The 68589-nt window shown below is 36.1% G+C and overlaps 11 protein-coding genes, 2 long non-coding RNA genes and 1 pseudogene across 16 annotated transcripts; 8 read left to right on the top strand and 6 right to left on the bottom strand.

Annotated features, from left to right (window-relative positions):
* Positions 1-3751: 3751 nt before the first annotated feature.
* Positions 3752-4994, bottom strand: LOC120428271 (uncharacterized). Its single transcript, XM_039593264.2, has 2 exons — positions 4668-4994; positions 3752-4609 (listed from the first exon to the last, which is right to left on the bottom strand). The coding sequence occupies exons 1-2, from the start codon at positions 4677-4679 to the stop codon at positions 4307-4309; spliced, it is 315 nt and encodes a 104-aa protein (XP_039449198.1). The 5' UTR covers positions 4680-4994; the 3' UTR covers positions 3752-4306.
* A 2700-nt stretch (positions 4995-7694) lies between these two features.
* Positions 7695-11560, bottom strand: LOC120428281 (uncharacterized). Its single transcript, XM_052706040.1, has 4 exons — positions 10782-11560; positions 10440-10640; positions 8435-8886; positions 7695-8380 (listed from the first exon to the last, which is right to left on the bottom strand). Exons 1-4 carry the CDS (start codon positions 11425-11427, stop codon positions 7868-7870), a joined length of 1812 nt encoding a protein of 603 aa, XP_052562000.1. The 5' UTR covers positions 11428-11560; the 3' UTR covers positions 7695-7867.
* On the top strand, positions 9954-10772 carry LOC120428277 (glutathione S-transferase 1-like). Its single transcript, XM_039593270.2, has 2 exons — positions 9954-10171; positions 10229-10772. Exons 1-2 carry the CDS (start codon positions 10037-10039, stop codon positions 10739-10741), a joined length of 648 nt encoding a protein of 215 aa, XP_039449204.1. The 5' UTR covers positions 9954-10036; the 3' UTR covers positions 10742-10772.
* LOC120428282 (glutathione S-transferase D5-like) lies at positions 11560-14354 on the bottom strand. Its single transcript, XM_039593275.2, has 3 exons — positions 13671-14354; positions 13417-13616; positions 11560-11784 (listed from the first exon to the last, which is right to left on the bottom strand). The coding sequence occupies exons 1-3, from the start codon at positions 13800-13802 to the stop codon at positions 11562-11564; spliced, it is 555 nt and encodes a 184-aa protein (XP_039449209.1). The 5' UTR covers positions 13803-14354; the 3' UTR covers positions 11560-11561.
* A 292-nt stretch (positions 14355-14646) lies between these two features.
* Positions 14647-15585, top strand: LOC120428273 (glutathione S-transferase 1-like). The gene has a single exon (XM_039593265.2). It carries the CDS (start codon positions 14885-14887, stop codon positions 15527-15529), a length of 645 nt encoding a protein of 214 aa, XP_039449199.2. The 5' UTR covers positions 14647-14884; the 3' UTR covers positions 15530-15585.
* Positions 15586-15726: 141 nt separating this feature from the next.
* Positions 15727-18930, top strand: LOC120428279 (glutathione S-transferase 1-like). Its single transcript, XM_039593272.2, has one exon. It carries the CDS (start codon positions 18257-18259, stop codon positions 18899-18901), a length of 645 nt encoding a protein of 214 aa, XP_039449206.1. The 5' UTR covers positions 15727-18256; the 3' UTR covers positions 18902-18930.
* Positions 18931-19229: 299 nt separating this feature from the next.
* Positions 19230-20274, top strand: LOC120428278 (glutathione S-transferase 4-like). Of its 2 annotated transcripts, XR_005607066.2 has the most exons (3): positions 19230-19424; positions 19478-20046; positions 20139-20274. XR_005607066.2 is itself a non-coding variant. In XM_039593271.2 (2 exons), exons 1-2 carry the CDS (start codon positions 19290-19292, stop codon positions 19985-19987), a joined length of 645 nt encoding a protein of 214 aa, XP_039449205.1. In that variant the 5' UTR covers positions 19230-19289; the 3' UTR covers positions 19988-20097. The 2 variants fall into 2 exon arrangements, 1 of the variants encoding a protein (XP_039449205.1); XM_039593271.2 differs by lacking the exon at positions 20139-20274 and having other exon boundaries at positions 19478-20097.
* A 62-nt stretch (positions 20275-20336) lies between these two features.
* LOC120428276 (glutathione S-transferase 1-1-like) lies at positions 20337-21265 on the top strand. The gene is made up of 2 exons (XM_039593269.2): positions 20337-20622; positions 20683-21265. The coding sequence occupies exons 1-2, from the start codon at positions 20488-20490 to the stop codon at positions 21193-21195; spliced, it is 648 nt and encodes a 215-aa protein (XP_039449203.1). The 5' UTR covers positions 20337-20487; the 3' UTR covers positions 21196-21265.
* A 1425-nt stretch (positions 21266-22690) lies between these two features.
* On the bottom strand, positions 22691-27472 carry LOC120428275 (uncharacterized). Of its 3 annotated transcripts, XR_005607065.2 has the most exons (4): positions 25442-27439; positions 25258-25360; positions 24941-25180; positions 22691-22878 (listed from the first exon to the last, which is right to left on the bottom strand). It is a non-coding gene; the product is annotated as an uncharacterized LOC120428275 (long non-coding RNA). The 3 variants fall into 3 exon arrangements; XR_008211772.1 differs by having other exon boundaries at positions 25258-27437; XR_008211771.1 differs by having other exon boundaries at positions 24941-27472.
* A 109-nt stretch (positions 27473-27581) lies between these two features.
* Positions 27582-33355, bottom strand: LOC128092436 (uncharacterized). Its single transcript, XR_008211773.1, has 3 exons — positions 30807-33355; positions 30613-30729; positions 27582-28162 (listed from the first exon to the last, which is right to left on the bottom strand). It is a non-coding gene; the product is annotated as an uncharacterized LOC128092436 (long non-coding RNA).
* Positions 33356-34961: 1606 nt separating this feature from the next.
* Positions 34962-36070, top strand: LOC120428280 (glutathione S-transferase 1-like; annotated as a pseudogene).
* Positions 36071-36262: 192 nt separating this feature from the next.
* Positions 36263-37298, top strand: LOC120428274 (inactive glutathione S-transferase D3-like). The gene is made up of 2 exons (XM_039593266.2): positions 36263-36530; positions 36667-37298. Exons 1-2 carry the CDS (start codon positions 36390-36392, stop codon positions 37288-37290), a joined length of 765 nt encoding a protein of 254 aa, XP_039449200.1. The 5' UTR covers positions 36263-36389; the 3' UTR covers positions 37291-37298.
* Positions 37299-40945: 3647 nt separating this feature from the next.
* LOC120428286 (transcriptional adapter 1-like) lies at positions 40946-42044 on the top strand. The gene has a single exon (XM_039593278.2). It carries the CDS (start codon positions 41054-41056, stop codon positions 41969-41971), a length of 918 nt encoding a protein of 305 aa, XP_039449212.1. The 5' UTR covers positions 40946-41053; the 3' UTR covers positions 41972-42044.
* A 42-nt stretch (positions 42045-42086) lies between these two features.
* On the bottom strand, positions 42087-43329 carry LOC120428284 (delta(3,5)-Delta(2,4)-dienoyl-CoA isomerase, mitochondrial). Its single transcript, XM_039593277.2, has 2 exons — positions 43107-43329; positions 42087-43033 (listed from the first exon to the last, which is right to left on the bottom strand). The coding sequence occupies exons 1-2, from the start codon at positions 43153-43155 to the stop codon at positions 42129-42131; spliced, it is 954 nt and encodes a 317-aa protein (XP_039449211.1). The 5' UTR covers positions 43156-43329; the 3' UTR covers positions 42087-42128.
* Positions 43330-68589: the final 25260 nt, after the last annotated feature.

Here is a 68589-nt window from a genome sequence, read left to right on the forward strand (position 1 = left end):
ATTTTTTTCTAGAATGAACTTTTTTACACCAATTGGGAACCCCTAGGTCTATCCACGCCTGTTTCCAATGAACGTGAGAAGATGCCAGAAAATCCAGCTACCAGCTAAATCCACAATATTTGAAATTTAAGATTCGGATAAATATTAAAATTACTTTCATTTAAGTATTCTAAAATTTCAGAGTTCAAAATTCAAAAATAGAATTCCTGAATTCTAAAATTTCAAAACCATATTTGAAAATTCTAGAACACTGAAATTTCTAAAATAATTTAAATTTAAATTCAAACACTCAAAACAATTTGAAACTCCGAAATTATTGAATTCCAAAATTCAAAGTTAATAATTATAATGTTTAAGAAAAATTGTAAAAACGGTAAAGTTTAATTAACTTTGAGTTTTGATTTAAAATAAATTAAAATTTGTTTGGGTTTGGATTCCGAGATATGTTTTTTTTTAAATAAAAACTTGGGTATTTCGACACGTGGCGCAAAAACGGAAAAATTACGAAAACGAGAAAAAACTACTTTTTTCACTAAAACTGCGATAACTTGAAGCGACGACCTCTACATTTTTGGGTACCAAAAGTTGCGGCTATCAATTATGAATTTTAAAGTTATCGCAAGTTGATTTTTTCTCTTTTCGTATTTTTTCCGTTTTTCGCGCCGTGCGTCAAAATACCCAGATTTTATTTTCGAAAAATCATACCTCGGAATCCATTTGTCGTACCAAACTAACACGGCGTAGGTCACCCTAATATGTTTTCGTAGGGAATTGGGTACTAAAGCCCTATGTCAATTTTAATGTACAACGGTAAAAACACGATAAGAATTCATTTCTGATCACTTTTTTTTCATTTTAATGCAAATTTTTTTTTTGACAAGACAACATTTTTTCGATGGATCAACTATGGTCCCCTTGGAACGAGCTGTCAAGTAGGAGCTTTTCTGTCAAGAAGGACCGCGAGGTTCATTTTTCAAAATTGATTTAAAAATCCATTTTAAACTCTTTGTGGTCGTACAAAGGGTCATTGTACTCAGAAAAATAAGCTTTATCGCTGTAAACAATAATATCAGCAATCTAAGCTTCATTTTAGGACCCAATTGGGTACTAAAGCCCTATGTCAATTTTTATGTACAACGGTAAAAAACACGATTAAAAACCATTTCTGATCACTTTTTTTCATTTTAACGCAAAAATTTTTTTTGACTAGACAACATTTTATCGATGGATCAACTATGGTCCCCTTGGAACGAGCTGTCAAGTAGGAGCATTTCTGTCAAAAAGGACCGCAAGGTTAATTTTTCAAAATTGATTTAAAAATCCATTTTAAACTCTTTGTGGTCGTACAAAGTGTCATTGTACTCAGAAAAATAAACTTTATCGCTGTTAACAATAATATCAGCAATCTAAGCTTCATTTTAGGACCCAATTGCTGTATTTATAAAGGAATAATATTTCAAAACAAAAAATGCATAAATTCAAGAACTCAAAAATTTCGAAAATAAGGAATTTAATTTTTTATGATTCTAAAAATCGTTTTGTTTTAATATACCTATAATTAAAAAAAAAATATTTCTTAAAAAACATGATTTTTAAAATCAGAAAATAAAAATCTTAAATTCAAATAATCAAATAAAATTTGAAAACCAAACATTCGAAAATCAGAAATTCTAGAAGTTCTTAAATTTTACAATAATTAAATTCTTGAATTCAAAAATTCCTTAGTTCTAAACCTTGAAGCTGTTAAATTCCAAAATTCTAAGATTCTAACATTTTTAATTCGAAAACCATACAATCAAAAATCCAAGAATTCTAAAAATAAACACACAAAAAAAAAACTTCAGCATTCTAAATTTCATAAATTTAATAATTTTGTATTTTCTTAAATTCTAAAATTTTATAATTCTCAAATTCTAAAATTCAAGAATTCAAAAAAATAACATAATATATAATAAGCGTGCAAGATGATCGAATTTCAATATCGTTCAAGATTTTAATTTAAAGTTTAAATTTTTGTGTGTTTTCTTCTATACACAGTAAAAAAAAATTCCCGTTAGGGACCATCCACAATCCACGTGGACACTTTTTTGGAAATCTCAACCCCCTCCCCCCCCCCCCTCGTGGACAATTGTCCAAACAAAAAAAAATCTTTTTTGTATGGATCGTGGACAATCGCCATACCCCCCCCCCCCTACAGTGTCCACGTGGTTTATGGATGGTCCCTTATCGTGAATTGTGTTCATGGATCGAAAACAATATCGTTCAAGATTTTAATTCAAAGTGTAAATGTTTGTTTGTTGTCTTCTATACACAGAAAAAAATCAATTGCCGTAATCGTGAATTGTGTTCATGAATTTGAGAACCACGAAGGAATTTATTCATGAGTGTGGTGCATTTCGTGCCGTCGTGCTAATTTGTCGTAGGTGCATTTTTGGCCAAATTGAGTTAAGAACGCCATTTTGTGCATCTCACAATGCCTCATCTTTTGACCTTCACAGATCCTAAAAATTCGATTTCGATCCTAAGATATTCAATGAAAAAGAAAAAAGCTTCGAAAATTTTTGTCACTTTTCATATAAAAGTAGTTTCAATCTTGTCGTGCTATCTTGTCACTCCCTGAAAATTGACCAAATGGATTTCAGGTCAGGATGCGTTTGACGCACGTACAAGCTAGACTATCGTAAACATTTGTAATTACAACTCGGGACTCCAGCAACCAACTTAAACCAAACTTCGGGACAATGCACAGAATGGTCAGCCAAACAAAACGTGTTTGTTATTGTTTACATTGCGTGCTCTCGTTTTTGTTTATTCAAGGTCAAACATTAAGGTGAAATTTTAAAGGATCAGAAAAATGGCCGAAAAGGCTGCCGTCTTCTGACCTTAATTTCAATCAATGATTACAAGCACAACCTTAGCTTCGACTGCCTGAGAACAACCGTGGCCAGAATAACGGTTTTTAAGCACTATTTTTCACACCTACCTTTACCAAATGTTTACTCCAGGACCATATGTTCACCAATGATCGAATGCAGGATATTTTGTTGAGATTACACACTTAAAAACGTTGGAATGTCCTGAAATATCGGGCCAGTACAAATTTTCAATCGCTGGCTTCTTCTTCCCATAAAAAAATGTAGTCTTCTTCACAGAAATTGGGCTCTTCATTATTTCACTGAAAACTCCGATAACCTCTCACTTAATGCACTTCATACCACTAAGCAAGTCCTATTTTGGTGAAAACTTGCAGGAACAGTACTTTTGGATACGTAAAAAACTTTATTTTCCGCGTAATTTGCCGAAACTTCCGAAACCCAAGCCTCCGAACCGAGCAAATTTTCGTTTTCTTCTTCTCTGTTCTTGCACAGCAAGCTGGAAATCATCATTTCTTAACAAATATTTTGAAAAGTCGTACCTAAAACCTAGTCAACTGCTATAATTTCCTTTGTACAAGCCATTTCCAAACGTTCTTTGATCACGGCATAAAGGGTTGCCAGCAGCATTTAGCTTTTAAATGTACAATAAAACGAAAATTATTAAATTTGTTCTGTTAAAAGCCACTGAAAAGCAGCAGAGTTTAATTATTCAATAAAATACAGAATATACCGAGTAAAAAAGTCACTTGGAGCAAAAATTTCAACCAAATTCAGAACAATCTAATTTGATATAGTTTTGTTCGCCCTTGAATTGGCATCACTGCTTCTTTCAGCCAATCAGGAGCCGTGATCTTTCTGACAAGTTGTTGTTCACTCAAAAAGATCCACACGTTGAAGTTACGTGAAAAACTATGTGGTTTTTTTCCACTAGACTTTTCACGTAACTTCTACGAGGTGGCCCTAGTAGAAACGGAATTTGCTAGGCCAGATCATTTCACATTGATTCTACGTGTTTCACACGTAAATGCTAAATGTATTAGCTGGTGAACTCTAAATGAACGTTTTAGTTATCGTTATTAGAATCTTCTAGTACTAATGAGGTTAAGAGCTTTTTCTGCTGTTAAAAATGAAAAATAATGTAATGCAGTTTTTAATTTCAAATCAATGTTTTATTGAATTCTTCTTTTAATAATATTAAATAAATATTTCAAATTCACGATTTCACGATGCTCCGTGTCGAAGTTGAGCCACCAGTTTGAACCGAAGTTGACCGTAACGTGATTGGTCCGGTGGGGTCAGCGGCTGAACTGACCGCTGGTCTGACTGGTCATGGTGCTCATTCTGGCCGAAATGTCATGCCTCTCGCCGGTAACACGCAGAAGACTTTTTGTTCACCAGTCCCAACAATAGTCCCGCTGCTATTGTTGTGATCAATGATCCTCGGCACCTCGGTGATGTCCTTGATTTTGCCCTTCCGACGAATCTGCGGATGGTCGAGTCTCTTGGCCACGTGCAGAATCACAACCGGAAGCCTGACCTTCTGGGGACGACCGACGGACCGACAACCGCAATGCATTTGGCGTAGACGATCTAACCACCAGCTGGATGCCCAAGAACTCCGTGCAATTTTTGGTGGGTTTAAGCACCACGGTAACATCGGCCGCTAAGGTTAGAACTGGCCAGAAATCCGGTGGCCGCCGGGAAAGAAAATTCTTGTTTCCAGGAGTCACATTCTGCAAAAAAATAAAAATAATTATAAACTATAACTAAAATAAATCAAACTTAACTTACCGTCTGTTCCATTTTAAATTAAATTTCTCGAGCATAACTTCAGCAGCACCGTTCGCCATCAATTTTCATACTAAAATAATCACGTAGAAATTCGACAGAATGGCGCACTCGAGTCTCACTCGAAGTTACATTTCAAATCACATAAAAGCTACATGAAAGAACCTAGTGGAAATATACCATAAGGCTTTTCACGTAACATTAACGTAAAAACATTTTTATGCCAGTACACTTTCACATTATTTTTACGTGCGTCACGTAAAACGAGCCTAGCGAGGGGAAAATCGGGGTTACGTGATTTTTCAGGTAGCATCAACGTGTGGATTATTTTGAGTGTTGTTGCTTTGTTTGTTGATTTTGTTGAAGTGGTTCTGGCGGAGCGAATTTTTCTGGGTTCTTTTCCGGAACACAAATTCTTTGGCAAGATACCGGATCTGGCCAATCGGTGGTGGAGTTTTGGCCGCAGTCTGTGGTAGCCTCGGGGAAGCAGAATTGCATCGTGCACTAAGAGTGAGTATGATGCGATTTTGATATCGATTCGATTTTTATTATATTTTTTTCAGCAAATCATCAGTGCAGCCTGCCGGAACTGTTTCCGGGTCATCCGTGAAAAGGCGTCGCCCACAGATTTGTGACCAAGAATGCGTTGGACGGAACGGACGGATCAGGATTCGGAGCGAGATGATAGTGGAGGGAAGAAGAGGTCCGGGAGGGGATCTTTGCCGGCGGTCAGAGTAGGTGAATCTGTAAGGAGTTCCAACCTACACCACCCAGCCATCGAGACGGGCCCCAGTCAACGCCTGGCCAGCGATCTACCCCAGCTGACCAAGTCGAGACCTGACGCGTCGACGTCGCGGCTGTCAGACGGGTGTAAACACGACGCCAGCGACTGCGGGTCGCGACGACCACGAACTTCCGCGCATCACCCACAACACCAGCCAACCCACAGCAGCAACGAGAACAACAACAAGCGTTAGTAGAGTGAGAAAGAAAAGTGCGCGAATCTGAGCCACGAGCGCTCTGGTCGATAATGCGATGCCCCGATCCTGGCCCGGCTTCCAGCGTAGCTCGCGACCGTCCATCTGGTCCTTTGGGAACCTTGAACCCGGGTTTCTGAGTCACTGGACCCGGTTGTGGCCGTGATCGAGACATCTCGACCTGTGACCTGTGTAGTAGGTCCATCAACCCTCCGAGCCAAGGAACCGCCACCCACAACTGCCACGAACGCACGTCTCTGTCAGCTGATTGACCCTGACGGGCCTTGCTGACGAAAACCGCCCGATCAACCGCTCGGAGGCTAGTTAGCCGCGGCCGTGTTCCGGTTCTACACCCCCTCCCCCCCTTTATCTCTTGGTTGTGCGTGAATTCTTCTAGCTGCATGTGTCCAGCACCTCTAGAATCCGCCCTGCCACACCCTACCCAGCTTGGTGACATCCGACGATGACGTCCCTTTCGAGCGCTGGCCTTGAGACGCAGGTCAACCTGGTTGGTCCCGCGTACGTGAGCGCGGACTGGGGATGGCTACCTCGGCGATCGGCCGCTCTCGCGAACCTGCCCGGCGATTTCCGGCTAGCTTGAATGCCCTCGACAACCCCTGAGCGCTATCCCTGAAACGCTGGTCGAACTGGTTGGCCCCACATTCGAGCTCAGGTGAGCCGAGCGATCGACCCTGCCAGTCCCGTTGCACAGCCGTGCACCTCGCGTGTTCGTGATGGAAGCTGCGCATACCGTCGGCGAACGGTCTAGAGTAAAAAGCTAGTTTTAACTTAAAATTTGGTATAGAAACACAATTACACTCTTATATAAACATACACCTAGACGTTAAAATGAAATATAAAAGCGCTGCGACGCATTGAAGAGATAGTTGCGACTTTTTAGTTCGGTCCGCAAGTAGATTTAGTGCGTGGGAGGGTCGTTGTGGAAGCGGGAGGACTAAGAGGGGTAACCCTCGTCGGGAATCACGCGTTCCCGCCTGTCCAGCTCGAAGATTCTTGTTGTTGGAATCTGACGGTGACTCAGTTGCCTTGGTATGACCTTCCCTGAGGTCTCATGGCCGGGTCAGGCATCAGTAGACGCATCCCAGCACTTTCACGGCCCTTCCGGCCTAGCGCAGAAGTGAAAGATGTACCCCGACTTCCCGCCCGTTACTGCCTTCTATCGGATGCGGAAGTAAAACGTCCCGGCCTTAGTTGTTGTTAGGCCGTTAAGTCATTTCAGGTGTAGGAGTCGTCCCCCCCGTATAAGGACAATTAACACACCAAACCTAGCCTGCTCCGGAGGAATCGCTGGCGGCGGTTGGACTCACAATCCAAAGGTTGTCAGTTAAAATCCAGGGGTGGAAAGTTCCTTGGAGTAAAAAGAGGTTTGGGTGCCCTCTCCATTCAACCCTTCGGACTCCAAGGTTCGAGCAGAAACTTGCAGTATAGACCACCAGTGGGTCGTTAAAGTGGATGATTTGTTTTTGTTAGTCGGGATTACACCCCAACTGGGATTAAAATATTCTAACAAGTTGTATGTACCCTATTTAACGAATTATTTCCAGTAAACATTTACAAGAAATTTTTACAATAAAAACTATGTTTGTTTTCAGTTAGTAAACAAACTCTGTTAGTAGTGGTGTGTGCTGGTTTTACCAACACAAATATATTGCAAATGATCAATGATTTCAATGATGGATGAGAAAAAGAAGAATAAGAATAAGAAGCCCAAATAGATTTGACCCGATTTCACCTTAAAACGCGTTTTTCTCGGAACGTCAAAATGGCGGGTGCGACAAGATAGCACGACGACGTCGATTTGCACTTAGAAACTGTTAAAGGAGTCAGTCTTGTTTTGTCCGGAAACAACTTTTGTCGTAATTCAATTCATACCACCTTCTACAGAAAGCCTTCCGGAACAACAGCTTTAGTTTCATTTATGTATTACACATCTCGAAACAAAAATAAAACTGGCATCATTTTAGTCGAAGTAGAAGATGTGTTGTATCGGTTGCCTAACCAAAGGAGTCATTTCATAAAACTCGAGCAGTGCTCAACTTTGTTCCAAATACCTTTTTTATATTCACAAAAATGTTATATTTTCATGACAAGTTTTGATTTAATTCTAGCTTACGAGTTTGAATGAGTTTGAAAAAAGGACCAAAACAATATAAAACTTGACATAAAAAAACTGCTCACTGGTTCAATCACGTGTTCGCCAACATCTCACTTGAACTGCTCGATAAACGCCCTCGCGTCGGAAAACTGATCCGCCACCGCCTCCTGATAACCCTTCAACTCCTCCCGACACCGTTCGTACCACGTGCTCACTTTCGGGTAGCTGGCAAGCTCCTCAAACCGGCACACGTCCATAAAGGACACGCTCGCCACCAGCGCCAAATCCGCAATGGTCAGTCGATCGCCGGCCGCGTACTCGCTCCGACCGAGGTATTCCTCGAGAAATCCGAGCGCCTCGCGAAGTTTCTCCCTGTCGGCGTCGGTTCCGATCGTTCCGGACCGCCAGATGGGCGAGAAGTAGTCGTACGCCCGGCGGTACAGCATGCCCAGATCGAAGTTGAGCCGGTGCTGGATGAGGGCACGGGATTTTGGGGCTCTCGGGTAGAGCGGGTGGTCATCGGAACCGGCGTGGGCGTCCATCAGGTAGGACAGGATGGCGCGGGATTCGCCGATGGCAAAGTCACCGTCCACCAGGGTGGGCACCTGGTGCTGCGGATTGAACTGGAATGCGAGGGGTTTGGTGAGGACGGTTCAAGTTATGTAAGGTTAGCTTACCTTGACGAAGGATTCCCGCGCGGCACCCTGAACGGAGTTGTCGATCACTTTGAGGTTGAAGGTTAGGTTAAGTTCGCGTCCTAGCAGGAGGACCGACCAGCAGGGCGGTGAAATCGGGTGGTAGTACAGATCCATCGGTTTGTGGTTTTGAAGATCTCTGGATTCAGGAGACGTTACTGACCACAGAGACGGCCGAGGTGAAATTGATTTTGTGAATCTATCGTTCATGAAGTTTTTGCAGGAACGATAAGATAACGTTATCTCCAAATAATTTTGTTTGAGTCGGATAAAAATACACACGCAACTTGTTTTAACAGTAAACATTGTTTTTTTTTTCTTTGCCAACAATGTTCCGTTGGTAAATCTCACTACTTCCCAAAAAAAATGCTCTGAAGGACCTTCAAAGATCTCAAATAACCTAACAATATCCGATCTTTGATGCGTATCTCGTATTAAAAAAAATCATCATAAGGTCAACCCAAAAACTTCAAAAAATCGCCAAAAATCCAACCATGTAAGTGTAAAGGAATCGCATATACGTGAAAAACAACAAAAATGAACTTATCTGATGAAGGTATTAATATTTGTGGTCAAAGTACACTCAAACCCCGGTGGTTTGACACCAACTGTTGTCAAACGAACGGGGTCACTTTTTAGTTTGACACCCCTTTTACACGGAGTTCACACACACTACCAAACGTTTGTTTTGATAGTGTGCGTAAGCGCCGTGTAAAAAGTGACAGTTCGTCACTTTTTAGTTTAACTTTGACCAACCAACGGGGTACAAACTAAAAAAGTGTCAAACGAAAAAGTGACCAACCACCGGGGGTTGAGTGTACAGGTATAGAATAGTGGATTCATCAAAGCTCGAGTCTCAAAAAGGCCTTTTTTCACATTTCCCGGTGGTGGCAGTGACCAAATCCAGTTTCCAGATAGTTTTTGAAAAGCGGACATTCTATGCTTTCATTTGAAATTTTTGCGAGTTTTTTAAAGTTTGGTCGAAAAGACCCCCAATACCTTAAAATGAACTTTTTAGTTAGGGTTGTCCAAGGTTTGTTTGTTTTGTTAAAATGTGTTTTTATACCTACTATAAATTTAATGTTGTACAGAGTTTTAAGCGAAGATGGCGTTCGAATGGCGAACATCCGAAATGTCAAAATCGCGCAGTAGCACCAACATTAGAAAATAAATGAGGCTGTCATGCCATGACACACTTTTTTCAGTATATTGGTACCACTGCGTGATTTTGACATTTCGGACGTTAACCATTCAAACGCCATCTTCGCTAAAAAACCTGGATAGCAAAAGAAATGGCGACTTAATTTTCGATAAGGCCGAAAAGGACCCCAATATGCTTAGTGATTCCCAAATTTTCAAAGAAACATCAGAAAAGTTTTGGTGCAGTCATGTTGAATTGAATTTTGATAGTCACGATGCAGTTGTGAATTCCATTTTGGTCAAACTACACACAAGTACAAAAATAATCTTATCACCCGGCACAACCGGTGATATCAGTGGGTATCTCGTATAAATAGTCAGTTGAATTCTGGTCGACACTGCAGCGAGTTGACCTCTTGAACGCGTTACTGCTATTCTTTAGCTATGGATCTCTACTATCACCCAATTTCTCCGCCGTGTTGGTCCGTTCTACTGCTGGGCCGCGAGCTCGACCTGTCGTTCAATCTTCAGCAGATCAGCTTCGCTCCAGACTGTCCTCTCCGGGAGACGTTCGTTAAGGTGAGTTGCATGAATTTAAACCTTCTTAATTTATTATAAAACGTTGTTTTTCTGCAGTTGAACCCACAGCACCAGGTTCCCACGCTGGCCGATGGGGAGTTCGGACTGGGTGAATCGCGCGCCATCCTGCGCTACCTTCTGACTGCTCACTCCGGCAGTGATGATCATCCGTTGTACCCAAAGGATCCGAAGGCTAGGGCCGTGATCGAGTCCCGTTTGGACTTTGATCTGGGCATGCTTTATAGACGCGCGTACGACTACTTCTCACCGCAGTGGAACAGCAAATCCGTCGCAACGGAGAAGGACCTGGAGAAGGTCTGCGAGGCTTTGGGCTTTTTGGAGGAGTTTTTGGGGCGGAGTCGGTACGCAGCTGGAGATCGTTTGACCGTTGCGGATTTGACGCTGGTGGCCAGCGTCTCGTTTTTGGACGTTTGTGGGTTTGGACTAGAGAAGTATCCAAAGATCGTTGCTTGGTATGATGTGTGCAAGAAGGAGATAAAGGGATATCAGGAGTTGGTTGGAGATCGGTTTGAGGACTTCCGGAGTTTTGTACTAAAAATGAAGCAATAAAACATCAAAATGGAACATTTATTGAGGCACATTTAGAGTTTTTTCTTCAAGTTTTCCAAAAACTTTGGCCACTCGGCTTCAGCTTCGTCCATCAACCCTCCATAGCCGGACATTTTCTCACTGCACAAGTTCTGCCACCGTATTATCTGCTCATACGAACTCAAATCGTGTTCAACCAGCGTCAAAATGGACATCGTTCCTGCAATGGAGAAATCGGCCAACGTCAACGTATCACCAGCCACGTATTTTCCCTTAGCCAGGAATCCATCCAAAAGTTTCAGAACTTCGTCCAACTTCTTGACGGCAGTTTCACTTTTCTCCTGCTTCCCAGTTACCACCTGATGGCTGTAGCACTCCGTAATGGCCTTGTGCAGGGTTCCCACGTCGAAGAACATTCGCTGCAACATGAGTGCCCGACGAACCGGATCTGTCGGATAACCCGATTCCGGAATCTGGTACTTTTCCGCCAGATAAACCATGATGGCGTTGGCTTCCCACAAAACTACATCGCCGTCGACCAGCGTTGGTACGCAGTGTTGCGGGTTGATGGCCACAAACTCCGGAGCAAGCTGTTCTCCCGCGAGCAAATCCAAGCTCTTCCAAGACACACTCAGCAAACCGAGATTACTCAACAGCAGAGCCAACGCCCTACTCGGTGGCGAAATTATGTTGTAATAAATGTCCATTTTTCTCTCCGTGTACGGGACTAAACAAGCCGCTTGCTAAATGGTGACTGCGATAGCGCAAGTAGGCGTTGGCAAAATTTATACATCGATTACGAATAGAATACACACAAAAACGAAACTCCTCAAAACTCAATTCAAGCCTGACTCTGTCGTGCCAGGAACGCCCGCAGTGTCTCCTCGGCACGACCCTGCAGCTCGTCAAACTTTGGCATCTCCCCGCGAACCTTCTCGAACCACCGAGCTACGTTCGGATACTTTGGATCGAGCAAAACCTTGATCACATCCAGCGCCGAGATCGTGTGCGCCAAGCAGAGATCCGCCAGCGTAAAGTGACAATACAATGACCCTTTGTACCACCACAAAGAGTTTAAAATGGATTTTTAAATCAATTTTGAAAAATTAACCTCACGGTCCTTCTTGACAGAAAAGCTCCTACTTGACAGCTCGTACCAAGGGGACCATAGTTGATCCATCGGAAAAATGTTGTCTTGTCAAAAAAAAATTTGCATTAAAATGAAAAAAAGTGATCAGAAATGGTTTTTAATCGTGTTTTTTACCGTTGTACATAAAAATTGACATAGGGCTTTAATACCCAATTGGGTACTAAAGCCCTATGTCAATTTTTATGTACAACGGTAAAAAAACACGATTGAAAACCATTTCTGATCACTTTTTTTCATTTTAATGCAAAAAAAAATTGACAAGACAACATTTTTTCGATGGATTAATTATGGTCGTCTTGGAACGAGCTGTCAAGTAAGAGCTTTTCTGTCAAGAAGAACCGCGAAGTTAATTTTTCAAAATTGATTTTAAAATCCATTTTTAACTCTTTGTGGTCGTACAAAGGGTCATTGTACTCAAAAAAATAAGCTTTATCGCTGTGAACAATAATATCAGCAATCTAAGCTTTATTTTAGGACCCAATTCTAGAGTAAATTTTCAAAACCTATGAGTCATAGGTTTCCTATGCAGATTTTACTTGTAGATTTTTAATTTTTTTACATTTTTAAATTCTGGATTTTTGATTTTTTTAATCTTATTTTCATCCTTGAACTTTTCAAGTTTTGATAATTTGTAAAATTTTCAATTTTTGGATATTTTTTTCAGTTTTGAAAATTTAAATTTTTATTTCTAAAGTTTTTTTAGAGGTCCTATAAACAAGTGTCTTCGATATTTTTATAGGATCTTTAAAAAAAAGCTATAGATTTCTTGAATTTATTAAATTTCTGGGGGGTGGGGGGGTCGGAGGCCGTGTTACGCTCCATAATTTTTTTTTATTTGTATTTAAATTTTGCTATTAGGTGGGGGTCCAAAAATCCATTTTTTGCGTTACGTAATAAAAGAACGCTCCCTTACCATTCTGAAATGTATTTTTTTCAATTTCCTATAATTTTTATTTTTCATATAATTTTTATTTATTAAGTTTTTTAACTTAAAACTATTTTTTCAATGTTTTTAAATTTATTTTGTTTAATTTTTCTATTATTTTTGTTTATATGAGATGTCTATTTTTCTTTATTCTTTTTTTGAGAATTTTGAAACAATTGTTTTTTTTTATTTACTTGAAAAGGAAGTACATTATTATTGTAGTTTGGCAGAAGTATGGTTAGAATCAGGTATTAATGTAGGTGAGGAGTTTCTAACTAGGATAAAACATGTCAATGGTTTTTATTTTGATTTAAATAATTTTATCCTTGAATTAGACAATAATAAATTGTAACTTTTTTTTATTAAAAAAATGTCTTTCATTTACTTGAAGAAACATCACATTTTACATTATATTTATCCTTATCCCGATCCTTATCCCGATCCTTATCCCGATCCTTATCCCGATCCTTATCCAGAATAAAACTGATGAACTGCTAGTGTACATACTGTATACGGTGGCAAGAAACGTGTAACGGTCATTCGCCCCGGACACACGTTAATTGCCAACCACCCACTCCAAACTCAAATGATAAGATTACATACCAGAAGAAAGTGGTTCACGCCGTGTCAGCTTGTCCGCCCCAACCGTGATTGGTGTCGAAAAACAGACACTGGTGAATGCTGGACCGGACGCGCAGTTCCGCCGGATAGAGCGTCCCGCCCGAGTCGAACCGGATCGTAAGGTGGAGCAGCACGGCGTGCGGTTCGCCTACTACGATGTCGCCATCAATCAGCGTTGGCAGCGACTGCAGCGGATTGACCTGGGTGGTGGAAATCGATCGTAGTAGCCCTTGAGTCATCAAACCGGAAGTTACCTTAGTCAAAACGGCCAACTCTTGCTCATCGCGGGTATCGATGGAAGTCAGGTTGAACTCCAGATTCAGCAAATCGGCCAACACTAAAACTGCTCGACTCGGGGGCGGGATTATGTGGTAGTAAAGGTCCATTTTCACGACTTTCTCATGGATACTGAGGTGAACCTAAGTAGCCACGTGGTTTTTATACGCGCCAAAAAGACAGCAATTACGTTGATGAAAATCGCACTGAAAATGGCGGAAAACATGTATTTCCATACATTTGGCATTATAAAGAGTGTCAGGTTGACTCCTCTTGTCTGTGGTGGTTTAATCAGCGCACTATTCCCTCATAGATAGCTCATTATATTGATATGATCCATCATCCATATCATCTTCACCGGTATTTCGCACTTAAATTTCAGCTCTTATATCGCTTTAGTTGACTTAGAAATCATTTTTACACAAACTAAAGTATAGGGCGAATTCAAGTCAAAAGTTCGCAACTCATACCTTTTTGTCATTCTCAGAACAAAAATTGTCCCCAAGAAAATTGTCCAACTTAAGTTCAATCTCTCGCCACTCAAAGCAACCTATGACGAGGCGCGATCAATCAAAACAACATCTTCAATTTTGGCCCCTTCGAACCAGGGGGCATGCGTCATCGTCGCCTTCTTCGATCCCATTTCAATTAGAGAGCCTGGAGCTTATTAGAGAACGGACATCTCAAACCAAAAGTACCAATCGAAACACGAGAACTGTCAAACGGAGGTACCAATCGAGCATAAGACAAAGGATTTTGCTCGATTGGTACCTCCGTTTGACAGTTCTCGTGCTTCGATTGGTACTTTTGGTTTGAGATGTCCGTTCTCTAATAAGCTCCAGGCTCTCTAATTTCAATGATACGCCTCAAAGTCATAATTGGGAATCAAACAAAAAACAATTCTCCTCCAGACTTGAAGTTTGCTCAACTCATGACGTCACACCGTCGGTCCGAAACTTTCGGAGAGATCGCACTTGAACGCAGCGAAAAATGTGCGATAGTGATTTTGCGTTTTCTGTTTGAATTTCTCAAATCTCTGACAACAGAGTGGACCCATGAAGACTTGGACCGATTACGGCGACGACGACTTGGACACAAACAACTCACCCTGCAAAGTGATTACTCAGATATAAGCCAACCGCGACGAGGCGCGCTCGTTCAGTCTTCAGTCTTCATCGTAAGTCAAGAGAGCATGGAACTGTTCTACAACATCGTATCGCCACCGTCGCGTTCGGTCCTGATGCTGGCCAAGCATCTCGGCATCGAGTCCGAGCTGACCATGAAGAGTGTGAATCTACGCGCCGGAGAGCACATGACGGAGGACTACGTCCAGATGAACCCGCAGCACTGCGTTCCGACGCTGCTAACTGAGGATGGAGTTGCGATCTGGGAGTCGAACGCGATCTTGATCTACCTCGCGGAACGGTTTGACCAGGAGGAGAAGGTCTACTCGAAGGATTTGGCCAAACGGGCCCAAATCAACCAGCGATTGTGTTTCGACCTGGGAACACTGTACAAGAATATCCGCGCCTACTACGGCCCTCTCGCGATGGGAAGATCCAAGCCCAGCGAAGATCTGCTCAAACAGATCGACCAGTCCGTCGGTTACCTCGAGGGATTCCTTTCCAAAACTCAATTTGTGGCCGCGGATTCGCTGACGATAGCGGACTTTGCCGTGATCACCTCCGTAACGGTGGCCAGTGCGTTAAAACACGATTTCAGCAAGTTCCCAAACGTGACCCGGTGGATTGCCGACTGCAAAGGCAGTATTGTCGGGTTCGAAGAGATCACCAAAAAGGCGGAGGACACGTGGAAAGCTACGCTGGAGGAAAAGTAGACGTTTAAAATTAGTACAAAATATACCAAATAATAAAATTGCCAAAAAAAAACAAAGTGTTCGCCTCAATTCAACTCATCAGCTGATTGACTCAAGCTTAATCCCCACCTCTCATTCTTCCGTTGGAGTGTTATCTTATCAGTACCCTGCTGTTGTTGTTGCTATTTGAACAGTAATTCTCAGCATGCCTCCAAGCCGAGCTGCTACTGGCAGAGCCGATTGACCCTTGCGAAACTGACACTTGAAGTGCGCGCGATCAAAGTTTGAGAGATTCGTCACAATCAACGGGTATCGATGGAAGATTTGTCCTTGGATTGGCGGGTATTATCTCTTGTGTAACAGTGTTACAGTGGTTTGCCATTAGATCTAATTGAAATTTAAGGTAGAGTTTGTAACAATACAGTCCAGACTCGATTGTCCGAATCCTCCATGTATTTAGTCAATCCACCGTTAAAATCAAAACAATGTTATGTAGAAAAGTTCTACTTTTCAGCATCGAATTCATTGCTGAAAAGTAGAACTTTTCAGCATTTGTTTTGAAAAGTGTTTCTATTCGATTATGTTATTTTTGGTAGAGAAAGAGGTTGTTTGGCCGTTCGAGAATGACACACGCAGAAAAATAAGGCATATTTGAATCAACAAAACGTTTTGTTGATTTGAAAATCATAATTTTTGTTGAATCAACGCTAAACGTCAAAGCAGCTTTTTCAAAACAACAAAAGACTTTTGTGGAATCGAGAAAATCAAGGTTTGTTTCATCGCAAAATCGGCGTTGATTATATTCAACAAAAATTTTGTTGATTCAAACCTCGTACAGGCTGATTCTACAAAACTTTTTTCTGCGTGCAGGAAAAGTAAGAGTTTCACGAATGAATTGTAAAAAAAAAACAATTTTAACACTGAAACTTAAACTAATTGATTCCTAGAATTCTTGAACTGAAAATTTAAGGGGTTAAATAGATGACACTCAGTAAAACCAGAAATATAACTTCTCTCTGGTAAAACTCCTATTTCACAAAATAGTAGTTTATGCAACAAGTTGCAAAAAGAGGATTTTTTCAGCACGGGTCGTACATTTATCCAACGAGGTTCACCGAGTTTAAATCAAAAAAGTGTTGAAAAGTGTTACTTTTCGAAACAAGTGCTGAAAAGTTCAACTTTTCAGCATTTATTTTGAAAAGTGTTGCTATTCGATTCTGTTATTTTTGGTACAGAAAAGTAGGCTATTTCGTCGTTCCAGAATGACAGGAAAAGTAAGTAGTTTCACGACGGAATTGCAAAAAATAAATTTTCCGTCGTTCTTGTTACTTTTCCTGTCTTTCTCTAACGACAAAACTGCCTTCTTTTCTTTACCTTAAACTGGGGTCAATAGGGACACATGGGGCGAATTGGGACAGCAGTTTTAACCATGTTTGAGCACAATATTTTGATTTTTCTGGTTGGTTTCGGTTAGAACAGACTCAAGCCAAAAAAATGTGTACATCCATTTCCAAATTTAAAAGCTTTAAGTGCTCTAAAAACTGCTGTCCCTATTCAGATTGTTGTCCCGATTCACCCCAGATTACGGTACTAAAAAAAAAGAATCGAAAACTAATACTTTTCGTTACATTTGCTGAAAAGTTCTAGTATTTTATATAGTTAAAAAAAAACTTAATTGAAGTTTGAACCACAGAAAATTATAAATATTTTTTTGCAATTCCGTCGTGAAACATTCTCAAACGTACCAAAAATAACAAAATCGAATAGTAACCCTTTTCAAAACAAATGCTGAAAAGTTTAACTTTTCAGCACTGGTTTGGAAAAGTTGTACTTTTCAACATTTTCTTGATTTAAACGATTCATTGACTCAATGCATGGTCCTATAATTCTGTTCATAGGGGTTTTATCGGAATTGCAAAAAACGTCGTATGGAACTCGCTGCAAAACTTGATTTTTTCATCACTCGTCGTATTTATCCATCTCGGTGAACCTCGTTGGATAAATGTACGACTCGTGCTGAAAAAATCCTTTTTTTGCAACTTGTTGCATAAACTACTATTTTAATCCTTTATTTCAAAAATCCTCAATTTTGTAGCAGTTTAAAGGAATATTTAAGCGAAATAAATTATTGATGCTAACATTCTTCACTTAACCTAGGGCGTTAAAATAAACCCAGCTTGGTATTCAAAGAAAAATCTAATTTCAAAAATATGTTCTATACAATTTCTGAAAAGTAAACAAATGTGGGAACTCCAAAACGTTTCTGCTAAAGTTCTTTTATTCTAAAATTATGAAAACCTGTCGATACTGAAAAATATCAAGTTATTACAATTATACTGAAACTGAACAAAAAAATACTGTCCTGCCACCAAGTTCTACATCTGATTTCAATTTCGATTAAAAATTAGCACCGTAACGATTACTAGCTACGACTGCAAAGCTGTGAACATCGTGCTAATCGATAAGCAAAAGGGAATATTTTTTTAACCCACACGAAACTGACACGTAAAGATATGATCTAGCCAACGGCAACATTTAGCGAAACTTGGATTGAAAGATTGATTTTTTGCAAAAATCGATGACATCACGCTGAATCAGTGATGATTTGCAAAACTCTACAATTTGGCCACGCAATCAGATAAACGCGCTTTCTCTATGATTTGGGTATGATATAAAACGAACGCATTGACCACATCAGTTTACAGTTCATAACAATTCTCCGTGAAGTTAAGTATACACGCATACGTCATGGATCTCTACTACACGATCGTTTCGCCACCGTCGCGATCAGTTCTGCTGCTGGCGAAACAACTCGGCGTCGAGTTGAACCTCAAAAACTTGAACCTAGCCGGCGGTGAACACCTGACGGAAGACTTCCGGAAGGTCAACCCGCAGCACTGCGTCCCCACGCTGGTCACCGAGGACGGAGTTGCGATCTGGGAGTCGAACGCCATCTTGGTGTACCTGGCCGAGCGGTTCGATCTGGAAGGGGCGATCTACCCGAAGGATCTGACCAAACGGGCCGTCGTTCAGCAGCGACTGTGCTTCGATCTGGGAACACTGTACAAGAACATCCGTGCGTACTACGGACCGCTGGCGCTCGGGCTTGGAACTCCCGGCGAGGACGTGCTGAAGCAGGTCGATCAGGCGTTGGAGATTTTGGAGAGTTTTCTGGCGAACAGCAAGTTTGTGGCCGGAGATTCGCTAACGTTGGCGGATTTTGCCGTGATCACGTCGGTGACGGTGGCCAGCACGATGAAGCACGATATGGGCAAGTTCCCTAATGTGACCCGGTGGGTGGATCTGTGCAAGGTGACGATAAGTGGGTATGAGGAGATCAGCAAGAAGGCATTGGACGCGTGGAAGGAGCGCATGGCGGCTAAGAAGAACTAGAATTTAGTAATAAATTTATTTGAAGATAACATCTTACTGTTGATTTTGATGAGAAATTCCATCCTGTCTAGAAACTATCACTGTTTAACACAGAGCGAGATCCAACACAATCTAAAAATAGATCTGGATCTATTACAGTGAACTGGCTAACAAGGTTTACTCCATTTGAAAAAAGTGATCAGTGCAAGTAAAAGATCATCAAAAACGCGGGATCACTGTGTGAAATCTGCAATTCAATGAAGGCAAACAAGTCGCACAAGAGTGTGTAATTTGAAGAGTACTTTACTCTTACTTACACTATCAAGTTAGCGCATCTAGTCATCATTGACTAGATACGCTCAGTCGTCGCTAGCTTCGATCAACAGACAGACGCCTTGATCGCGCATCAATGGATTTGTATCACATGAAAATGTCCGGACCGTGCCAAGCGGTCCGACTTGTGGCCAAAGCGCTGAATCTACATCTGAATCTGATAAACGTCGATCTGGGCAAGGAGGAGCAGCTAAAGCCGGAGTTTATCAAGGTTAGTTGTGACGAAGTCACTTGGGATATTTAAACAAAAATGGTGCATTTTAGATCAATCCGCAGCATGTAATCCCAACCCTGGTGGACGACGGCTTCATCCTGTGGGAGTCTCGGGCTATTCTGGCCTACTTATGCGAAAAATACGCCAAGGAAGACTCCCTCTACCCGCGGCATCCCCAAAAACGAGCCGTCATCAACCAGCGACTGTACTTCGACATGGGAACCCTGTACCAGCGATTCGCTCTCCACTACTACCCGCAGGTTCTCGAAGGGAAACCAGCTCCCGAAGGTACCTTCAAGCAGTTCGAGGATGCGCTCCAATTCCTGGAAACCTTTCTCGCCCAGTCCAAATACCTCGCCGGAGATTCACTCACGATTGCCGATATATCTCTACTGGCGACGATCACGACCTTTAAGGTCGCCGCCGGACTCGATCTGTCCCGGTACGGCAATATCGAGCGTTGGTACGGACTCGTGTCCGCCAGTGTGGCCGGCCACGACGAAATCTGCGTGCAGGGTTCCAAGCAGTTCGCGCCGTTCTTTATCAATGCGAAGCAGTAGGCGTGGGAATGTAAAGAGTGCTGACGTCATAAGTTAAGCAAGGCAGTTTGATTTGTTTGGTATGTTTTTAGGTCGTTTTTTCAAATATAATAATTTAAAAAAAAAATAAGTTTTTGGAGATATGTTCTTTACTGATTAAATGATTTTACAGTGAGAATCATGATAAGTTTTGGACAGATTTGTTGAATCGCTGCATTCAGAACATCGCAGAAATCACGTCATCATATTTGCCTTCTCATGACTTGCAAAAAACATCACACCAGAACAACCTGCGCTCATGAAGAGTCACTGAATCGTAAAATACCTCCCCTCATCACATCTCAATCATGTCGCGCCGGTATTACAAAATCGATTCCAACACTACGACAAGTGCGTTATCGCCGACAGTCGCGGGAACCCGCTGAGTCAGGGTCAGGCCTATCGTACCCGTTCAATTTGTACCCAGTCGAGATTTGGTTCGATCGGCAAACGGACGTGTACGCGGTGTGGAATCTTAAAAAATGGACTTTTATCACATTGAATTTTCGGCCCCGTGCCATTCCGTGCGGCTTCTGGCCAAGGCACTGAAGCTGCAGCTCAACCTGATCAAACTGGACTTGCTCAAGGGGGAGCACCTGAAACCGGATTTCTTGAAGGTGAGTTGAGCGTTGTGATTTCCGCGAAATTCAAACGACTGACTGTTGTGTGTTTTGTAGATCAACCCGCAGCACGTGATTCCAACCCTAGTCGATAACGACTTTGTCCTCTGGGAGTCCCGCGCCATCCTGATCTACCTGTGTGAAAAGTACGCCAAGAATGACGCCCTGTACCCGCGTGACCCGAAGAAGCGGGCCGTCATCAACCAACGCCTGTACTTCGACATGGGCACCCTGTACCAGCGGTTCTCGACCCACTACTACCCGCAAATCTTCCAAGGGAAGCCGGTCCCCGAAGGCACCTTCAAGCAGCTCGAGGAAGCGCTCGAATTCCTGGAGGGATACCTCGGCAAGACCGCGTACGTGGCCGGAGACTCCCTCTCGATTGCCGACCTACCGATTCTGGCCTCGATCACGACCTTCAAGGAGGCCGCCGGACTCGATCTGTCCAAGTACGCCAACATCGAGCGCTGGTACGCGCAGCTGTCCGCGACTGTGGCCGGACACGACGAAATCTGTGTCCAGGGTGCGCAAAAATTTTCCTCGTTCTTTGCCAACGCTAAGCAGGAGTAATTTTTTGAAATAAAAAGTGCAAAGCGCGACCGTATCTAAGTAGGCGGTCGCGCCCGATAAGATAAGCAAACCGTGATGCGTCTGATTTGTCCTTAGCTGGTGGGTACGGATTTTGAAAAGTTTTCAGATCAAGTTCTGGTGTGGTTCCCCTTATAGGGCATACCCATAGGGACTCTCACGCCAAATTTCAGCTCATTTGGTTGAAAACTGGCTTGTCTCAAGCGGGTTCAAGTTTACATGGAAATTACTATGGGAAATTTTGAATTTTCGTTCATTTGCTCCTACAGGCCTGGGGAAAACATGTTGAAACTTCTAGGATGGCCAGAAATGAGCGGAATCCTCTGGAGAACAAATTTCCCTAAGAGACCAGGTCGATTCGTTCAACCCCCATCGAGCTCAACGGCAATACATCCGGGGTTTTCGGAACCAATCGTTTTCACCAGAAGAGCATCAAATTTTCCTTAGCATGCTATGAATGCTTGATGAACACCGCGACGCCACATGTCAAACAGCTACCACGTGGTTGTAAAATTTGCAACATAACAGTTTATTTCTTATTTGGAGGTTTAGTATACAACTAAATGGTATAAGGATCACCATAAATGATAATTCTATAGTTCAAAAAGTAATAAAAAGTAATTTTTTATAGACGATGTGCTGTATATGTTTATCAGTTTCAGTTTTAGGTTACAATTTGAGCAGCTTTTGAGTAAATTATGCAGTTCACAACTTATGCTGAAATTAGGCATTTTCACAAAAGCTGAAAAAATAGTAAACAGTAAAACTGTCTAACTGAAATGTCACTTATGATGCTGCCATGTTAAAAAAATGGATAATAGCATTTTTTCAATGATGGGTTATAAAGAAAAAAAAACTTTAATAAATCAGTTCTTTGTTCTGCTCAAGGGTCCTGATTTTCGGCTCAAAGATCAGAAATCACTCACTCATCGCCGAGCGAATCTTTGCCGACTGGAGCTCGCAACCGGTCGCGAGCGAACACTACACTCAGGCGACTTGCTCAATCGCTTCTCTCAGCGACACAAATACTTCGAGAATTTTTTTTGGCCTACTCCATCCGTCGACCAGAGGCACACACGAATACGCTCAGAGAGGAGAGAATCCCTGACTGAAAAGTCCGTCGGACGTCCGTCGTTTGTCGTCCGTGCAATCGTACGACGTCGCACGACAATGTCGCGCGACTTTCGCACGAATGTCAGACGTTTTTGCACCAAAATGTCGTATTTGTCGTACGATCGATAATCGAAATTGCTCGACATTGTCGTACGACATTCGACGGATGTCGCACGGTTTTGTTATTTAGGATGTCGTACCTTTGTCGTGTGCTGTCATTTCGGAATTTTGAGGTTATTTTGAAAATAAAATTCACTTTGTTGAACTTTTGGATTATTTTTATTCATTTTTTATAGTTTGCACTAGCCTGGCACATTGTTTTGAATTATTCACTATCACTGCAGCCACAGTTTTTCCTGCCAACGTTCAAGTGCTGTAATTTGTCCACCTCCATCGCCTTCACCTGGAGAATATTCTCGACCGAAAGTATCTCCAGGAAGAAGAATGAGTTCTTGATAATTGCGCTTTTGCCATTCCGCTAGAAGTTCAACACCACCAACGCACTTTCATTGTCCTTCTCTACTTGCTGGTCCACGTCCAGCAAAAAGCACTCTGGAACGAATCAAGAATTTTAGAATTTTAAGATACCTATTATGTGTTTTATAAAATATTTAGATTAGTGCAACAAATATAAAATTTATATAAATAGCCATGTATTTTATTTTATAGAATTACAGACATAAAAAGATATTAAGGATTAGAAAATTTCAAAATTTTAGAATGTTAAATAAAAAAAAGAACCTTCAAAATATTTACACTTTCAAAAAATTTAAAACTTCTATAGCAAATTTAGAATATTAGCAATTATTTTGTACAATTAGATTTTAAGTGTTCTGTAAAGCTGAGAATTTAACAATCCAAGAATTAAAGAATTCGAGATTACTTTTTCAAAACAACCAATGAGCCATGGGTTTCCTATGTACATATGACATTTTGAAAAATTAAGCGAGAATTAAAGAATTACAGAATATATTCAAACAATTAAAGAATTTTGGAATTTTGGAATTTAAGAATTGTAGAATTGAGAATTTCATAATTATAGAATCTTAGAGTTTTAGAATTTAAGAATTTCAGAATTTTAGAATTTTAGAATTTCAGGATTTCAGAATTTCAGAATTTTACAATTTTAGAATTTTAGAATTTTAGAATTTTAGAATTTTAGAATTTTAGAATTTTAGAATTTTAGAATTTTAGAATTTTAGAATTTTAGAATTTTAGAATTTTAGAATTTTAGAATTTTAGAATTTTAGAATTTTAGAATTTTAGAATTTTAGAATTTTAGAATTTTAAAATTTAAGAATTTTAGAATTTTAGAATTTTAGAATTTTAGAATTTTAGAATTTTAGAATTTTAGAATTTTAGAATTTTAGAATTTTAGAATTTTAGAATTTTAGAATTTTAGAATTTTAGAATTTTAGAATTTTAGAATTTTAGAATTTTAGAATTTTAGAATTTTAGAATTTTAGAATTGTCGAATTTTAGAATTATAGAATTATGGAATTTTAGAATTTTAGAATCTTAGAATTTTAGAATTTTAGAATCTTAGAATTTTAGAATTTGAAAATTTTAGAATTTCAGAATTTTAGAATTTTAGAATTTTAGAATTTTAGAATTTTAGAATTTTAGAATTTTAGAATTTTAAAATTTAAGAATTTTAGAATTTTAGAATTTTAGAATTTTAGAATTTTAGAATTTTAGAATCTTAGAATTTTAGAATTTTAGAATTTTAGAATTTTAGAATTTTAGAATTTTAGAATTTTAGAATTTTAGAATTTTAGAATTTTAGAATTTTAGAATTTTAGAATTTTAGAATTTTAGAATTTTAGAATTTTAGAATTTTAGAATTTTAGAATTTTAGAATTATAGAATTATGGAATTTTAGAATTTTAGAATCTTAGAATTTTAGAATTTTAGAATCTTAGAATTTTAGAATTTTAGAATCTTAGAATTTTAGAATTTGAAAATTTTAGAATTTCAGAATTTTAGAATTTTAGAATTTTAGAATTTTAGAATTTTAGAATTTTAGAATTTTAGAATTTTAGAATTTTAGAATTCTAGAATTTTAGAATTTTAGAATTTTAGAATTGTCGAATTTTAGAATTTTAGAATTTTAGAATTTTAGAATTTTAGAATTTTAGAATTTTAGAATTTTAGAATTTTAGAATTTTAGAATTTTAGAATTTTAGAATTTTAGAATTTTAGAATTATAGAATTTTAGAATTGTCGAATTTTAGAATTTTAGGATTTTAGAATTTCAGAATTTCAGAATTTCAGAATTTCAGAATTTCAGAATTTCAGAATTTTAGAATTTTAGAATTTTAGAATTTAGGACTTGAAGAATATTAGAATTTAAGAATTTTAGAATGTAGGATTTTAAGAATTTAAGATTTTTTTTATAAAAATTGAAATGTTAAAATTATTTATTTTTATTTTAGACTTTTAGAATTTTACAATGTTAAAATTTTAGAATGTGAAGAATTTGAGGATTGTACAATCTTAAAATCTTATAACTGTAGCATTTTAGAAAGTAATGATTTTTTGATTAACATATTGGATGTTTAGAATTCTTGAAATTTCGTCATCCAAATGCAACTTCGCCAAAAACACTACTCACCAGTTCCATTGATAACAATTTTTGGCGGATCAGGATCGCTGCCGGGAGTTTTTTTTTATTTAGTCCTCCTCCACCTTTTTATTACTTGACGTTTCATTCTCCTCCGCAAGGAGGATTGCTTCCGCGATCGCTGACCGGTTACTTGCCCTCCCATTTTCCGGCATAGCCCGCCGGGTTCACGACATTTTCCGTCCGCCTTCTCGAAATTTTCCGTCCGCCTTCTCCTCCATCGACCGAAATCTGGAACAGCAGAAACTTTGATTAGATCCCTCGCTCATTCCGGCCGTAATCGGATGATGTGGACTAATGGCACTGACTGGATGATAAATGTGGTTGCTAGTATTTACAATGACAAGATCGATGCCATGCCCGGCATCGAACCATGTTTCCACTGCTGGGCCGGTACTCGGCGTATGGCATCTGAAAAATAAACAAAGAACAGTGCCCAATGCTCTTGAATTAAAATAGAAAAAAATAACTATAGTACTCAAACAAACTTACTTTGTTTTGCTCCTATTTGATTTTGTATTTTTCACTTTTAACTAATTCTTGGATCCAGTCAGAACATGTTTTTGCTTGTCAGAGTACACAATGAATTCGAATCAATGAAGTAAATTCTTTTAAGTGTCTGTCACCTAATTAGCCTGTAAATTTAACTAACTGTTTTTGAATTCTTTGTGAGGCTGTATCTAAGAAACTAATTGAATGGTTAAAATGTTAAATAAAAGACGATTTTCTTTCCGTGTACCTACTTTTACCCGAAAAGTTCTAATCAGAACCTACAACTTTGCCGAAGACACCAAATCGGTCAGAACATTTCTTCTCAAGATACAGAATTGTATACATTTACATACCCATTTTGTATGAGCAGCCCTAAAAATTGTCTTTTGACATAGGGAATCCAAATCCAAATTGAAAAATACTAAGATAAGACGATTTGCGAAATCGTACAGAGCCACTCAATACTTATTGGTGTAATATTTGCTTATGTAATGTTACATGTAATGTTAAAAAAGTGAAAAACTGTTTTAAAAGCAAAATTACCTACATCAAGGACAGACAATTAATTTTAGAACGCAATTACCAAACCAATAGTAAGCTCTCACCACTCGCAATTTTCCTATTGAACATCCCAAAAATAATACCCTACCTTTTTCCGTGGTTTGAGACGCCGACCCAGTCTCATCGTTCTGGAGAGGAGCATCGAAGCTGCTTCTGCTGGTGAGCCCTCCGGGACCGGTCACGTTGTCGGCGTTCGGATCTTTCTCAATCAGCTCACGTTCCGTTCCGGGACTGACCGCACGCCGCTGGTTGGCCGCCAGGGGACGAACCGATGCTGTCAAAGCGCTGACGCTTTGGGGGGGAGCACCGAAGCTGCTGTACGATCCGGGACTGGCCGCCAGGGGACGAAACGAGGCTATCAACGCGCTGACGCCCTGGGGAGGAGCACCAAAGCAGCTGTTGCTGCCGAACGTTCCGGGACTGACCGCACGCTGCTGGTTGGCCGCCAGGGGACGAACCGGGAGAGGAACGCCGAAGCTGCTGTTCCGATCGAAGCTTGTAGTGCCGATAGTTTCGCGATAGCTGAGGTCAACTGGGTGTGACGCTGACACAAATAAACATCGCCGGCGAGCTGGAATGTCCAGGTTCTGGCTGGGTCGGCCAGGAATCGACAAATCCATCGGTTCTTCGTCTGTTTCTGAAATAAATACATTTGTTCAATTCAGTCTTTATCAAAAAATCCCTTTTTTAGCTTACCCGAAATCATTTTGCTGTTTACACTTGAAGAAAATTTTGATTTTGACACATCACAACTGTCAATCAATAATGCAAAGGGCCTAAACATTTTTTCAAAGCATTTCTTAACATCGGTTGCCAGTTTTGAGGCAAATGTTAATAAAATGGACGAAAAAGATTATGCAAGCATGGACCAAGATGAGAAATAATATGTTTCAGTTTGGCAACACTGTAGTTGCGCTTGTATTGGTGTCAATTAAGAAGATTGTTCAAAAGTGTTGAAAATATGTTGGGAGCTAGTGCTTCGGCATTTTTTTTAAAAAGTGTATTTCTTCAATTAAAACAACATTTCGCGTAAAAAAAATTGAGAAGCTCGATGTGAAATAAACGTATGTTTAAATTGCAGCAATGAACATAATTAAAAAGTGTAAAATAGTGAGGTAAAAAGTAAAACAAAAGTGGTCTGATTCAAAGGACTATGCTTAAGCGGTCAGAAGATTTATCAGGCCGGCTTAAATGACGGTGTCAGGTAAGGAAAAAAACACGAGCCAAATACATTTTTCCTGTTTTTTGTAAAAATATAGTGTTTTTCGGATTAAATCTTTCACTAGGATGCATGCTCACTTCTTGCTCATAGTTTGGCTGGTTTGTGGCTCTTTAAAATGAGTTTATTTGTAAAATATTAAGGTTAGAAAATGCGATAGGCTGAAGATAGGTCATTGATTAAAATAGGCATAATTCCCCTACTTCGTCGACATCGCCAAATCGTCAATCTGTCAAAAAATGTATGCGAAAAACGATGTCATGCACGTCGAGCGTTTGTCGCCCGTTTGTCGTACTTTCGACCAATCGATATCGAAACGGTAAAATCAAAAGCGTGCGACAACTCGTACGACGTCCCTGACTGAAAAGTCCGTCCGACGTCCGTCGTTTGTCGTACGTGCAATCGTACGACGTCGCACGCCAATGTCGTGCGACATTCGCACGAATGTCATACGTTTTTGCACCAAAATGTCGTATTTGTCGTGCGATCGATCATCGAAATTGTTCGACATTGTCGTACGACATTCGACCGACGTCGCACGGTTTTGTTATTTAAGATGTCGTGCTATTGTCGTGTGCTGTCATTTCGGAATTTTTAGGTTATTTTCGAAATAAAATTCATTTTATTTGTTGTTTTGCTGATTTTTATTGATATCTATTGGTTTTCACTGGCCTGGCACTTTGTTTTCCAAATATTCACTATCACTGCAGTCACAATTTTCCAAATTTCGCTTGATGATGGCCAATCCGGTAGAATTCGTGTGCTGCCCCGTGAGTAGTTCGTTCACCTCCATCGCTTTCACTCAAAGGTTGTACTCGGCCGCAAGTTTGTTCTTTTTTCCAGGTCTTAGTATTGATAATGGCATCTAATTCCAGCGTGCCTTTAATGTTGCCATATCAGCACTTTGACATTCAATTACAGCTCATAAAAAGCGTTTTCAACTGAAATCAAACGATAAATCGGCCAATAAGAAGTGAGCAAGCAAGTTTCTATCAAAAGTTTTGAAAAATTAGTTGTTTGAATAGTTAAAATAAGTAAATTGGATGGTGGTGGTGGTAGTTGATTTATTTCAGGCAGCTTTAACATGTTTGTCATTCGCTGCCTAAATTGGATGGAGTCAGGAGCGAGTGCTTATTTTGCTAAACATACGAGAATTTCTCCTATTTGATACCTGTCGAAAATATTCAAATTATTTAAAATTTCTAGAAGTTAAGAATTTTAGAAATTAAGAATTTCAAAACATAAGAATTAATACAATTTAAGAATTGTAGATAATAATTTTGTGTTTGTCAAATTTTCGATTCCATAGTTTAATAATTTAATAAGTTAATAATTTAATAATTTAATAATTTAATAATTTAATAATTTAATAATTTAATAATTTAATAATTTAATAATTTAATAATTTAACAATTTAATAATTTAATAATTTAATAATTTAATAATTTAATAATTTAATAATTTAATAATTTAATAATTTAATAATTTAATAATTTAATAATTTAATAATTTAATAATTTAATAATTTAATAATTTAATAATTTAATAATTTAATAATTTAATAATTTAATAATTTAATAATTTAATAATTTAATAATTTAATAATTTAATAATTTAATAATTTAATAATTTAATAATTTAATAATTTAATAATTTAATAATTTAATAATTTAATAATTTAATAATTTAATAATTTAATAATTTAATAATTTAATAATTTAATAATTTAATAATTTAATAATTTAATAATTTAATAATTTAATAATTTAATAATTTAATAATTTAATAATTTAATAATTTAATAATTTAATAATTTAATAATTTAATAATTTAATACTTTAATACTTTAATAATTTAATAATTTAATAATTTAATAATTTAATAATTTAATAATTTAATAATTTAATAATTTAATAATTTAATAATTTAATAATTTAATAATTTAATAATTTAATAATTTAATAATTTAATAATTTAATAATTTAATAATTTAATAATTTAATAATTTAATAATTTAATAATTTAATAATTTAATAATTTAATAATTTAATAATTCAATAATTTAATAATTTAATAATTTAATAATTTAATAATTTAATAATTTAATAATTTAATAATTTAATAATTTAATAATTTAATAATTTAATAATTTAATAATTTAATAATTTAATAATTTAATAATTTAATAATTTAATAATTTAATAATTTAATAATTTAATAATTTAATAATTTAATAATTTAATAATTTAATAATTTAATAATTTAATAATTTAATAATTTAATAATTTAATAATTTAATAATTTAATAATTTAATAATTTAATAATTTAATAATTTAATAATTTAATAATTTAATAATTTAATAATTTAATAATTTAATAATTTAATAATTTAATAATTTAATAATTTAATAATTCAATAATTTAATAATTTAATAATTTAATAATTTAATAATTTAATAATTTAATAATTTAATAATTTAATAATTTAATAATTTAATAATTTAATAATTTAATAATTTAATAATTTAATAATTTAATAATTTAATAATTTAATAATTTAATAATTTAATAATTTAATAATTTAATAATTTAATAATTTAATAATTTAATAATTGAATAATTTAATAATTTAAGTATTTAATAATTTAATAATTTAATAATTTAATAATTTAATAATTTAATAATTTAATAATTTAATAATTTAATAATTTAATAATTTAATAATTTAATAATTTAATGATTTAATAATTTAATAATTTAATCATTTAATAATTTAATCATTTAATAATTTAATCATTTAATCATTTAATAATTTAATCATCTAATAATTTAATCATTTAATAGTTTAATAATTTATTAATAAAATTATTTAATTATTTATTTATTTATTTATAATTTTATGATTTTATAAATAGCACCGACCAACAAAGTTTCTGCGCAGGCTTAACTCAAGGGGACCCCAAAAACATGTTTACTTTGTATTTTTCAAAAATTTCAAAAATATTTGGACAGAGCCGAATGGGTTTTCTCCAAAGTTTGTATGGAGAATTAGAGCTGTTCGCTACTCCCACAAACTTCATGCTGCCCTCTCGAGTTGAGCCAGGTTTAAGAATTTTAGAGTTTCATAATTTTTACTTTATTATTGTAAAATTTTTGAATACTAGAATTTCAGAAGTAAAGAACTTCAGAATTTTTGTGTTTGAGATTTAAAAAAAGTTTTGGCTCGTAGAATTGAAGAATTCAAGAATTATTTTTTTTAATTATTTTATTGTTTAGAATTTGTAATTGCATTAGGTTTGGATCCCCCCTCCTGTCCTCCCCCACGCACATTTCCATCGTCCTCTTTTTTCCTCCCGGCACACCTCCACCGTTTAAAAAAACACGACTCACCCCAATCCGCTTCCGATCGCAGACCGGTTCCTTCCCGTCCCATCTTCCGGCATGATCCGCCGGGTTAACGATGTTTCACGTTCTCTTCCACCGTCGCGAAGGCTGAAATCAGGAAATCTGGAACATAATGTTATGATTCAGCCGCTCGCCCACTCCGGCCGGAACTTTCCAGCAAAAAAAGGAACACAACTTACCAATCAACCAGCCAAAATCCTCACGAACCTTTACAACAATATTGTTTTTCTGATTTGATCAAGTCCGAACAAGATCAACTGAAGAGAACTGTTAAACTGTTTGCGTCGACGATAATCGACGTCGAATTGAAGGTAAATCGATGGAAAAAACAATGTCGAGCATGTCGAGTGTTTGTCGCACGTTTGTCGTCCTTTCGACCAATCGATATCGAAACGGTAAAATGAAAACCGTGCGACAACTCGTACGACGTGCGACATTTTTCAAACAGGGGTGCGACATTTTTCAAACAGGGATCTAACAACATTACCAGCTCGGCACTACCACAGTTTGGCGTAAATTAGTATTTGGCATGATGGAAATTGGGTGAGTGGTTATTATAATTAAATAATGGCATCATTAGTGCGCTGACCACGCGGACGCGCTGTCTTGTTTTTGCATGCTCATTTTCATTTCTTTTATGTCGCTGTTTGTGTGCTTGGGTGAGTGGTTATTATAATTAAATAATGGCATCATTAGTGCGCTGACCACGCGGACGCGCTGTCTTGTTTTTGCATGCTCATTTTCATTTCTTTTATGTCGCTGTTTGTGTGCTTGGGTGAGTGGTTATTATAATTAAATAATGGCATCATTAGTGCGCTGACCACGCGGACGCGCTGTCTTGTTTTTGCATGCTCATTTTCATTTCTTTTATGTCGCTGTTTGTGTGCTTGGGTGAGTGGTTGTTATAATTAAATAATGGCATCATTAGTGCGCTGACCACGCGGACGCGCTGTCCTGTTTTTGCATGCTCTTTTTCATTTCTTTTATGTCGCTGTTTGTGTGCTTGGGTGAGTGGTTATTATAATTAAATAATGGCATCATTAGTGCGCTGACCACGCGGACGCGCTGTCTTGTTTTTGCATGCTCATTTTCATTTCTTTTATGTCGCTGTTTGTGTGCTTGGGTGAGTGGTTATTATAATTAAATAATGGCATCATTAGTGCGCTGACCACGCGGACGCGCTGTCTTGTTTTTGCATGCTCATTTTCATTTCTTTTATGTCGCTGTTTGTGTGCTTGGGTGAGTGGTTGTTATAATTAAATAATGGCATCATTAGTGCGCTGACCACGCGGACGCGCTGTCCTGTTTTTGCATGCTCTTTTTCATTTCTTTTATGTCGCTGTTTGTGTGCTTGGGTGAGTGGTTATTATAATTAAATAATGGCATCATTAGTGCGCTGACCACGCGGACGCGCTGTCTTGTTTTTGCATGCTCATTTTCATTTCTTTTATGTCGCTGTTTGTGTGCTTGGGTGAGTGGTTGTTACAAATAAATAATGGCATCATTAGTGCGCTGACCACGCGGACGCGCTGTCTTGTTTTTGCATGCTCATTTTCATTTCTTTTATGTCGCTGTTTGTGTGCTTGGGTGAGTGGTTGTTACAATTAAATAATGGCATCATTAGTGCGCTGACCACGCGGACGCGCTGTCTTGTTTTTGCATGCTCTTTTTCATTTCTTTTATGTCGCTGTTTGTGTGCATGGGGTGATTGGTTATTATAACTTATTGGACATCATAAGTGCAGTGCTTCAGGGGACGCGCAGTCCTGTTCTTTTCGCGATAATTTTCATCGTAAATGATCGTAAAAATTTATTCCAACTCGCATCGATCGATTTTATGAAGAGTAAAGCGTCATTTATTTACTATTTTTGAAATTTGCTCGCGTTATCTAAATTGTAAAAATATACTGATAAGTCCAGCCCATAGCACTACTGCTCGGCTGGCACGCGTTCGATAAAAAAAAACTTTTTAAATGATCAATTATCTATCTTTCCGCAGCCGGCTGCCTAAGATTTAAAATTTTCAACCGATAAACAAAATGCTCATGGTCACATCACTGCCACTCGTGAATCCTGACCTCATACCCATCTACTAACCCCCTCAAAACTCATGTGATACTTTGTCGGAGATGCAGTCGATTGGGCGGTCTCTATCACTCAAGTATCGGACTAACATTCCCATCCACTTCCCCGTGACCCTACCACTGGTCGTGGCCGGCGCCGGTATTGATCAGCATGATAGGGGCCTTTGAGAAGTTGCGAAGCGAGGAAAGATAGCTCCCACTGATCTTCCACGGCTCGTGGATGTAACTTCTGGAGGTCCTGGTCAATAACGGAGTAGCAACTGCGGGTGGGCACCTATGCTTATGCTTATGCTTAATTAGTATTTGGCATGATGGAAATTGCTTGTAAGTATGTCTTTCATGCCGTGTAGTCAACAAAAGTGCAAAACATTTTTGATAACATTGATTTTAAGCAGTTTATTAACTGAGTAAAACAAAGCCGATCGCAAACTATTTCGACTCAGCGACATTACGCAATCGGTCTCTCTGAACCATTCGCTGTACTACCCGGTTGGAGAGAGAGGGAGAGCAAAGAGAGGGTATTCTGTAGCGATTGGTGTGGGAGTGACAAACGGTAGGAAACTGTCAGAGCAGTTTTTGGCGCTTTCAATTTGTGGTCGCGAGTGAATGTGTCGTTTTAGAACAGGGGTGCTCAAAGTTTTTGGAGGCCGGGCCAAATTTGAAGCTCAAATTAGCTTGCGGGCCAAATTTACAAAATAGGTAATAAAACAAATAAATTTCTTTATTTTAATTTGAAAAATTACATCTATCAGTTAAAGTTTTTTGAAGTTTCTGTTATTTTTACATAACATTAATAACATTTTCGTTAGTAACATTTTCGTTAATAACAATTCTATCAGTTTTCTATCAGTATTGTTTATTTAATTGTTTAAGGTATTTGAAAAAAAAATTATTTAGTTGAATGTACTTGTGTTTTCATTTAATTTTAAAAGATTTTTTTTACAATTCGAAAATGGTGAAATGTAATCTAAACAATTTATGAAACGGCGTAATTTTATCTTTGAATTAAGTGTAACTAAAGAAAAGTCGTTGTGAACTAGAAATCCAACATTTCAATGAAAAAAATGTTTAAAATACCCGTAAAGTTGATTTGCAATCTTTATATGCAAAAAAATTAAGATTCGACGAAAAAAAAAACATTCTAGCAAAAAACACTAACTGCCTTTGTAATGGAGCACTTCCATTGGAGCAGTTTTTTTTTTCATTATTTCTACCACTCGAATCCGGTGCTCCATTGATTTCAGTTGATTGCACTTAAATTTCCATTGATATTTTGAAGTATTCTGAAAAAAAAATGGCGCCTGATTATTTGAGCCAATTTTTAAAAATTATGAGGGAGGGGAGGTTTGGTCGACAAAAGCTTTGTGAAATATTCGCAACAACCTTTTTTCTCCGATTTCAATAAATATTTTGTCTGCCTGAATAAGATGGTAGGCAATCAGATTCGTTATCCAGCTGTCATGAGTTTAAAACCCGAGGGAAGTTTGATGGTCAGTTCATAAAAATGGTCATTATAACTTTCAAACTAATATGGAATACTTATATTATTTGCAATTATTACAGATTTCTACTTAGTCAAATTTAAACGTTCGATAAACATTTCCAAAAATGTTCGATGAAAGTATCGACGATATTTACTTGTTTAATTTACATTTAAACGTGTAAAATAGTTTTAATTATTAATATTTTTGTACATAAATTTGTTTCATTAAATGGGATCAATATATTAATAAATCATTAGTTTTTGTTTTGAGAAAAAATATAAAAAAATGCCGCCATATTTTTTATTAATACCCCTCATTTTGAAAAAGCATGAAATCACTTTACAAGTGTTCCACGGGCCATTTTACATGATCATTCAAATAGGGTCCGCGGGCCACAAAAAACCACCTCGCGGGCCACGTTTGGCCCGCGGGCCATTCTTTGGTCACCCCTGTTTTAGAACAATCAGGACCCTTGGTTCTGCTAAATCGGTGGACCCAATGTTTTATTTTTTCATATTCTATAAAAATTTCCATACAATTTTAAGTTTAACAACAAATTACCTTTTACAATACAGTCCGTTTTTTACTGCGTTTGACTCAAAGAAGTACACCCAAAGGAAAAATATATCTCAAAATCTGCAACAGTCGATTTGCTGCATAAAATGTCACATTTTATTACATTTGTAGAGGCATAGTCTGGGACACTACCAAAATTACTGCATAATTCTTTTAACTTAAAATATAGGAAATGCTAGTAAAAACACAGCCAAAGTTAACTCCTAAAAAAATGACATTTTTAAAAACATTGGCAAAGTCACATAAATCATGTCAAAATTCCAACCCTATTTTTTCAAAAATTTTAAGAGTTCTTCTTTTCAATGCTTTTTAAAGATCGGAAATTGGTTGAAAAATAGATTTTTGACGAATTTTTCAGATCGAAGCCCATCTAGGGGCGGTGTAGGGGCGTAGAGGGATAAAATATAAAATGCCCTTTTTAAATTATATTCTTGTTGATGAATTTCGTAAATTTAAATAACTCGGATCACCAAAACTCACATTTCCTGATAACGCTGTCCATCCCTATCTTCTACCCAGACCAACAAATTGAAGCAACTTTGACCTCCCGGCTTAACGGACCCAGCTCGACAGCGCAAACTTTAGTCTTAATTTTGTTCAATCGGCAAACGGACGTGCTCGCTCCAACATGGACCTGTCGCCGCCGTGCCATTCGGTACGTTTGCTGGCCAAAACGCTTGATTTGCCGCTGAACCTGATCAATTTGGACCTGCTGAAAAAGGAGCAAATGAGTCCGGAGTTTTTGAAGGTGAGAATCAAGATTTTGTTCTGAGTTCTTTATTAACATTTGCGACCTCGCAGATTAACCCTCAACATCAGATTCCTACCCTGGTGGACGACGATCTAGTAATCGGGGAGTCCCGAGCCATCCTAAGCTATCTCTGTGAAAAGTACGACAAAAATGACGCACTTTACCCGCGTGATCCGAAAAATAAAGCTGTGATCAATCAGCGTCTATACTTCGACATGGGAACCCTCTACCAGCGGCACTACTATCCGCAGATTCTTCACGGCAAGCCGGTTCCCGAGGGAACCTTCCAGCAGTTTGAGGAAGTACTCGAATTCCTGGAGAACCAAGCGACGTACGTGGCCGGAGAATCGCTATCCATTGCCGACTTTGCCATTCTGGCCTCGATCAAGACCTTCAAGGTCGCCGCCGGACTCGATCTGCGTTACTCCGGATCTAGTACGGATTCATGGCTGAGAGTGTCCCCGGTCACGACGAAATCTGCGTTCAGGGATCCAAAGAATTTGCCCCACTCTTTGCCAACGCTCAGAAATAAAGATAAGCAAGCCGTGACGTCGTTTATTTTCGATCGCGCCCACCAGGTGGCTCCCTCTCACGCGCACGCGGTGCTTTTTTTATCTGCCTGCTGCGATTACCTGTTCCTATCGTACCGCGCTCATCGCTGGCCAGCAAGGTTTTTGCGTGTGGTAAGTCCCGTCCGTCAAGTACCGCCGGAGCGGTTATCGCGCAATGAGTTGTCACAAAAATATTTACTCTCTCGCGCGGGACGGGATGGCCAGTCGTCAGTCAGCCGTTTGCAGGCACCTCAGTTGTACGCCATTTTTGAAAACGAAAGTCGTCTCTCGCTCTTTTGAGCACACGCGCGCGCGAAATGCCCGTCGACTTGTACTGCAATGTAATTGCGCCGTTTTGCCGGTCCGTTATGCTGCTGGCCAAAGCCCTAGACGTCGAGATGAATTTGATCGACGTGAACGTTCTGAAGAGGGAGCAGTACAAACCGGAATTTCTAGCGGTAAGAGCAGTTTTGTTTGATTGTTGATGACCACAGCAGCAGCAGCAGGCCATGACTCATTTGCAAACATCGTTTAAGCGCGTTTTACACACGTGAGTTGCCATGCCTACTACGTTGATTTTGTTTTGTTTCACAGCTCAACCCGCAACACTGCATCCCGACCGTGGTGGACGGTGACGTCGTCGTTTGGGAATCAAACGCGATCCTGATCTACCTGGCGGAAAAGTACGGAACCGAAGAGAAGCAGTACTACCCCAAGGACATTGGCGAGCGGGCCAAAGTCAACCGGCTGCTGTTCTTCCAGCTGGGAGCACTGCACCGAAACGTGTCCGCCTACTACTTCCCGATTCTGATGGGCGGCGAGGGCAAACCGGAAGACTTTCGTAAGGTCCAGGACACGGTCTGCATCCTGGACAAGTTCCTCGAAGGTAACCGTTGGCTTGCCGGTGACCAACTAACGGTCGCCGACTTTAGCGTAGTTATTAGCGTCGCGGCGCTCGAAGGCGTCGTCAAGTTTGACCTGTCCCGCTACCGCAACGTCTGCCGGTGGTACCAGCTGTGCAAACAGGAATTCCAAGGTTTCGAAGAGATGACCATGGAAGCGACCAACAAGTCGAAAGAGTGCTTCGAAGCTCTTAGAAAGTACAAAAAGGACGAAATTCTGATGGCACAGGAGTCGCCATGTTGTAGTGGAGACAGTGCTGCCAGCAACGACGAACCCAGCAGTAAAAGTGACAAACAAGACGACCCGGACACGTGATAAAAACAGTTTTTTTTTTCAATTTTGAAAGAAATATCACACCCCTTTAGGTGAATTCTAGGAATTTAGTGTGTTCCGTGCAAAGTGTTGTTATCAAAACAGTCCCTTATCAGTTCTGGCTGGCATTGGGCGCGGATTTTTGCCCAGTCACGGAGCGCGTTGGAAAAACTCTATTTACGTGGGCATTAGGCTTAAGTGCACTTTTGAGCGGGTGTTTGCGCTCAGGATTGACGTCGTAAATCTAAACTTCGCGAGGACAGTTGGGACTGATGGTATTTTATCACGCAGTTTTTGTTGGGCCGTTGCAAACCTTCAAAAATCGGGTTGGATTTTTATTGTCCGTTTCTCTCGAAGGTACACGCCGCGCGGCATTTCAGAATGTGCCGCAGACACTGTTGCCAGCGATTTTCTGCACTGTTGGTGCAATAAAAAACATTCCCGGCAACAATGCCATGCAAGAAGAAGAAGATCAACAAAAACCAAACGCACAGGCAGGGGGGGCAGAATGGACCGCCTAAGGGAAATGCACCAAAAACCATAGAAAAACAAAAAATATATGTATCCAGTGTAGTAGGCTTATGCTTTGGAATGTTCCCTTCAATGTTGTATACTTGGTTGATGAAATTTTTTACTTAAAACTATTTTTGTGCCACTCTAAAAAAAAAAGTTTTTTCGACTAACTTTCCAGGGTGCGGGGCAGAATGGACCACCTTAGAAAACAAGCCATTTCTTCTAGTACAACGTTAAAGGGTGATAAGAAATTACTTGAGGGACCTTTCCATTATAGTTTCCATGAAATTTGATCACTTTTATAAAAATAGTAACTTAACAAAACAAAGATTTTTAAAAATAGTGTAAATATGTCGAAAAAAGACACTATTTTTACAACTAAGCGTCAAAACAACTAAAAAATCAACTTTTGTTGCATTACACGTGATTTGTGAAGCTACCAGGAGTGAAACAATCCATTTAGCTCAATTTTTTTAATTTCTGATTGTTTTTATAAGGAAGGAAAAGGGTGGTCCATTCTGCCCCCAAGTGGATTTTAATTTAACACTTCCACCACCAAGCCTCTAAATAATTTGAAGGTTCCGTTGTTGTTTGTATACCTTAGTAGTAGCATCTAGTAACGTTTAAAGCATTGAGCAAACTTTTTCAAACAATCCAACTTTTCAGAAAGCTTATTTAAGAACCTCGAAATAAACAACATTTGCGTGGTTTTGTCAATAAATTTACATTTTTGCTCATAATTCGAAAAATACAATGAATTCAAACGTCGTTTTCGGTATGGTGATGCTATTTGACGTCCTTCATAAGACCCTTGCCTTACAGTTGGTCTAAATCCATTCTAAAGCCCAAAACCAAGGGTGGCCCGTTCTGCCCCATGGTCCATTCTGCCCCCCCCTGCCCCTATGGGATTTGACAGCGCGCATTTGCCGAAAGTGAGGCGCGTCGTTTCGAAGCTGGTATGCCGCGTGTCTTTTTCCGGAATACGCGCAATATCAGGGGGCAAAAAAATGATTTATCGAAAAACTTCAAAATGTTTAGAAGAAGTTAAAAACAATTTGAAATGCATTTTTCCACTTTTAAAATCATATTTAGGATGTTTGGGCTCGTTTGAAAAAATATTGAATTTTTGTGAAATTCCACAAGAGCAAATTTTCTTAAATACTTCTTAGATATTTTGAGAAACCAATGATAGCAAAACAACTGGACTGGTGTAGAACGCCTTTTAAACACTATTCTCGTCCAAATGTTAAAACCAAAATCAATAATTGGATTGTTCCAAGTTCTACGTGTTAGGTGGCAACCGCGAGCAGCTTGGTGGCAACCGCTAACAACTGCATAACAACGTTCGTAGGACACCGGCAAGGTGTCACCTGACATAATTTTCATTCCTACCCAAACCTGTTACAATAAAGACCGTTTTATTAAAAGCTCTGCCTTTTAGCGGTAAACGCTCTTCGGAAGGAATCGGTCAAGAAAAATTTCAAATGGGCAGCAGCGGCAGCGAAAGCAAGCCAGATAGGGTGAAGAAAAGCCCCAAGAAATCGTTCCCTCTCCTTTTTTCTGCTGTTCGTAAAGCTGTTTCTTGACCCCTTTCCTTCCGATCTGCGTACTAGCCTTTTACTACGAAAATGCAAGTAATTATAACATTTTTTATACTTTTTTTCCTCAGGCTTCAATGCCCGTTTTACTCAATTTCTCTTTGTCGTCGACATTTTTGAAGCTGATGTCAGTAAATAAGTTTCGATATAATACAATAGAGCTTTATGACGTTTCGCGTACACACACTAGCGCACCATTTGATTTTGCTGGCCGGACAAAATTTAACCTCACTTTTTTTCGTGTACGTACACGCAATACATGCGCACGTAAATAACTCTATAGATCTGGGCTCCTAGAACACGCTCTAATCGAGTGAAATGAATTTTAGTGAATTACCTCCCGCATAATCAAAAACCATCGGCGGAATAGTCCAAACTATATCACCACTAAAAGAGATCTAGTTTTTTTACCTTTTTTTGAAAAAGGTCTTATAAACTAAATTTTAAGTTTTTGCTTTTTGGGTGTTTTTAGAACCGCCTTGAGTCAGGGGTATTCAAGAACACCCAAAAAGCATAAAATAAAAATGTTGTTTTTATGACCTTCCAAAAAACTCATACTCAAGGATGTAGTTACCACCTTTACAATCTATACAAAACCATATTGAAACTGATCGTCAAATGATGACAATTTCGTTGGAGTAAGTCTAAGTAAGTAGCAGCAGCTAATAAAAAAATTGTAAATTTCGGGTATAAATAGTATATGAAATCATCTTAAGCAACCATGTTCACCCTCCCAGTCACGACGTTCTAGCAGGATTCTAACAGAGTTCTTACAGAGCTGGATATTCTTACAGCATTCTAGCAGAAATGTTCCAACGTTCTAGCAGGATTCTGACAGAACCAGCTCTGCTAGAATATTTCGTGACTGGGCTCGAGCAACCATACGCACCCCCTTTATTTTTGATACCTCCAAATATAGAGTTATCTACGTGCGCATGTATTGCGTGTTTGTACACGAAGGATTTTTAGGTTAAAATTTGTACCCGCCAGCAAAAACAAATGGTAAGCTAGTGTGCGTGAGATCGGGCTTAGATAGCTCTATAGTGAATATGTAGAGAGCTTTATGACGTTTCGCGTACGCACACTAGCGCACCATTTGATTTTGCTGCCTGACAAAATTTAACCTCACTTTATTTTCGTGTACGTACACGCAATACATACGCACGTAGAATGCTCTAGTGAAATAAGTTGGTTCACCGTATTTGAAAACCAATTTTCTGCAGTGAAATTAGCAAAAATCTGCAAATTTACTTGTCAAAAATCGACAGAATCCGCACAGGCACCCTGTGCTGTATTGTAAACAAAAGCACCACAAGCTGTCAAAGCACAAACTGCGCCTCGTCCAAGACAAGAAGATGCATCATTCAAAAACATTAATATTCCAACTTGTATCTTATGTTGTTTGAACTTCAATCATGAACAAAAAGCAAAGTTTATAACATTTTAAATTATTCGAAAAGTCGCGTATTTTGGCCTTTTTGAAAGTGCCCTTACAAAATACAGTCATACGACTGCCAAAAGTTTTTTTTTGTTAAAATGTTTTAGAAAATCGTCTATCTGTCTGTGGCTAAGGAGGTAAACAATATCCCAAAAAGTTGAATAAGTTTGGATGTGTTTCTGCTAAAGTTCGGTTCCTTGGTCCACGAAATCCTGCAATGACGTCCGCCGAGCAAGTGCTGGCCGCCAAGCAGGCCCTAATGGTGGCGCTGGGTGAAAAGTGGCCCCTCTACCTGGCCAACATGAAGCTGTGGTTCCGGAAGAAATCCACCCGCGAAGAGTTCGACCTCGAGTCCCGGAAGCTGTTCAGCTCGGACCAGATTCACCTGCACAACAAGTTTCTGCTGGCGATTTTGAACAAAATCGACGCCGTGTCCCCGCCGCAGTCTACGGCGCCGGGTGCGGACCGGAGTGCATCTGCTGGCGCTGGTGGGGGAAGTTCCAAGAAGCGCAAGCGTTCGTCCAAGTCGTCTTCAGAGCGGGTCACGTTCGAACCGGCCGCGGTCGCCGAGTTTATTCCGGAGCTGGCCGATTTCGAGCAGTCGGTTGCGGCGCAGAGTGCCACGATTCCGACGATTCGGTACGCGGCGCAGGAACTGTTCCTGCCGGATAATGGGTTGGTGCTGGGCCGGTTGCTGGTGGGAGCTTGGGAGAACGGGTTGGCGAATGTGGAGGAGAACGCGGTGGAGCTGATTGTGCACGCGGTTCAGGTCCTGCTGAAGAACATTTTGCAGTCGGTCATCACCAAGCGAAAGCATTTCCGGACGACGGCCAACGGCACGTTTTCGTACGACGTTGGTCACCAGTTGGCGCACCCGTTTGTTCGTAACACCGTGACCAAAACGAAGATTGACGACGAACCGATCGAGCTGGACAAGGAGATAACGACGGTGTGCTACCTTAAGCCGGCCCCCGGAGAGTCCTCGTTTCTGGCGTCTTGCGGCGAACCGTACCCGAATCAGTCCAAGAAGATCACGACGTACGACGTGTACAAAACGCTGCTCAACCGGAGCGTCATCCCGTCACACTCGGTTTACTCGATGAACATGGAGCGGATATCGAGTCTGCTGTCTTGAGGAACGTTGTTGGGCGATAAGGTAAAGTAAGGCTCTTGGTTAATATTAATTTTGATGATTGGTAAGACATGTACTACAAGGATTTCTCTAGCAAGAAATGGACAAATGAAAAGAATTCCCTTAAACAGTGTATCAATATATTATATTGCTCTCGATTTTACAACTTTGCAAAGACCGGCTTTTCTCCCTTGCTCTGCGATGCCATAACGGCGTTGATAAAGTCCTCACTCTGCAAATTGGCCATATTCATCTCCCGAATCTGGTCCAATCCCTCCTGGTTAGTATGGTCCAGCGAGTAGACCATGTTCTTCTTCGTTCCTTGCACGGCCAACGGGCTCTTTCCCGCCAGCTCCGTAGCCAACTCAACGGCACCCCGAATCAGGTCCTCCCGCGATTCAAACACCTTGCTGATCAGCCCACACGCGGCCGCTTCGTCACTCTTGAACTTGCGTGCCGTAAAGCACAGCTCCCGCGCCAAACTCTGACTTCCGATCACTTTTGGCAATCGCTGAAGCGTCCCTACGTCCGCGGCCATCCCGATGTCCACCTCCTTCACCTGGAACCAGGCGTCCCACGAGCAGTACCGAATGTCCGCCGCCGTGATCAAATCAACCCCAGCCCCAACACAGGCCGCGTGGACCGCCGCAACAACAGGCTTGTAACACCGTTCCAGCGAGCTAATCGAGTCCTGGTACAGCTTGATCAATCCCTCAAACAGCCTCGCCTTCCGCCCAATATCGTCGATTTCGCCCAACTCCGCGCCCAGCTTCATCATGTCCAGCAAGTCAATCCCAGCTGTAAAGTGCTTGGCTCCGCCCCCGGACAGCACAATCGCCCGACAGTCTGGATCGTCGTGCAGCCGCGAGAAGCATTCGCCCAGCTCGATCCACATCCGCTTGTTGAAGGCGTTCAGGCGGTCAGGACGGTTCAGCTCAACGTGGACCACAAATTCGGCCGGCGTCGACAGTTTGAGCGTTTCGAAGTTGTACGAGGTGTTGGCCGAGCAGAGCGAGCGGACTGGAAGGGAAGACCCTGCCAGATTGTTCATCACAGTCGGTTGACCTGGAAATTGTTGTGAAATTCAAACTTTTTGCTTATCTCTTCATCAATTTAATCTGTAGATTTCAATTCTTACCTAACATTTTGGTTGACTGTTTTAGCACCGAGACACAATTCTTAATCATTGTAGCTTAAACAAAAAAATAACACGTTTATCTACAAAATATCTGCAAACTGTACAAAAAAGCACTGAAACTGCAATTTCACTATCTTCAAAATGGACTTTGATCTGCTCTGTGAGATGTTGGATGTACGGAGTCTACAAGTGACGACGGCTACCTCTAAACCGGGTCTCGCGTACGTTTGAGCAGGACAATCTGTAGTCCAGTAAGAGGGACAGAGTGAGAGCATCGAATAAAAACAGGCGAAATCCGAATGGGAAGGGATGACAATATATTACCAAAATATGATTTTTTAAATTACATTTTTGGTTGTTTTCAACAGTTATCAATAATTATTATGCTAGTCCCTGCTTTGGCAAGGTTGCTCGGATGGCACGTCGATGTGGTGAAGATGCTTTGATTTGGCATAATTTATAACGCAGCCCAACATGTATTTTTTAATATTGAAATAATATTGAAAAAAAAAATGCATTTTGTAATTTGATACGCAACCTACGGGTATTTTTTTTTTGCGGAACTGGATTTGATGTTAAAAGTATTAAGACAACAAAAAATAAGATTTTTTATTGTCCTGATTAGAGTATCCGAAGTTCCAAAAAACTTTGGATAATAGAGTCTGGGCAGTAAATTTTTTTTAACCTGTAAATTTTCTGAAATTTTAAAATTTCAAAAATTTTAAAATACTTGAAATAAAAAAAAATCAGAAATTTTAATATTTTTTTCAATTAAAAAAAAAATAAAATGTCGTATGGCCCTATTTTGGACCTACTATGCAAAGCATCAACATATTTCGCATTGTTCTCAGGAACGGTTTAACTAATTTGGCTCGTTTCAGGATTATTTTGTGCCTTAATTTAAGCTTAACAAAGTGTACTATTGAAAATTGAAAATAATTTAACCATTTCATTTTAATAAGCGTTTCAAGTAAAACATTTTTTTATGCTTTTTGGACTTATTGAATGTACTTTGGAGGCATCGCTGAACCTATTTTGGACCCACACTCTGATTGGTTGAAATTTTGAAAAACTCGAATTGCGGCGTGCGGCGGCAACAAGCACACTTACAAAAACTCGGTTTGATAAACCAAAGGGCCTATCCACGATTATAATTTGGAAAATATTTATTTCAGAAAATAAAATAATTATGATAAACGATGATAAAACAATGGATTTGAATTTGGAAACGAGTTTTAATTATATTGAATGGAAACTCACGCATACCAGGTCTCTGTCCTATTTACAATTTACGTATTCTTACAACCTAATTTTTTAAGCATTAGAACATAGAAGACAACCCGTTATTAGTCGCAATTAAAACACCTGAACTTAAAAATTAAATGAATAACATAGATACATAAACAGTTACAATGAAAAAAGGTTCTAAATTTTACGCAGAGCTGAATTTAAATATTACAAGCCTTACCCGACAAACTTCGTTCTGCCTTTTTTCGGGTGTTGACGTTTTAGCCTTTTTGCTTATTCAGCCTCCTGTGATCAAAATTTGATTTTACGTAACTTTCTCCATACAATTTGTCGATGCTCCGGAATCGGTTCCAGCATATAAACCTTCCTTGGGCTTATACGAACCTAACGCAACAAAGAGCACCTCGATCCGGCGCTCCGTATTGAACTGATTCGCGTTTGAACAAAACCGTCGAATTTTTTTATATATATATTAAACAGTCCAGAAATTTTAAAGGGAGATTCCAGCTTGTAACTTGGTGTGAAACTTTCTCATCTGTCATGTTAAACTTTACAGTTGCTTGACAAAAAGTTTAACAACATGTTGCACTTTTAAAAACAATGTAAGATTTCAAAAAATCTTTCACGATCTCCGACACTTATTTTTTTTTCCTGTGAAACAAACCAAATTTTGTTTGTTTTCCAGTAAAGAGATGACAATTCAAAGCATCCTTTATTTATAATTCGTAAATTGATCGAGAACTGATCGAAAAATTGATTTGTTTACAACTAGCGCTTAGGATCTTTTTAAAACTAACCCAAGATTTTTTTTAAATTAAATTCATACGATTTTTTCAAAAACCACTCGTATGTTAACAGCTCCTGTCACGGTGACAGCTGACGATTTAATGAACTAGGCCCTTTAGGTTTTTCAATCGTTTCCACTTCAATTCCAACAGGGTAGCCAGTTCGCATTTTTTATCATCTCTATCATCAATTTGCATTTTTATCGTTTAAAAAACATATTTTCATTGTTTCTGTTAATCATTTGCTTTATAAAGCTTCGATTTCTTTCAAATAATTACAGTAAAAAAATGCAATCCAAAATATTAAATTAAAAATATTCAATTAATTTCAATGAAATATCGAAATAAAATGAAAAACAAAACTGGCAACACCTTGTTATACATGTGTTGGTGATAGCTTGAACCGACGGCAAAGTAGCTCCAAAAGCTGATCCAACGCGGTTGATTTGAAAAAATATTTTGAATTGATTTTTTTTTTTTTTTCGATAATAGAATAGTTATTACAATGGTTTAGTGACGAAAAACATAAAAGAATTAAATAAACAACAGTTACATTGGCTTGGAAACCGGACGAAATTGCTTGATGTCAGTGCAAAACAGAAAAAAAACTTCAAGGTGTCGCGAGCCAAATCTGATAAGTAGGGTTAGTGAAATTTCACGATTTCGCGGACAGCGTGAAATCCGCGAAATTTGGCTTTTTCCGCGAAATTCCGTGAAATTTTATGTTTGTGTGAAAACGTAACGATTTTTCTCAAAATAATTAATCACACTAAAAGAGGAATAAAAATAATCTTAAGAAATACTGTAGAATTAAGTGAGTGAATACCCTGGTTTAATTACTAATATAGGTTTAATGATATTTGAAGATTTCGAGGACGGCGTTAAATTCGTGAAATTTATCAATTTTCTCAAATCATTTTTTAAAATAACAACTTGATAATGATAAGTATTTCATCCAAAAAGTCTAATTAATTAAATTTTATTAGTTTTCAATCAAAAAGCTTGAATATTTATGTGTGTCAAGTTGATTTGAACCATTTGAAGAAATGTTCAGATTTTTGAGTTTTTCTAGAAACTAACTAAATTAAGTAATATTTTCATTTTCATTTTACTACTATTTTATTTGAAAGGTATAATTTTGAAAACAATTAGAAGAATCAAGCTTAGTTTTATTCAAAATAAAATGAAGAGTATTTTTTATCTTTGAATTTTAAAGATATTTGTTTATTTGGGTGGACGATTCCCGTGAAAGTTAAAAAAAACTACTTTTTTGTTTGAATAACATTTCGAACAAAAATTTCGATTATGTTAAAAAATTTATTATTTTTGCAAATTGATTTTGAATTGAGTTTTTGAAAAGTGAGCTAAAACCATTAAAAAATATGTTTAATGGGCTAAATGTCGCAGAAAATTCAATTTATTCTACTCATTTTGACTGGACAAGATTATAAAATCTTGCTTTGATACGAAATTCAATAAAATGTAAAATGATAAAACAGTAATTAGAGAAAACATTTAAGTTTTTTAGTCGAATATTAAAAGAGCTGTTGAGTAAATGAGAATACGCGTGCCCCTGTTTCAAAATATAAATAGAGCCCATCCATAAATCAGGAGGATTTTTTTTTTTTTTTTGAAAATTGGGTACTAAAGCCCTATGTAAATTTTTAAGTACAACGGTAAAAAAACACGATTAAAAACCATTTCTGATCACTTTTTTCATTTTAATGCAAAATTATTTTTTTTACAAGACAACATTTTTTCGATGGATCAACTATGGTCCCCTTGGAACGAGCTGTCAAGTAGGAGCTTTTCTGTCAAGAAGGACCGCGAAGTTAATTTTTCAAAATTGATTTAAAAATCCATTTTAAACTCTTTGTGGTCGTACAAAGGGTCAATGTACTCAGAAAAACAAGCTTTATCGCTTTAAACAATAATATCAGCAATTCAAGCTTCATTTTAGGACCCAATTAGGAGATTTTTTTGTGTCGCATTCAAATTGAGTAAAGATTGCTTTAATTTATTGAAGAATAATATATAATGAAGCATAAAAAGTAGTTTCTGTGATTTAAACATAGGATTATCAGAGTTTTTTTTTAACATTTTCAAGTTCCGCGAAATTTGCGTGAAATTTGGTGTTTTGAAATTGAGGTCCCCGTGAAATTTGCAATTTTCGAGCGTGAAAAATCACTAAGCCTACTGATAAGCAACGAAGCCGGAATTTTTGGACCTAATCGATGTGCTAGGAAAATGGTAGGAAATACGAATGGCTTTGGAAAAAGTGACTGAAAAAGCGGAAATAATCAAAAATGTTAACATTTTTGGAAGAGGTAAGCTACAAAACGATCCTGCTTACACTTTCTGTTGGTTGAATTCAGTAAATTCGTACATTAAAAGCCTGAACTACCTCGATTCATAAAAATAGGTCCAAAATAGCTACTAGGTCCAAAATAGGGCCATACACCCTATTTTTTATTTTTCAAATTTATAAAATTAATAAAATTAATGAAATTAATTTATGAAATTAATAAAATTTATGGAATTTATAAAATTTATAAAATTAATAAATTTATTAAATTTAATTAATTTTATAAATTTCATAAATTTATAAATTTCAACAATCTCAAAAATTTCCAAAATTTTATAAATTTTATTATTTTAATAAATTTTATTAATTTTATAAATTTCATAAATTTATAAATTTTAACAATCCCAAAAATTTCCAAAATTTTATAAATTTTATTATTTTAATAATTTTTTTTTTAAATTTTTAGAATTAATTCAATTTATAAAATTAACTTGAAAATTAATGATTTTTTAAAAATTAATGAGTTTATAACATTAATGAAATTTATAAAATTTATAAAAAAAAATAAGTTAATGAAATTTAAAAAAATTATAAAAAAAATAAAAATTAGTGAAATTTTTAAAAAAATTCTAACTTATAATAAAAATATTAAAATTTTAGAAATTATGCAATTTTTTTATATTTTGTTAGTAATTTGTTTTAATAAAATAATATTTATTTATTTCTCAAATTGCTTTTAATTTATTTTTATTTTTCATTAAAAATATTTTTAAAAAAACCTGATACAAATTTTGCTTGTAATTTAGCTCGTAATAGTAGAATTTCCATTGTAATTTTTCGATGGTAATTAGTTGATGGTAGATTTAATCTTATTTTCGAGAAATTACGATCGAGTGCAATAATCACCACGTTGAAATGCTGTCGTTGCGATTTTGAGTCACGCTTAAGTGCCTCATTCCATTGGTCGCCTTCCCTAAGGTGTCCAGATAAGGTCCAGCTTGTGACGATAGAGATAGACTTTCCTTTCCTTTACTAGCACCATACTCTCTTTGGGAAAGTTGTAGAGTAACCGAATATGAGTTCGTATTGTTTTTTTATATATCAAAATAAAATGAAAACTGCCACATTAAATTTAATCGCTTTTCGCAATGTGGGGACTAAACCTAACCCAAAAACTTCGAATTCGTCGAACCATAGGATGGAAATGTAACCATTAAACAACTGATTTTGACGGTTGAGTGCCTTTCAGTTCTAATTTAAATAGACGTCACATAATTATTAAAATCCACCTTTTTTGTCTCTTTGTATCAGAGAAAAAAAAGAAATAATTAGCTTTTCGTTGTTACTTTTTAAAAATAATATGATTAAAAATTAAATCATAGTCAACGATATTTGAAAACTCATGCTAAAAGCGACCGTCAGTGCTGAACGCACTTGACGTTGAAACAAACGAAATCGAGCTCGGAATTCAGGCAGGCACGATTCTCTCTCTCTCTCTATCTGTTTTTCTTATCCTCTCTCTTTTGTTTTGCTCAGCCCTCTGTCACGACGGCCATGTTTATGAAACCTAAATGTTCGACGCGAACATGAAGACGCAAAGAAGATGAAGAACGCATTTGCTGTCAAAATTTAAAAATAATCAAACCGCGTGGTAAAAAAAGGCATTAGGTCTATTCCCGTACCTGCAGAATTGCAGAATTTCTGCAACTTCTGCAGAATTCTGCAGCCAGCATAAGTCACTTTTTAGCAGCACGTTCCCGTACTTTTCAGCTCGCTCTCTTCATCTCTCTCTTTTGCAGAAGTTCTGCAAGGAGAGGAGCCACAAAACTTTTGCCTGGGTAGCGCGTTCCAGTACTTTTTCTGCAATATTGTACACAGTTGAGTGGATTTACTCAAATTGGGTATTAAAGTTTTTTTATTATTTAAAAAAGGGATTGACAAAAATTGTAATTTGTAATTGAAATAAGTTTACCTCTAGAACGGTGACTTATTTTTTAATGCAACTCAACATTTTATTTAAAAGATGCTTATGATTAGGTAGACATTTAACATTACAAACAATTAAATTTTTTTACATCAGGTAAAAAATAGAAATGAGAGTGGCAAAAATGACAAACAAAGGTTTAATTTAGAAGAGATCATAAATACCGTAATCTGGGGTGAATCGGGACTACAGTCTGAATAGGGACAGCAGTTTTTAGAGCACTTAAAGCTTTTAAATTTGGATATGGATGTATACATTTTGTTGGCCTGAATCTGTTCTAACCGAAACCAACCAGAAAAATCAAAATATTGTGCTCCAACATGGTAAAAACTGCTGTCCCAATTCGCCCCATGTGTCCCGATTGACCCCAGTTTACGGTACATGTTTTGATAGCAGAGCATTTGAAGGTTTTTTTTAAATTCAGGACATAACATAACAAAATTATGGATGTCACATGGAAGAACAACGGTGACGCAGCAAAATTGAAAAATATTAGAAAGTAATTGAATCAAAGCTCAAAAATATGGAAACACATAGATTACGAAATCATAACTAAAAATATAAAAAAAACTAATATTTTTAAATTGAGTAACTAAAAAAAAATCAGGTACTTGAGAAATTTAAAATGCAAATATTTATAGAAAAATAAAAAAACACAAATTCAACGCTGAGCAATTCTCTACCAAAACCGGAAATGGATTTTATTTGTATTTTTTGATTTGGCTCAAACTTTGTGGGGGCCTTCCCTATGACCAAAGAAGCCATTTTGCATCATTAGTTTGTCCATATAAATTTCCATACAAATTTGGCAGCTGTTCATACAAAAATGGTACGTAAATATTCGAAAATCTGTAACTTTTGAAGGAATTTTTTGATCAATTTGGTGTCTTCGGCAAAGTAGGTATTGTTAAGGACTATTTAGAAAAAAATAGGTACACGGAAAAAAAAATTTCCCGATTTTTTTATTAACTTTTTTTTCACAAAAACTCAAATTCCCAAAATACGTATTTTTTGATTTTCGAGATTTTTTTATATGTTTTAGGGGACAAAAATCCGCAACTTTTGAGCTATAGAGAAACATGGTCAAAAAATCTGCCGCCGAGTTATGATTTTTTGAAAAACTGGTGATTTTTGGAAAAAATTGAAATTTCATACATAAAATTTTTTTGACCTCATTTTTTTATGCAAAATTGAATTTGCAATCGAAAATTACTTTACAGATTTTTTGATAAAGGGCCCCGTTTTCAAGATATAGCCACCGAAAGTTTGATTTCAGCGAAATATTTGCAGTTTTTCGATTTTTAAAAATAGTGACCATGAGTGACCATTTCTAAAAATATTTTTTTTGAAAAGTTCAGAAAATTTGCTATAAAATTGTCTAAGAGACATCGAAGATTGGACCTCTGGTTGTTGAGATACAGCGGCTTAAAGAAAAAGAAACACGAAAATTGAAGTTTTCTACGTCTCACCCAGGGATGGTATTTTCTCGTTTCCTTGCCGATGGCGAGGGCTTTTAAATATCGTCCCTCGCTCAAATCATAAAATTTTCGGCGTTCTCCCAAAACTGCATCAAGAGAGCGAAGCGAAAACGACGCCGATTAAATAGCGAGCAACGAACAAACCGATGCGTAAGACGGAAAAAAATCTCTCACACGGCCAGTCCCCTCGCTCAAAAAGCAAGAGAAAGAGCAATCGTGAAATTCTCTCGCCCATAAGCCCTGTAGAAATGAGTTCATTTGTGTGCGTGAGCTCCAGTGTATGTATACAGCAATTTCGTGTGCGTGTCTCTCCGGTTGGAACGATAGTTCCATCGGAGCCAGCGATACGGTATTTCTCGTCGGTTCGTTGGGCTTTCGATATTCGCGATAGCAAGCCGACCATCACTCGGCTGCGAAAGAGAAGAGAAATTTTAAGAGACGAGGAACGCGCCGAAATATGCATCAATGATAGTGCGATGGTGATGGTTTACCTACCCTGGTCTCACCCAAACAGCCACGATTTTCTAATGACGATATCTCAGCAATTAATGGTTCAATTTTCAATGTTAATACATGAAACATTCGTGAAATTTTCCGATCTTTTCGAAAAAAATATTTTGAAAATTTTTAAATCAAGACTAACATTTCAAATGGGCATAATATTCAATGTTTGGCCCTTTTAAAATGTTAGTCTTGATTTAATTTTTTTCAAAATATTTTTTTCGAAAAGATCGGAAAATTTCACGAATGTTTCATGTATTAACACTGAAAATTGAACCATTAGTTGCTGAGATATCGTCATTAGAAAATCGTGGGCTGTTTGGGTGAGACTTAGAAAACTTCAATTTTCGTGTTTCTTTTTCTTTAAGCCGCTGTATCTCAACAACCAGAGGTCCAATCTTCGATGTCTCTTAGACAATTTTATAGCAAATTTTCTGAACTTTTCAAAAAAAAATATTTTTAGAAATGGTCACTCATGGTCACTATTTTTAAAAATCGAAAAACTGCAAATATTTCGCTGAAATGAAACTTTCGGTGGCTATATCTTGAAAACGGGGCCCTTTATCAAAAAATCTGTAAAGTAATTTTCGATTGCAAATTCAATTTTGCATAAAAAAATGAGGTCAAAAAAATTTTATGTATGAAATTTCGATTTTTTCCAAAAATCACCAGTTTTTCAAAAAATCATAACTCGGCGGCAGATTTTTTGACCATGTTTCTCTATAGCTCAAAAGTTGCGGATTTTTGTCCCCTAAAACATATCAAAAAATCTCGAAAATCAAGAAATACGTATTTTGGGAATTTGAGTTTTTGTAAAAAAAAAGTTAATAAAAAAATCGGGAAATTTTTTTTTCCGTGTACCTATTTTTTCTAAATAGTCCTTAACAATACCTACAACTTTGCCGAAGACACCGAATTGATCAAAAAATTTCTTCAAAAGTTACAGATTTTCGAATATTTACGTACCATTTTTGTATGAACAGCTGCCAAATTTGTATGGAAATTTATATGGACAAACTAATGATGCAAAATGGCTTCTTTGGTCATAGGGAAGGCCCCCACAAAGTTTGAGCCAAATCAAAAAATACAAAAAATAAAAATGGTCGAAATCGGCCGGTTTTGTAGAGAATTGCTCACGCTTCAAAAATTCAAATAATTAAAAATTAAGCAATTCAAAATGTTTAAAGTTTAAATAAGCTTAATATCAAAACTCAAAATTAAGAAATTAAGGTTGAAAAATACAAAAGCTCAGACCTCAAAAATTCAAATACTTTGAATTCAAAATAAAAAAAAATTAAAAGTTTGAGCTTCAAAAACTCAAAAACCACAGTTAAAAATTTCAATGAAATTATAATTTAAAAAACGTAAAATTTAAAAAAAATTGTGAATAAAAAAAATATTATAATTGAGTTTCAATTATAAAAAATAGAAACAGTTTGTACTCTATTATCCGACGACCTCTTCAAAATTTCTAATCTCTAAGTCTTCTAAATATGCGTTTCTAACCTAGAATATGACTCCAAAATATGTGTATTTTTTATGATTTAAGAATTGTGGTGTAGAGTATACCGTATAATTTTTAATAAAATTTATATCAATTTTAAATAATATAAAATATGATGTGTAAACAACGTAACTTATGTTCCAGCAATAATTTTATGGTCATCAATTATATAATCAATTATATTGATTATTTGTTTGGTATAGTCTTATACCTTTTTTATGATTCCTTCATTGAAAGTTCAACAAAATACTTTTAATATTTTGGTTCATATTTATACGACAAATTAGTAGCACCGTCACAGGTACAATTTATAATTTGCCAATTAAATTTACCTATTAAAAAACAACTGAAAACAACTGAAGATCAATAATCAATCCTTAAACAAATATTTATTTGAAATTTATTCAACTCAAAAGCAATGTGTCTTTTAATAGTTTTTAAAAACAATTTGTTTTTATGATACAAATTGTTTGATGAGTTATTAGCCGTGCTGTAATACTGGATTAACTTAACAACTTTTGATCAGGTAAAAATACTAACACTAAAAAAATAATAAATTTGCTATACCATTACATTCATGAACTAAGCCTGAAATCGTTAACATAAAATATCGTACTCAATAAAACCAGACATTAAAAAAATATCCCAAAAACCATCAATTTCAAATATACAAACGTCCCTTCAAAAAGACTACCTAAATTTAGTAATAATACAACATCAAATTTATTGCAACTACATAATAGTAAAATGCTTGATTTAACCCAACTTGCAAATTTTATGTAAGCGTGTACTCACACCAACTTGCAGTTACTTTTCAACACGAAAGAGAAGAGAGAGCTTGCAGAAAAGTACGGGAACGGTTTTGCTGCAACTTCTACCTCTCTCATTGCAGAAGTTCTGTCTGAGAGAAAAGTTACTTTTGTTGCAGAAAAGTACGGGAACGCTCTGCTGCCAATTTCGTGCAGAATTGCAGAATTCTGCAGTACGGGAATAGACCTATTATTTCATAATGTTGAAATGATTTCCATGAAAAAAAACGGCACGGGACACGGGAAGGATTTCCAAACGCAAGTTCCCGAAGGACCCTATCCGCCAGAGACTATGGATAAATGCCCCGCGAAGTGGCGATGAACTTCTTGAGAGTCCACGAAAGCTCGGATTCTACACATGCACGCGATTCCTTCGATTCCCTGTGCGAGTCAACAGCGGGAGTGGGCCAGTCCTCGGAGAAGGTTATCGAAGGATGCTCGGAAAGACCAGCTCCGCCACAATCACCAGAATCACGGATGTTTCTGCACTTGGTCGGTTACTCCCTGCCGGAGATTGCAGCGAGTTGTTCGGAAGGATCAACAGCGGGACTTGGCCAGTCCCCGGTCCAGTACTACCCGGCAAATCTTCCCGGTCAATCGGAAGCAACAGTTCTCATTTTTTTTTCGTAACAGATTTGCACACACAAAAAGAGATGTTTCTTGAAAATTTGGTGTAAACAAACAGACAACACCAATACTGCTACACTCACAGAGCCCACGCAGTAGTATTAGTGAAGAGCCCACGATAAACAACGTGGGCTCTTCACTAATACTGCTACGTGGGCTCTTCGAGGTTTTGGTGACTGTCAAACGTTCTAGCCATTTACAGTGGTGCCAGGGGGTTGGTTTTGCTAGTGCAATCATGCGTGGTGGCAGCAATCATTTGAATGCAGTTAATAGTTAGAATGGTGATCGAAATCCTTTCAATTTTTTTCTGAACCATTCAAATATCATCCAACTAAATTTCGCCCCATAGTCTCTTCCATTGCAGCGAGTGTCACTTTCGGAGAGGGATTTTTTTTCTCATACTCGGAATGTTTTTGCTTCTTCTCTTTCTGCCTTCAGCAAACGCAGAAAAGAGGGTGCATAAATATTTTAGTTGGCTTCAGGCCATCGTCCGCTGCAGATCACATCGCGGTAGTGCTCGTAAAGATCTCGGCGCAGCAAGCAAGCACCACGTTTAGAAAGTGCAACTTGGCAACACTACTTAAACGTAGGCTAGAAGAGATAGTTTGTGGCTTAGCGGGAAGAAAAGTGGGATCAAATTTAGAAATATATGCAAATCGCGTCACTTTTAAGCGAAAAGGAAGTTAGTATCGCAGTACAAGGTGGTGAAATTCAGAGTATTTACTTAACTCAAACAAAAAAAACAAGCAGATAACTCTATACACCTATTATATCTTGCTGCGGTCAAGTGTGCGAGTGATGTAATAAGCCGAGTGTACTTAAACCAAACTGTTGCACACCAGTAAAACAGATAGAGTCTGGAGACACATCGGCTATTTTGAATGCAAATAAAGAGCAACGAGGAGAATTGGCGAATTTGCTCGATTACTTCAATTGATAACGGTGGGAAGACTGGAAGCAAGAGTTTACTCGTCAGGAACAAACAGGTGAGTCGAGCGTCTGATATTATTTTGATCCAAGTAATCGCTGGTTGAGGGTGGATGTGATGGTACGACACGTTGCGTGGCCAGCTTAGACGATGTTGCGTGCTCGCGAAACTAAGCTTTGCGTTTGACCTTGAAGTTGTGGCATTTGGTGACGCTTTTGCGGTTTCCGAATTGTTCCTGGAAGGTGCAAACAGGGCTAATTGGATTGTTCTATCTAGTGCAGACTGTCTTTCAAACGTTGTTTTCGCAAGCCAATCGAAGACCTTTTGACTCTGATGCAATCATCAATGTTTTGTGGGAAACTCCGAGAGTGATGAGTTGTGTGGTTCATACCGGATGTTTTGCGGCGTCGTAGTTATATAGTCAGGCTTATTTGTGGTTATCTGCGTGACAATCGTGAAAATTATTCAAGTTCATGTTCTGGGGGAATGGTACATGCTCTCAATTAGCAGTGTATTGTAAGATGCAACTAAGACATGCCGTTATCACGCACCATGATAGCGCGTACAAAATCAGGGCACGTAAATTGCTACGTTTATCAAAATCTTGGCGTGCGCCTCTGATACCAAAGAAGTGTCTGCTGATAAAAGCATGCTTCTGAAAGGTTGTTAACGAACAGTACCCATAGCGTGACGATAACATTATCGTTTTGAATGAAAAAAAATTAATGTATGATATTTTTTTATATTTTTTATAGAATTTTATGAGTTTTTTTTTTTTTTGACTTTTATAACCTATCTTATGAAACCATGTTTTTATTTATTTTTTTATAAATTTTATGATTTTTTGTTAACTTTGTTCAATTTAAGTTTTTTTTTTCTGGTATTAGGATTTTTTTGTTAATGTTATTGAATTTTTATATTTTATTATATTTTTTTTGTTGATATTTCTAAATTTTTATGATGTTGTGTTTTCATGAAAAAAAAACATAATTCCAACTTTCATCATTTTGAAGCAAAAAGTATCACTTTATAAACTACTATACTACCCCTGATCGCATAAATGTCCCATATGCATTTTCATCGTTTTTGAGTTAATGGTGCAGTTTGGTTCAACATCGTGTGCTCTTTCAAAAGAGCCTATAACATCCAGTACTTTGTTCTGGAAATCAGGAGGAAATCCAGTTTTTTATGAAAAATTAACACGTAGCCTTATGTGTGGGACAAACTTGAATTGCGTTTTTCTCAGCTTGCTGTTTTTGCATATGGGACATTTATGCGAACATGGGCAGTATATATATACTACATTTATGCTACTATCCACAATTTGCAAAATATCAACAAATTTACTGAAAAAATAAAATTTATAAAATGTCTTTTTTTCGATCTAGGGTAAATAAAAAAAAGTGTTTAATTAAAAATGCAACAACTGTATTCTGAATAGTTTTCAAGTTTTCTCGAAAAATTTAAATTTTAGTCAATATTTTTTGCAAAAAAAAATGAAAGATATTTAAACATTTTATGTTTTTTTTTATTTCTTGACTTTTTTTATCAATAAATCTTAAAAATTGTTTTTAAATTTATTTTTTTTACTATTTTTTTAATATGTTAGATTTTTTTAAAATAATTTTTAATTCAATGATTTTGTGTTCTTTAATGAAAAAAAAAAATCTGACTGTCAATATTTTGAAGCAAAACGTATTACAAAATGCTTTATGTACTATAACAGTTATGATGTTATTCAAAATGTGCAAAATATCGATGAATTATGAAAAAAATCATAAAATTTTATGTCTTTTTCCGATCTAAGGTCCCAAATTCAAAATTTGTTGAAAGAGCATAATTATGCATTATGCATTGTATTCTGAACAGTTTTCAATCAATTATACTATTTTTTCTTATGCTCATTTAAATTTCAGTCAATAATTCAACGGATTTAAGATTGTTTATGAATTTTTTGATTTTTTTTTATTACACGAATCTTGAAAATAATGTTTTGTTTTTTTTTTGCAATAGAGCACACGCCATCGAGCAGGTTTTTGCTTTTTGCTACGAATGTATTTCTTATGGAGAGAACTGTCAAAAACTGCTCGACGGCGGATGCTCCATTGAACACTTCCATTCGAGCAGGTTTTGCTTATTTCTACAATGTATTCCGCTTACGAATCCGGTGCTCTATTTTTAAATTTTATTTTATGTATAAGTTTCACGAGTTTTTGTAAATTGCTTTATTTTTTTTTGGTGATAATTTTTTATTAAATTTTATGATTTTTTAATAATATGTTTTGAATTTTTGAATTCCGAACGCCCAATTTTTTTACACTCACTCAATTCGTGTCATATGACTGACTCGTAAAATCCTCTTTAAACACTATTTTGACTTTTTTTCAAACAATTGAATGCTTGTAGACTGTGAAAAACACTTAAAACAACCATAACTTATATTCAAAATTACATTTCCACGCATAAATACGAACTTTTTGTGTAAAAACTTGTTTCTTTATGTGTGTGCGTGCAACGTCGAATGAGCGTTGGTCGACTACTGCCTCGCATAGAGATATCCACGCGAGAGAGTGTGTTAGAGAGCACGTGGTAAACAGCTGTTTTTTACAGGCGATTTGTCTACTCGATTTGCCTATGTCTGCGTAAAAAAAGTGTAAACAAAATCAGCTGCTTGGAATTCAGCCAATCACAATCGATCAAAACCAAAACAATACTTTAAATACAAATACTAACACAGAATCATGGTGTGCGTGAGAGAAACCGTGGAGATCTCTATTGCAGCTGCTCCCCACATAGAAAAATGGGCGGAAAACGGCCAAAAAGCGGGGACGTTTTGCCTGAAAGCGGGCCCGATTTTCAGCACGCTTTTTCCCCTCGTTGTGGCCCATTGCGTGCCAGAATGCAACATTTAGGCGGGCGTTACGCATTTTGGCCGCTGTGTTACGCCCGTCTGTGGCACGCTTTTGGGCCCGTTTTGACCACGATAACGGGCCTATAAACGGGGGACCGACGTGCCGGAAACCGGGGGGTTTCTCCTTCCTGTTTACTTCGGATTTCAAGTTAGGGCGATTAAATAAAATAGGGTGACAAATAAACACGACAGATTATTATTTTATTTAAAAAAATATTGAATTAACAACAAAACTTAAACTATTTACCTAACTAGCTAAAAAAAGTTTTAAGTTAAGTTAAGTTTAGATAAATTTATTTAAAATTAGTTTAATTCAGTTAAAATCAGTTAACTTGAGCTAAATTTAGTTAAATATAGTTAAATTAAGTTAAATTTATTAAGATTTAATCAAAATTAGTTGAAATTAGTTATATATAGTTAAAATGAGTAAAATTTAGTTAGATAAAATAAAATTTAATTAAGTTGTAAAAGATTTCGCTTCATTTATTTCAATTTAGTAAACTTTGGCTAAATTAAGTTTTATCAAGTTGAAATTAGTTAAAGTTTAGTTAACTTTAGTTAAATTTAGTAAAATTAATTTAAATTTAGTAAAATTAGGTAAAATTTAGTTACACGGATAGAAATCCGGTCCGCAATACCGAAACCAAATTGTGTTGAAATCGATAACATCGTTTGTTTTCGATTTCGTTTCAAATGTTTTCAAAAACGACAACATTTTCATCACTTTCGAAACATTATGTTTTCGAAAGCGCCCCTCGCTTTCCTCAATTTTTTTCGATCGTAACAACTGTCAAACGCAACCAAAACCGCAACCGAATTCCCAACCTGCGACAGTTTGTTTATGTTTTGTTTTTTTCGAGTGTTGGCCAAAATGAGGTGCGCTTTGGAACCGGTGGTGAAGGTACCTGCACTGCCCGGGCAATGTCGGTGCCGAAGCTAGCGGCGGATTTCCGCGGAGCCCGGCCCCTAGTAAGCTCACTCTTAAGGCAAAGTGGACACGGACTGCGGAATCAAAAGAGGACGGATTCGGACCTCGCACCACGAGGAGCGTCCAATACCGTTAAATCGTGTTTCCAAAAAGTGTGGTAAGTTTGAAAGATTCTAGCTTCCTAAAATCCCACAATTTAATCATCCTTTTCCCTCAATAGACAGCGACGCTGCCTTTTTCCAGATGCCTTTGACCACGAATCTGACCATTGCCCAGGGGCATCCTTGAGAAGGCGTACCACGGAATGGTTTTGGCGGTGGGACTAATAGTTCATGTCGTGCACTCCGGCGTTAGCATCGAGTGGGGTTATGGCGTCGGGGTACTTTTCTATTCCATTGAGGAGTGAGATGCAGAAGAGCGAAGAGACGAAGAAAGCAGAAGAAGAAGAAGACAGAAGAAGAAGAAGAGAAGAAGAAGAAGCACAGACGAAGAAGAAGAAGAAGAGAAGAAGAAGAAGAGAAGAAGAAGAAGAAGCACGAGAAGAAGAAGAAGACGAAGAAGACGAAGGAAGAAGAACGAAGAAGAAGAAGAGAGGACGAAGACGACGAGTTTTGGAGTGTTGGAGTTTTGGAGTTTTGGAGTTTTGGCGTTTTGGAGTTTTGGAGTTTTGGTTTGTTTTGGAGTTTTGGAGTTTTTGGAGTTTTGGAGTTTTGGCGTTTTGGAGTTTTGGAGTTTTGGAGTTTTGGAGTTTTGGAGTTTGGGTTTGGTGTTTTGGAGTTTTGGCGTTTGTGGAGTTTTGGAGGTGTTTTGGAGTTTTGGGGTTTTGGAGTTTTGGCGTTTTGGAGTTTTGGCGTTTTGGAGTTTTGGAGTTTTGGAGTTTTGGAGTTTTGGAGTTTTGGAGTTTTGGAGTTTTGGAGTTTTGGAGTTTTGGAGTTTTGGAGTTTGGAGTTTTGGAGTTTTGGACGTTTTGGAGTTTTGGAGTTTTGGAGTTTTGGAGTTTTGGAGTTTTGGAGTTTTGGCGTTTTGGAGTTTTGGCGTTTTGGAGTTTGGAGTTTTGGAGTTTGGAGTTTTGGAGTTTTGGAGTTTTGGCGTTTTGGAGTTTTGGAGTTTTGGCGTTTTGGAGTTTTGGGCGGTTTTTGGGCGTTTTGGCGTTTTGGAGTTGGAGTTTTGGCGTTTTGCTTGATGGAGTTTTGGCGAGTATTGGAGTATATTGGCGTTTTGGCGTTATGGGAGTTTTGGAGTTTGGGCGTTAACTTTTGCTAATATGACTAAATGCTAATATTCGAATAATGGCGATATAATGCGTATATAGGCGTATTTGTCGTATAGGCGTACACGGCGTTTTTTCGTTTTGGCGTTTATTTGCGTAAATTCTTTAATTCTACATTCTAAAATTCTAAAATTCTAAAATTCTAAAATTCTAAAATTCTAAAATTCTAAAATTCTAAAATTCTAAAATTCTAAAATTCTAAAATTCTAAAATTCTAAAATTCTAAAATTCTAAAATTCTAAAATTCTAAAATTCTAAAATTCTAAAATTCTAAAATTCTAAAATTCTAAAATTCTTAAATTCTTAAATTCTAAAATTCTAAAATTCTAAAATTCTAAAATTCTAAAATTCTAAAATTCTAAAATTCTAAAATTCTAAAATTCTAAAATTCTAAAATTCTAAAATTCTAAAATTCTAAAATTCTAAAATTCTAAAATTCTAAAATTCTAAAATTCTAAAATTCTAAAATTCTAAAATTCTAAAATTCTAAAATTCTAAAATTCTAAAATTCTAAAATTCTAAAATTCTAAATTCTAAAATTCTAAAATTCTAAAATTCTAAAATTCTAAAATTCTAAAATTCTAAAATTCTAAAATTCTAAAATTCTAAAATTCTAAAATTCTAAAATTCTAAAATTCTAAAATTCTAAAATTCTAAAATTCTAAAATTCTAAAATTCTAAAGTTCTAAAATTCTAAAATTCTAAAATTCTAAAATTCCTAAATTCTTAAATTCTAAAATTCTAAAATTCTAAAATTCTAAAATTCTAAAATTCTAAAATTCTAAAATTCTAAAATTCTAAAATTCTAAAATTCTAAAATTCTAAAATTCTAAAATTCTAAAATTCTAAAATTCTAAAATTCTAAAATTCTAAAATTCTAAAATTCTAAAATTCTAAAATTCTAAAATTCTAAAATTCCAAAATTCCAAAATTCCAAAATTCCAAAATTCCAAAATTCCAAAATTCCAAAATTCCAAAATTCCAAAATTCCAAAATTCCAAAATTCCAAAATTCCAAAATTCCAAAATTCCAAAATTCCAAAATTCCAAAATTCCAAAATTCCAAAATTCCAAAATTCCAAAATTCCAAAATACCAAAATTCCAAAATTCCAAAATTCCAACATTCCAAAATTCTAAAATTCCAAAATTCCAAAATTCCAAAATTCCAAAATTCAAAAATTACAAAATTACAAAATTACAAAATTCCAAAATTCCAAAATTTCCAAAAATTCCAAAAATTCCAAAATTCCAAAATTACAAAATTTCAAAATTTCAAAATTCCAGAATTTCAAAATTTCAAAATTTCAAAATTCCAAAATTCTAAAATTTTAAAATTAAAAACTTCAAGAATTCAAAAATTCCTACATTTTTAAATTCCTAAATTCCTTAGTTCCTATATTTCTGAAATTACTTAATTTCTAAATTCCTAAATTCTTAAATTCCCGAATTCCCAAATTTACAAATTCACTTATTCACCAATTCCCAAATTCTTAAATTCCTAAGTTCCCAAATTCAAAAAAATCCCAAATTCACACATTCCCAAATTCCGTAATTCTCAAATTCCAAAATTCCCAAAATTCCAAAATCCCAAATTTCCAAATTCTTAAAATCCCAAATTCCCAAATTAACAAATTCTTAAATTCCCAAATTAACAAATTCACTTATTCCCAAATTCTTAAATTCCCAAATTCACAAATTCCTAAATTCCGTAATTCTCAAATTCCAAAATTCCCAAAATCCCAAATTTCCAAATTCTTAAATTCCCAAATTAACAAATTCTTCAATTTTCAAATTCCAAAATTACCAAATTCTTCAATTCCCAAATTAACAAATTCACGAATTCCCAAATTCTCCAATTTACAAATTCCCAAATTCTTAAATTCTTAAATTCCTAAATTCCTAAATTCCTAAATTCCTAAATTCCCAAATCCCCAAATTCCCAAATTCACAAATTCTTATATTCCCAATTTTCTAAATTCCTTAATTCTCAAATTCCTAAATTCCTATATTCTTAAATTCCTAAATTCCTTTATTCCTAAATTCCTTTATTCCTAAATTCCTTTGTTCATAAATTCCTAAATTCCCAAGTTCCTAAATTCCCAAATTCTCAAATTCCCAATTTCAAAAATTCCCAAATTCCCAAATTCTTAAATTCCCAAATTCCCAAATTCCTAAATTCCCAAATTCCTGAATTCCCAAATTCCTAAATTCCCAAGTTCTCAAATTCCCCAATTCCCAAATTCCCTAATTCTTCTATTCCCAAATTCTTAAATTCTCAAATCCCTAAATTCCTTAATTCCTAAATTCCCAAATTCCTAAATTCTCAAATTTCTAGATTCCCAAATTTCCAAATTCCCAAAATCCCAAATTCACAAATTCTTACATTCCCAAATTTCTAAATTCCTAAATTCTCAAATTCCTAAATTCCTAAATTCCTAAATTCCCAAATTCCTAAATTCCTAAATTCCTAAATTCCTAAATTCCTGAATTCCTAAATTCCTAAATTCCTAAATTCCTAAATTCCTGAATTCCTAAATTCCAAAATTCCCAAGTTCCTAAATTCCCAAATTCTCAAATTCCCAGTTTCCAAAATTCCCAAATTCCCAAATTCTTAAATTCCCAAATTCCTAAATTCCCAAATTCCCAAATTCCCAAATTCCCGAATTCCCAAATTCCTAAATTCCCAAATTCTCAAATTCCCCAATTCCCAAATTCCCTTATTCTTTAATTCCCAAATTCTTAAATTCTCAAATCCCTAAATTCCTTAATTCCTAAATTCCCAAATTCCTAAATTCTCAAATTTCTAGATTCCCAAATTTCCCAATTCCCAAAATCCCAAATTCACAAATTCTTACATTCCCAAATTTCTAAATTCCCAAATTCTCAAATTCCTAAATTCCTTAATTCCTAAATTCCTAAATTCCTAAATTCCTAAATTCCTAAATTCCCAAGTTCCTAAATTCCCAAATTCTCAAATTCCCAATTTCCAAAATTCCCAAATTCCCAAATTCTTAAATTCCCAAATTCCTAAATTCCCAAATTCCCGAATTCCCAAATTCCTAAATTCCCAAATTCTCAAATTCCCCAATTCCCAAATCCCCTAATTCTTCAATTCCCAAATTCCCAAATTCTTTAATTCTCAAATTCCTAAATTCCTTAATTCCTAAATTCCCAAATTCCTAAATTCTCAAATTTCTAGATTCCTAAATTTCCAAATTCCCAAAATCCCAAATTCACAAATTCTTACATTCCCAAATTTCTAAATTCCTAAATTCTCAAATTCCTAAATTCCCAAATTCCTAAATTCCCAAATTCTCAAATTCCCAAATTCCCGAATTCCCAAATTCCTAAATTCCCAAATTCTCAAATTCTTTAATTCCCAAATTCCCAAATTCATAAATTCTCAAATCCCTAAATTCCTTTATTCCTAAATTCCCAAATTCCTAAATTCTCAAATTTCTAGATTCCCAAATTTCCAAATTCCCAAAATCCCAAATTCACAAATTCTTACATTCCCAAATTTCTAAATTCCTAAATTCTCAAATTCCTAAATTCCTAAATTCCTAAATTCCTAAATTCCTAAATTCCTAAATTCCTAAATTCCCAAGTTCCTAAATTCCCAAATTATCAAATTCCCAATTTCCAAAATTCCCAAATTCCCAAATTCTTAAATTCCCAAATTCCTAAATTCCCAAATTCCCGAATTCCCAAATTCCTAAATTCCCAAATTCTCAAATTCTCCAATTCCCAAATCCCCTAATTCTTCAATTCCCAAATTCTTTAATTCTCAAATTCCTAAATTCCTTAATTCCTAAATTCCCAAATTCCTAAATTCTCAAATTTCTAGATTCCTAAATTTCCAAATTCCCAAAATCCCAAATTCACAAATTCTTACATTCCCAAATTTCTAAATTCCTAAATTCTCAAATTCCTAAATACCTAAATTCCTTAATTCCTAAATTCCTAAATTCCTAAATTGCAAAATTCCCAAGTTCCTAAATTCCCAAATTCTCAAATTCCCAATTTTCAAAATTCCCAAATTCTTTAATTCCCAAATTCCCAAATTCCCAAATTCCCAAATTCCCAAATTCTTAAATTCCTAAATTCTCAAATTTCCCAATTCCCAAATTCCCTAATTCTTCAATTCCCAAATTCCCAAATTCTTAAATTCTCAAATCCCTAAATTCCTTAATTCCTAAATTCTCAAATTTCTAGATTCCCAAATTTCCAAATTCCCAAAATCCCAAATTCACAAATTCTTACATTCCCAAATTTCTAAATTCCTAAATTCTCAAATTCCTAAATTCCTAAATTCCTAAATTCCAAAATTCCTCAATTCCTAAATTCCTAAATTCCTGAATTCCTAAATTCCTAAATTTCTAAATTCCTGAATTCCTAAATTCCTAAATTCCCAGGTTCCCAAATTCCCAAATTCTCAAATTCCCAATTTTCAAAATTCACAAATTCCCAAATTCTTAAATTCCCAAATTCCTAAATTCCCAAATTCCCAAATTCCTAAATTCTCAAATTCCCAAATTCCCTAATTCTTCAATTCCCAAATTCCCAAATCCCCTAATTCTTCAATTCCCGAATTCCTAAATTCTTAAATTTTCAATTCCCTAAATTCCTAAATTCCTAAATTCTCAAATTCCTTAATTCCCAAATCCCCAAATTCACAAATTCTTAAATTCCCAAATTTCCAAATCCCCTAATTCTTCAATTCCCAAATTCCTAAATTCTTAAATTCTCAAATCCTCAAATTCCTTAATTCCTAAATTCCCAAATTCCTAAATTCTCAAATTCCTAAATTCCCAAATATCCGAATTCCCAAAATCCCAAATTCCCCAATTCACAAATTCCCAAATTCCCAAATTCCCAAAATCCCAAATTCCCATATTCCCAAATTCCCAAATTTCCATATTCCCATATTCCCAAATTCCCAAATTCCCAAATTCCCATATTCCCAAATTCCTAAATTCCTAAATTTCTTGTATTCCCATTCCCAAATTCCCAAATTTCCATATTCCCAAATTCTCAAATTCCCAAAATCCCAAATTCCCAAATTCCTAAATTCCCATATTCCCAAATTCCTAAATTTCTTGTATTCCCATATTCCAAATACACACACACTCACACACACACACACACACACACACACACACACACACACACACACACACACACACACACACACACACACAAGTAGTAGTTTTTTAATTAATGATTTTTTTTGCCTCAATAAATAAAAAAAACGAATCAACTTTTTTACTGAACCAAAAGAAATATCCAACGGTCAATTCAAAAACCAAATCCAACGGTCAATTCAAAAACCGAATAAATCGTTCGGGATGGCTGCGTGCTTTCTGTTTTGCCAGGCGTCACCAACCGTGACGACTCAAAATCAACAACATTGTTCTCGATTTTGATGCAAATGTTACCGGACGACTGGTCGACAACATTCTGAAACGAATTTCAGAACGAATCGAGAACAATGTTGTCGATTTCCCGGACAGGATTTCTATCCGTGTAGATTTAATTAAATTTACTTGAATTTAGTTACATATTGCTTAATTCACACCCACTTAGTTATCTTTGGCTAAATTAAGTTTTATTCAGTTAAAATTAGTTAAATTAAGTTCAATTGACATAAATTGAGTTATATTTAGTTAAACTTTATAGTTAAATTAAGTTTATTTTAGTTAGATAAAATATACTTAAATTTAGTTAAATTTAGTCAAATTTAGTTAAATTTCGTTAGATTTAATTAGATTGAATTAAATTTAGTAGAATTTGGTTACAAAATAAGTCAAATTTAGTTAAGTTAAATTAAGTTTATTTAATTAAGTTTCGTAAAATTTTGCTTAATTTAATTCAATTAAGTTGAATTTAGTTAGATTAAGTTGGATTTAGTTAACTTCAGTTGAATTTAGTTAGATTTAGTTACATATAGTAAAATTTAGTTAGATTTAGTCAAATTTTACTTAAATTTAGTTAAATTACGTTAGATTGAATTAATATTAGTTGAATTTAGTTACAACTAGTCAAAATAAGTAAAAATTAGTTAGATTAAGTAAAATTCAATTAAGTTTCGTAATATTTCGCTTAATTTATTTCAATATTAATAACTTTGGTTAAATTAAGTTAAATAAAGTTAAAATAAATTAAATTAAGTAAAATTTACTAAAATTTAGTTACATTGTTTTAAATGAAATACAGTTACATTTAGTTAAATTTAGTTGAATTTAGTTACATTAAGTCAAAATAAGTCAAATTTAGGTAGATTAAGTAAAATTTAATTTAATTCCGTACAATTTCACTTAATTTATTTCAATTTAGTTAAATTTAGTTGAATTGAGTAAAATTTTGTTAAATTGAGTTATATTTAGTTAAATATAGTGATATTTAGTTAAACTTAGTTAAATTTAGTTAAATTCAGTTAAATTTAGTTAGATTTAGTTTCATTTAGTTATATTTAGCCAAGTTTAGATAAATTTATACAAATTTAGTTAAATTTAGGTTGATTTATTAAATTTAGTTGAATTTAGTAACATTTAGTCAAAATAAGTTAAAGTTATTTTAATTAAGTAACATTTAATTACGTTTCGTTAAAATTTCGCTAAATTTATTTCAATTTAGTAAACTTTGGATAAAATTAAGTTATATTTAGTTGAAATTAGTTAAATTATGGTAAATTGATCTAGATTGAGTTATATTTAGTTTAATATAGTTATATTTAGTAAAACTTTGTTGAATTTAGTCAAATTTAGTTGATTTTAGTTAGATTTAGTTAAATTTACTTGAAATTAGTTAAATGTAGTCAAATTTAGTTAGATTTAATTAAATTTAGTTGAATTAAGTTACACTTAGTCAAAATAAGTAAAATTTAGTTAGATTTAGTTAAAAGTTAATTAAGTTTCGTATTTTTTTTTGTTAAATGAAGTTATATTTAGTTAAACTTACTTAAATTTAGTTCAATTTAGAAAAAAATTCTAAAATTTAGTTTAATTGAGTTATATTCAGTTAAATTTAGTTATATCTAGTTAAGCTTATTTAAATTTTGTTAAATTCAGTTGAATTTAGTTAGATTTAATGAAATTTAGTTCACGGGTCCCCCACAGACCGTTATTATGAAGAAAAAATTTCCACCCAAACCAATGATTGGACATGGTTTCTGGGACCATTTCGCACCTCTGGGCCAAGTTTCAAAATATTTGCCGGCAGAAATTTCGAATACGGTCAGTTTTAGTATTTTTAGTTGAAATTAAGGGGAAACTGCATGTAAAATGCGTAGGAAAAGTTCAAAGTTTCAATGTTTTAACTCTTAAACGTTACTGGTCATGGTTTTAACTTGTACTTACATGTAGCAGAATGATATAAAACGATTTACGGAACTGACTTAGCCAGATTAAGCCTTAGTTAAGTGACTTAAGTACATTATTTACAAGTTTTTATCGAAATATTTTTTTAAAAACTCCTGCATTAGGCAATTTTAAGTCTAGGAAGACTAGATTGCATAAAAATAATCAAAATGGGGTGACTTTGAGCCAAGGGGTGACAATGTACAAAAGATTGTTTTGATAAGCATTAAGTTTATGTCAATATTTGCTTGTAGACTGCTTGATTTGGTCTATTTATGTTCCCAAACCCAAAAATAATTTGATGATATTGTTTCGCAGATCGCAAATTAATATGTTTTAAAAGACCTATTGATTTTAAATCATCTATAAGTGACAAATTGAAAAATGATACGCACATGTTCCAGTTCTGAATCGATACGTTCTGAATACAAATAAAAGAAAAAAAACAATTATGTGACGTGGCAAGTTTGTAGCATTGCATTAATCATATTATTGTTTTTTTTTGTTTTAAAACGTTTAGAAATTTGAACCATACGAATGAAATGTAGTGAGTATTTCAGCTAGCATTTTGCTCAAACATTTTTGTTGCCCTGTGTAATGATTATAATTAGCAAAAGTTTAATGGCACAACTTCCCACAGGATTAATATTTCAAATCAATTATGATTTTGCAAAATTGCAGTTAATCATCATAAAAACTGTAATGTATTGTTGAAACAGTATGATCATCGTTGAAATTCATCAAAAAAAAATTATTAATCAGCAAGTACTTTTACTGATAATATATTCAGTAAAACAAAACCCACTCCTGTCTCATGTGAAAACACAACCACTCATCCACTATTTAA

Source organism: Culex pipiens, chromosome 1, assembly GCF_016801865.2.
Source record: "Culex pipiens pallens isolate TS chromosome 1, TS_CPP_V2, whole genome shotgun sequence".
Lineage (NCBI taxonomy): Eukaryota > Metazoa > Arthropoda > Insecta > Diptera > Culicidae > Culex > Culex pipiens.

Coding starts and splice junctions, on each gene's coding strand:
- LOC120428277 (XM_039593270.2), top strand. CDS start 10,037: ATGGATCTCTACTATCACCCAATTTCTCCGCCGTGTTGGTCCGTTCTA. Junction 10,172..10,228: donor TCCGGGAGACGTTCGTTAAG/GTGAGTTGCATG, acceptor GTTTTTCTGCAG/TTGAACCCACAGCACCAGGT.
- LOC120428281 (XM_052706040.1), bottom strand. CDS start 11,427: ATGGACATTTATTACAACATAATTTCGCCACCGAGTAGGGCGTTGGCT. Junction 10,641..10,781: donor TTTGGAAAACTTGAAGAAAA/AACTCTAAATGT, acceptor CATCATACCAAG/CAACGATCTTTGGATACTTC. Junction 8,381..8,434: donor CGCGGGAATCCTTCGTCAAG/GTAAGCTAACCT, acceptor CTCGCATTCCAG/TTCAATCCGCAGCACCAGGT.
- LOC120428282 (XM_039593275.2), bottom strand. CDS start 13,802: ATGGACCTTTACTACCACATAATCCCGCCCCCGAGTCGAGCAGTTTTA. Junction 13,617..13,670: donor AGTTGGCCGTTTTGACTAAG/GTAACTTCCGGT, acceptor TCCACCACCCAG/GTCAATCCGCTGCAGTCGCT. Junction 11,785..13,416: donor GGCGGACAAGCTGACACGGC/GTGAACCACTTT, acceptor AAACTCTTTGTG/GTGGTACAAAGGGTCATTGT.
- LOC120428273 (XM_039593265.2), top strand. CDS start 14,885: ATGGAACTGTTCTACAACATCGTATCGCCACCGTCGCGTTCGGTCCTG.
- LOC120428279 (XM_039593272.2), top strand. CDS start 18,257: ATGGATCTCTACTACACGATCGTTTCGCCACCGTCGCGATCAGTTCTG.
- LOC120428278 (XM_039593271.2), top strand. CDS start 19,290: ATGGATTTGTATCACATGAAAATGTCCGGACCGTGCCAAGCGGTCCGA. Junction 19,425..19,477: donor TAAAGCCGGAGTTTATCAAG/GTTAGTTGTGAC, acceptor GGTGCATTTTAG/ATCAATCCGCAGCATGTAAT.
- LOC120428276 (XM_039593269.2), top strand. CDS start 20,488: ATGGACTTTTATCACATTGAATTTTCGGCCCCGTGCCATTCCGTGCGG. Junction 20,623..20,682: donor TGAAACCGGATTTCTTGAAG/GTGAGTTGAGCG, acceptor TGTGTTTTGTAG/ATCAACCCGCAGCACGTGAT.
- LOC120428274 (XM_039593266.2), top strand. CDS start 36,390: ATGCCCGTCGACTTGTACTGCAATGTAATTGCGCCGTTTTGCCGGTCC. Junction 36,531..36,666: donor ACAAACCGGAATTTCTAGCG/GTAAGAGCAGTT, acceptor TTTGTTTCACAG/CTCAACCCGCAACACTGCAT.
- LOC120428286 (XM_039593278.2), top strand. CDS start 41,054: ATGACGTCCGCCGAGCAAGTGCTGGCCGCCAAGCAGGCCCTAATGGTG.
- LOC120428284 (XM_039593277.2), bottom strand. CDS start 43,155: ATGATTAAGAATTGTGTCTCGGTGCTAAAACAGTCAACCAAAATGTTA. Junction 43,034..43,106: donor ACAGTCAACCAAAATGTTAG/GTAAGAATTGAA, acceptor AACAATTTCCAG/GTCAACCGACTGTGATGAAC.